At 36.3% G+C, this 60,948-nt stretch overlaps 1 protein-coding gene across 1 annotated transcript; it reads right to left on the bottom strand.

The window, feature by feature from the left end:
• Positions 1-891: 891 nt before the first annotated feature.
• On the bottom strand, positions 892-32,323 carry LOC120340106 (NACHT, LRR and PYD domains-containing protein 1 homolog). The gene is made up of 7 exons (XM_078115813.1): positions 32,191-32,323; positions 31,743-31,892; positions 28,664-28,753; positions 27,092-27,193; positions 21,548-23,023; positions 20,940-21,250; positions 892-4,438 (listed from the first exon to the last, which is right to left on the bottom strand). Exons 1-7 carry the CDS (start codon positions 32,240-32,242, stop codon positions 4,247-4,249), a joined length of 2,373 nt encoding a protein of 790 aa, XP_077971939.1. The 5' UTR covers positions 32,243-32,323; the 3' UTR covers positions 892-4,246.
• Positions 32,324-60,948: the final 28,625 nt, after the last annotated feature.

The following is a 60,948-nucleotide window of genomic DNA, read 5'->3' as shown; positions in this document are numbered from 1 at the left end:
GTGTGGTAGCTGACCTCAAGTAGTATCAATTTTTTTGCTGAAATAAAACTTATGGTCCTCATTCTATATAACAGTGGTTTATTTGATGTTATAAAGCCCGTGAAGAGGTTGTAAGAAAGGTTCGAAGACTCGTATTTCTGTATTATAAGGAATCAAACTTCAGCGATTTGTCCACTTTGCCAACGAACTTTTCCAGTTCTGTGGCAATACGACATAAAGCGCCATTATGAGTCAAAGAAACATGTTTCTTCCGGCCCGCGAACATCCTTCCGATTCCGGTTTCTTTCTTACAGTGCCCCACAAATTTGACACTTGACAAACATATTAATAAAGTAGTGTCAAAATGTGGAAACAAGACAGTAATTAAAACATTGCAATCTATTGGCACTTATAAAATGATGTTATATTTGAATTCTTGTTATCATTGTCAAAATTTATTGATGCCGTTATTGTTTATCCAGTGTTGAGAAGATTAGAGTCATTGCCTTGACCAGAACTCTTATGTGAGTGACTTGATCCATTCAAAATTAAATGAGTCGAACTTGCACTCAAGAAACCATCGGTGTTACCCAGTTCAGTAATTGACCTCTGGATAAGGGAAGGGGTTGGTTCTAAAATTCTCAAAGGGGGGGTTAAAATTCCTTGTTTTAAATTTCTACGTATGTTACACACAAAAAAATACACTTTTTATTACATTTCAAATCGGGGTTCCGACCCTTTTACATAGAAAAAAACTTCATTAGACGAATTGGACTTTTCAAAAACTCTTCAAGGGTAAGGGTACCACTACCACCTCTGCACTGTCTAATAGCAATTATTTCAAGTGATTGAGCAAATTTAAGACTTATAGGTTGCAGAGTTTATTACTTTCCAAGCAATAAAATTGAAAAAAATATAAAATCGTGAAAAGCGAAAAAAATTCAAAATCAGATAAATGGTAATTCATTGACTTTAGTAAAATATGTGAGCTTGTTATTATCTCTTTAGATTCAGATATTTTCATAATGTGAGAATCGATGCACGAAAAGACTTAAAAAAAGGTATAAATGTATGAGAATAATAATGAAATCGCACATAATGTAAAATTTAAATATTCTTCACATACAAGAAAAAATTAATCACAAAAATATAAAACACATGAGAAATCTTAAGAGGAATCTTAAAAGGAAATAATATACATATGGCAACAAGAAGGACGAAGATTTGTCGACGCTCCTGTAGTATGTGAGCCAAGATGGCCGGTACCGAAACGTAGTATGTGTAACAGGTTAGGTTGGGACATAATTTTATTCCAATTTTTTCTTATTTTAGTTCTATTACTAGTTCGGGGACTAGCCAAGTGACGACTCCCGTAGTATTTGTACCTGAAATTATAGCCTAACCCTAACCTGGTACATATACTACGTTCCGGTGTCCGCCATTTTGGTTCACATACTACAGGAGTACCGATTTGTCTAACAAATTGTGAAAGCATTAGGAATTATAGTGGTGTATAAGGGGTTACTAAAATCGAAAATACACAAAAGTAGAAAAAAACATGGGATACAACATATTTAGATGACAATTTCTGACAATGTTAGGAAAGGCTTGATTGACTCGACTATAGTTTGTCGCAACCTAAGTCTACAAACAAATACTTAATTCACCTTAAAGCAGTACACAATGAGATGATAAAGCACCAACAAAATATGACTCAGATTAAAAGCATGACTCAGCAGATGAAATACAAATTATGGCGCTCCTGTAGTATGTGCACCAAGATGGCGGACACCGGAACGTAGTATGTGTACCAGGTTAGGGTTAAGCCATAGCTTCATACCAATTTTCCTTTATTTTAGTTCTATTGCGAGTTCTGGGTATAACCGAATGACTCTAATAGTATACTTCTGGTGTACCCAAATTATATAAATTGCCACATAGTTCGACTCAGGTCACTTTACATCAAAGACTCACAATGACGAGAGTCATCTAAATCAGGGTTTCCCAAACTTTTCGGGCCACGGACCCCTATTTGTGAATCTTACTTTTGATGGACCCCCATCCTATGACATATCAATTTAAAAGCCTAACCAACAAGATGTATATTTTTTCATTTACAACACAAAAGACATTATTATGATGGATGAGGTCGCTTTTCACTGCACAAATGGCAAGGGCAGAAAATGCTGCCTCACATATGTAGGTTGTTACAAAAGACAATAAAATGTTAATTGACTTTTCTTATATCAATTGATATTCGTTCGCAGCGCTTAACCAAAAAGATGCAATGGCTTTTTGATTGAAATCAATCATTGAAGATCGATCAGGCTCATTTTGTATTTCTGCTGGCCCCCTGTGCACCCATCATGGACCCTCATGGGTCAGCGGACCCCAGTTTGGGAAACCCTGATACGAATCGGACTCAACTAGCCAGCAGCATGTCTTAACTCAGTGATTGGCTCGAAACTGATGACCTGTGACCTGACCCGTCAACACTAGTTAGCGATAATCAGAGAAAGCTCCACTAATAAAGCAATATTTTAATTTAACAGAAACAAACTTATTACTGGTCAATTATTTTTCATAATGATTATTTCATGAAAATTACGAAAGGGAATATTTTTACATGATATTCCCATTATTCCAGCAAAAAATAAAAGGGAACACCGCACAGCAGTTATATCGGGGGAGGGATTGAATGACGATCTTTCCAACTGATATTAGTGCGAATAAATTGCAAAATTTGACATATTTGATAATAATGAAATTGAATAAAGTTCATTTTATTATTCAGGCTGTGGAGTTGAGTTCAGTTTACTTATTCTCCCTCATCAAGATTTTCCGCTAAAATTTAGGAGTGCAATTTGAAGGTTGCGAAATATTGACATAGGAGTCAAATTTTTCCACTAAATAAACAAATAGAAATAGAAAACTTTTATAGTCAAATTACTTTTGCGCTCTTGTTCTCTTTCCAACTCCAAAGTCGACAATCTGAACTAAATCTGTTGGGGGTAAATTTTACTCAGATACACTGTACAAATGGATAACGCATTTACGGTAAGTCCTGGGCAATCAGGGTCATATGATCTAAAGAAGTGTTTCCCAACCTATAGGTCGCGACCCAAAGTTGGTTCGCTTCGAAATTTTCTTGGTTCACTTACTTATTCAACATAAAACAGGAAGATACGTTTTAATTTTTTAGTTAGTTGATATTCATATTGAAGTGTTGCTCAATAGTAATTGTATACCTGTGAAGAATGACAGCTTTTTAAACTTGGAATCTGCTGTTTTGCTTTGGTAAAGCTACGTCATGAATTTAAAATCTCGATTATGGCAAATAAGCGCAGCTGTCTCACTTTGAGTTCATTTTTGAGAAAATAAATTTAAAGTAAAAATGGTTGTTTCATATAAGACTATATAGAGCATAATCATTACATACTGCCCAGTATGAGCGCATCCTTGGGTCCCCAGATTCTACAAAATTTATTTTTTAAAAAATTTGGGTTACTTGAAAAAAAAGGTTGGGGTCCACTGATATATGGCATTGCAGTTGATAAATATGTCGGGATCACAACTTGCTCATGCTCTGTTCAGAGTCGACAAGAGGTTAAAACATTTACTTGGGTACTTTGTATGAATTGATCACATATTTGAGGTCTGATTAGAACAGGTAATATGATGGATATAATATTGCAATTCGTATCTATAATTGGCTAATTGCTTGGAGTGGAAACAAAGAGTGAAAATATATTTCTTCTAATGTTTACAAATGTTAATGTACTAGGAATCAGTATGTTCCCCAGCTTTTTATATTAAGGGGGGGGGGGGGGGGGAGTGTTTTAAAATTTAGAGGGTTGTAGATATTTTGGTATTAGTGCTAAAACTATTTATGATTTATAAAATGTGTTATGCATTTAACTGATCGTTTTCACCGGCATATGACCCACTTTCTGAAAATTCAAATACATTTTTATTTACGTTAAAAATTAAAGTATGGTGCCAAACCTGAAAATTAGGGAGGGTGTAGGGGAATCACTGCTGGTAATGGATATTCTGCGACTAAAGAAAAATGACCAGTTTGAACAGAATGTACGTACTTGCTCGAGCCTTGTTCGGAGTGGAAACAAAGAGTCAAATATATTTCTTCTAATGTTAATCTGTTGGCAAAGGATACGATGAGACCAACAAATTAACCAGTTGAAGCAGAATGAGATTTAGGCTTGAATGACCCAGCATTAAAATTTATTCGATACATTGTTTGTGGATTCTAGTTGCCAGTGAACTTGACTCTTGTATCAGCGATCGATTCTTTGAATCTTTCCAACTGATCAGGGTTGAAGTTGCATTCCCACATCCACAATATTTCAACCTGACATTGATGAACAATTTCCTTGATTGTAGATAATCCTTCATCTCCGAGTGTGCTGACTTTGTTCCCACTCAGATCCAGGCTCTTTATCTGAAAATATTAAATTTAAAATTTTTAAATTATTAAGAACACCGCAAAGTTGATAAAATTTTCCTCAATGATACAAAAATTTTTGAGTACTGAGTATTTGTACCAGTAGCAAACTGTCCAAATGCTAATATTTCATTCGACAAGAAATATTATTATCAATACTAATCCAGGTTCAATTTATTTTTAATTTCTACCGCCTTTTATTTATGCACATAGAACTAAAGGAAAGTTTTAAATTCAAGTCACCAATCTCCCCTTCAAGCATCATTTTGAAGAACTGAGACCAAATAATTTTGATTTCCTGTGAAATTGAATTTTATTCGTGAATCATAGTTTGGTGTATTAGATATTAGATACCTGTTACTATTAATATGAAATGTCTTGATCTTTATCAGTCCAACTGAATTTGATTTTATCTTCCATTCGCTAACCAACCAGTACTTATGAATGTGGCACACCAGACCAGGTCATATTTGAATTTATAGGCCGTTTGTTTTGCAATTTCCCACAAAGACCCGATTTTCGTGAAATCACCCCATTTTCATAAAACCAATATTTAAAAAGGAATAACATGAATTTATCAAAGTACAGCTAATAGGAAATCTAGGTAAAATGCTGTAAACAGAAAAAAAATTTGTTGCACAGTGTTGTTATCCGTCCAAGTAGACTTTAAATTTTTTATCCACTGACCACCAATACTTATGGACATGGGACATTGTTGAAACCAAGTCTTAATTCCTGAGACCTGGTAATACCGAATATATTATGTTTTTATCATTATCAGACTAAGCATATCTTAGTTTTTGAGGAAATGCCCACATAGTGTTGGGACCAAGTCACAAATCTGAATTCAAGTCTCAAATTACATATACTCAGTACAGTTCTAGCTTTGTAAAGTAAGCTCCCAGACATAAACACAGTATATCTTGAGTTATTGCTGCAACAAGCAGGTGAATTTATGATTTTTTCAAAACAACATGGTAAATCATATTAGATCATTTTTTTATATTTCAAAGACTTGCACAACAATCTCTTCAAAGTCTCGAGTCAAATTTCCCAGGTGGTAACATGAAATTTATCATTTTGATTGGTCGCGTCACTTCAAGTCTTTGTAAGATTGTGACTTGAATACATAACTAGAATCTATCAAATACTTATTTTGACTCCTACAATAATAGGTATATAAATATTGCATATTTATGTCCTATATATATATATATATATATATATATATATATATATATATATATATATATATATATATATATATTATTCACTGACTGTGCAAAGCCTTGTCTCGAGAAAAGAGTAAACATTTCTTTCCTTCAAAAAGCAGAACTTGGGAATAGTGATAGATAATGATCTCTATACATACATAAACATTCAAGCCTTTAAACCAGGGGTTCCCAAGCTTTTTTCAGTCGATATATATATTTTGGACCTGTTTTACAGTAAGCCATGGTACAAACTGCTAAATTTAACATGGTTTGTCAAATCTTAGATGCTTTGTACACCCATCCTCTACTATGCCCAGCGACCCCACCGACCCCTATGACCTGTTTGCGACCCTACCTACTTATCCCTCTGACCCAATTTGGGGTCGCGACCCCTGATGGGGAACCCCTGCTTTAAACCAAGCTATTGCTGCAGCAAGTTAGATAACTTATGTTTTTCCAATACTACATCAATCAATATGGTACATTAGATCAGGGGTTCCCAAACTTTTTCAGCTTGTGGCACACTAACAACAAAATTAAAAAGGGCGGCACACTTATGATAAAGCAGGTTTTTTTAAATCCCATATCCAAAAAGATAATGCGTTTCGGCAGTGAATAAGATTAAAACAACTATGCATTCAGAGGTTGCCGACCCCTGGATATATGTCAGTATCCCACGAAATTGTATCATGACGAAAATTTTTTTTTTTTTTAATTTTGGTGAAATTCAATATTTTAGTTTAATGCAAGATTTTTTTGAGTCTGTAATAATATTGTATATCGTGCGCACACTCTTTCATCTTCGTCCATGTTTCAATTGACAATATATTTTATAATCATGTTATATTTTATTGCAATTGAAGATAGTTGTGTGCGCCATGTTATAAATTACAGCTGACATGAACGGATTTAATCAGCACCGACTTTTATTTATATCTGCTTTATTATGATAATATTATTAAAGCTTAATTACTATGTCCTTGGATTTTAGAAAACTTGATAAATTTCATGCTTTGTGTAACATTAAAATGTATTCGGAACTCAAGATTCGAAAATATTTTTCCAGAATGTATTTTGAGTAGTCCAGTATTCGGTTATGGCCATCCCTATTAATAACCCAAATATTTTCAACAATGAGTTGTATTTGAAAAAAATTCAAAAACATGGAGGCTGTAAAAAAACACTATAGCATGACAAAACGAGACATCATAGTACTCGTTTCTAGTATGAAAAGGGACCAATATCTCCTCCCTCTCACTTGGTAGGCTAGTGCATCCCTATTCCCGAAGAATTATTCTCTGAGAAAGATAACATGCCAATGAGCATCGCATTGCCTTTATACAACTCATTACCGTTGAGCTGTACTGTTGCCATAAGAGACTGTGTATTCGAATATTCTGTATATTGTAATAACCGGTCTATAGTTGGCCGACTTGAGTCAAGTTGGAAAACCTTTGTACACCAAAGTGTGTGTGATACAACCTCGATAAACCAAAATTGTACTTCCTGAGCCAAGATTTCTCATCTCTTACATAGTAAACCAATAATGACCCAGAAGGATGAACAATTAAAACAACAACATTAGTAGTCAAATACACTAAACATATTGTAGGTCAGCAAATGTACTAATGAATAAATGCAGATATTTGAAAATATCGTCTGAAATCGGAAAGTGAAAACCAACAAAAATATATTGTTATTCTGTATCAAGTTATTCTTACTAGGTCCAAATAAGCAAATGCCTTATCTAATAATAAAATAATAAAAACGAAAATTAAAACTATGATATATTCATTCTTTTAATAATTATGGTTTGGGCATAAATTCAAGTGGAATCTAATAACGCTTTCCAAAAAAACCAATGGCTCCTACACTATTTGACCAAATCCTGACAATTTTTGCATGTGGCTTCCCCGACCTCCATTTTCTACCAGAGTATGCACATATATATCTATCCGAACACAACGACATATACAAATTCATTCTCCCTCTCCCTTTAAGCCTGAATCAAAAAATACTAATTTCCTCACCAAGCCTTAGCTGGAGTGAAATCGAGCCTGAACTTGTATTTCATGGGAACTGTGAAATTTTTCATTTGTTATCATAGTAGTAACAGCATATAAAATCAAATTTACTACACTAATGGCCACCCACATTCTCTTACTCTCTTCATTATAGAGTATTTATATTTTTGCTCTGAACAAGACTCTAGGTACTGTATTTTTAATTTAAATAGAGTGATAGCTGTGGTGTAATATCTCACATGTAAAGACTGTCTAAAATAAAATAATACTGAGTATCTATTTATATGATGCTTTGGTCAGAGCCAAAATAGTAAAAGTGCCTGATAACTAAATATGGTACTCCTGAAGTATGCGCACCAAGATGTCGCATAACCTGAAACCTAATCTGGTACACTACCAGAGTTCAGGTTGTGCGCCATTTTGGTGCGCATACTTTAGGAGGTCTCTAAATATTAATGTAATGGCCGAACAATGAAATTCGGTAATTAATTAATCTCAGTCATTTATAATTTAATTTTTAAACATGAGTTTAAAAAGAAAGTTGAATAACAGATTTTTAAATGAATAGGGGAGGGAAAATATCACAATAATTGCTTAATATGTCTGCAAGTTGTGTCGGTGACAATCTAAAACGGTATTTTTCCCTATATCACTTTTTCCGAGATGAGGAGTTTGAAATCTTACACTAAATGTATATACAGTAAGATCTTTGCACGTTATACTTTATTTGGTGGTTTGGCTTTATTTGGTGTTTGGACAATAAAGTGTTTGTTTTGTATTGCACTAATTACCTATTCTTGGCACTATTGTGGCCCGCGAACGATACGAAAATGATAATGTGGCCCGCGAGGCCGACAACCTTGGACCACCCTGTGGTAGGCCATTGAACCACCTAATCAAGGTTGCTGTAAAACAAGGGTGTGCAACATTTTTTGTCGGTGGGCCATATAACAAACTTCAGACATCTTGCTGGGCCACCTTGAAGGATTATTACATCACAATATGTTGTTAACAAGCCTGCAGCAACAAAATACATTAGTGACTACCAGAGGGCCATGCGGAGGGCAATAGAAGAGAATGAAGCTATCGCTTAGCCTTACAGTAATGAATGCACGGGGCAAAGGATTTACAAAAAAGAAAGAGCAAGATTTAAGAAAGATTTAATGCAGAGACAAGGCCAAAAAGCATTACCTATGTATTCTTACTGATGTGAGAGCCCTTTTAAATATAAACTGTCGGATTAGAATTTTATGCTTGATGGGGAAAATCTGACCACACTAAATCACACTAAATGTCTTGGAGGGTTGGATTGTTGCCCGCGGGTTGCTTGTTGCACATCCCTGCTGTAGAATGTATTTCTGCCGCTAGTGGGCGCCATTAGTGATCCATTGAAAGGGAAATAGATTATGTCATCTTTCAATATTAAGTTTTGCTTCAGATTATCAAAGACCTGTCCATTAAAAGTAGCTAATTACCTACAGATAAAAAGTTAATATTCACTATACAATCAAAAGTTCTAAATCAAGGATGGCGAACCCGACATACCTATTGGAGAACATACATTTTTTTGGCAATTGAATAATTTAATGGCATTGCAGCTAATGCTAGATGCTAAATTGACATATTACACATGAAACAGATATGACATAACAATATAGGGAGTCACTCTCTCTCACTGAATAGTATGGTAAGCCTGCTCATAAAGCATAATATACACTATGTGACCCACAAGTCAGTGGCGGTTCACCTTCCTTGTTCTAAATCAACATGTTGCAAGCACAATCAATCTTTAGTAAGGGCAATCAATAAACTTGTGACTGTGTGTTGCTAGAGTATATGTCACTAAAATTGAAGCAAATACGATGGATTTCAATTTCCAATTTCAAAGATAGTGGTATCCAAATATTTCCTATAGATTTAAAATAAAAATGCACTTATTTGCCAACCTTTGAAAGTTATTGGGTCCATTGTACTGCCATAATACTACATTTGAGCTGATGGCCTTAGCACAAATAAGTCCTTTTAATCTGACCTTACCTATAAATACCTCACCATCACGTCATTGAACCTTTCCTCTCCCACACTTTTTAAATTTATTTTACGGGTAGGGTTTAATTAAAATCATTTTTAAAATTCAAATTAGGTCTTATTTTCAGGCCAGGTCTTATTTTGGAAAAAACACCACTACCATTTTCACAAAATTTCAAGAAAAAAATGTGATTTTTTCCAACGAACATGTTAAAAGCTAATAGGAAATCCAGGTAGATCTAGCTGGGAGCGAAAATATTTTTTTGCCAACCTGCATGGGGAAAAATGTGTCTTGACTCTCTAAAATTTTAATTGTCACACATCTCTGTCCCTGAAAATTCAGTATCTCCATAATAAATTACACTTTGGTGTAGTCATTAGACCATTCTGACCCTATTTTTAAAGCATTGGATTTATGATTTTTATTCAGATTCACTGACCAATACTCATTGAATATAATATTATCAAATAAATATTAGCAATAATTTTATATTAAATTATTTTATGGTATGGCGGGTGGTGCATCGAGCTAAGCATCAGAAATACACTTGCACCGCACCTCTGATTACTCTGCATGTGTTCACGGGTTCGATTTCTGTGAAGATAATTAAATGCTAGAGGATTGCTGGACTCCTCAACAATGTAGGGGTGGTTGAGGTAACCACTGGTTGGTTACAGCTCCCTCCACCATCAAGCGACAGCGGCAAGACCAAAAGCATTTTGTATTTTATCCATGTGAGCGTCTTTTTCAATACAAACTGTCGAATTAGAATTTTATGCTTGATGGGGGAAATCTGAGTGTTGACTAAATGGCTTGGTGGGTTGGATTGTGGCCTGGGGGTTGCCTGTTCCATCCCCCCGCTATAGAATGTATTTTCTGCCACTAGTTGGCATCACTAGTAATTTATTGAAAAGGAAATACATTCTATAAATTTTAATACAAACTTTTTCCTCAGATTATCAAAGACTTGTCATTAGTGGTAGCTATTATTTATAGTAAAAAGTTAATTTTCACCACACAATAGGAGGTTCTAAATCAGGGATGGGGGAACCTTTTTACTTAACAGGTGTATAACAACATCTATCTTGTTAGATATCTTGTTTGTGCAAGTCGAATTCCTTTGAGTTTTTTAAAAGATGACTCGAGTAAATAAATGACTAAATTTTTTCAAATGCTTTTCTTGACTCCTAAATAATACAGGGTGTTACAAAAGTAAGTATACACTTCTAAGTTTGATTTGCTTTTCAGGTACTCACTCATAGAGCATTCATATCCTTAGCAAATATAGGATGGATAAGTAGTAAAATTTAGGTATTGTTCGCATTTTTAGACAACCCACAGAATGATAAGGAGATTAACCTTAGAAATGAGGTGCAAAATTGCGGTTTGGCAAGAAGCATATAAACCAGTAGAACAAACTCAGCGCCTCTTTGACAAAGAATTTAGAATTAATTTGGCTCCTACACCAGACGAACAATTTATGCAATTCATCGTAAATTTATGAAAACTTTATGATTTTTTCCCCTAAAAGGCCCTTGAGTTAGAGATAGGGATTGATATTGATATATTGTTTCATATTCCCTTTAAACATGCATCAAACACCAATTCTCTAATAAACTAATTATCAGTTCAAATTTATGTAGTTTAGTCATTCATGCTCATCACATGAAGTCTCCTCATCATCACATTGTTAAAATAAAATTCTGTTTTAGTTTCAATTTTCTTCCCATATAATTTTATTATGAGATAAAGCAATCTTTGACTTTAGTACAGAATAACTAGCAATGAGAAAGCAATGAAAACAACAACAAACTAGCAACGAAAACAACATTAGTAATGAAATTTTTGATTTTTTTTAAATACAACTCATTAATGAATTTATTTGAGTTATTAGTAGGGATGGCCATAACCGAATACTGGACTACTCTGAATACATTCTAAAAACTATTTTCAAATCTGAAATTTCGAATACATTCTAAAATCCCACAAAGAATAAAATTTATTAATTTCTTTAAAATTCAAGAACATAGCAATTAGGTAAGCTTCAATAATATTAACATAATAAAGAGACTTGTTTAGTTGAAATGCACGTATATGTAAGTTATGTATAATCGTTTGATATATGAACAAAAATCATTTGGCAAAATATTTATAGGTAATGTCGGATTGAAAGGACTTTTTTGTGTATCACTGTCATAATTGAGATTTATTGGAGGCCCACTATTGGCTCGGCAGTGTGGCACATCCTGATAACTGTTAAGAATATGCCTGCATCTCTGATTATCTTGTGTGGGTTCGCATGCTTGAATCCCATGCGAGGTTGATTATATGCGAAGAGATTGCCACTGGTCAGTTACGGGTTCCTACACCGCCAAGTCTATGCATCTGAAAACTGGCTAACTAGTTAATCCCATACCCGACATGGAATTGTTAATCGGGCGAGAGGCCTTGGTTCGCCATATGATCAGGCCATTTTATCACCTTTCGTCTCCCCCGGGATTAATATGTAAAACCTATCCACTAGAAAATGCCCAGCAGCCCACGATTGGACTGTGACCCACAGTTTGCCGAGCACAGGCTTAGAATACAAAATCTGTACAGAAATTAGAATGTATGGCGGAAAGGGTCCTAAGGCCATCAGCCCAAATGTAGTATCATTGCAGTGCAATCGACCCAATCCCTTTCAATGGTTGGCATATTAGTGCATTTTCAACTTAAATCTATAGAAAATATTTGGATACCACTACCTTTGAAGTTGGAAATTGAAATCCATGGTATTTGCTTCAATTTCAGTGACATATACTCTAGCAACACACAGTCACAAGTTTATTGATTGCCCTTACTAAAGATTGACATTGGATTATGCATACCGTATTTGCTTGTTTTGTAGCCCGGGCCCATATTTTTTTTTCCAAACTCACTAAACGGGCCCTGATTCAAACCCGCCCTTATTTTCAAGCACGGGCGCTTGTTATTTTTAAAGTAAAATTATACACAAAAATATATAAAAAAACATATATATAGATAAGATCGATCGTTACAATAAATAATATATTGTCATTTCCAGTTCTCAAGTAGGATTTGAACGAGAAAAACGAAAATTTTGACTTTTTCTACGCACCGCAGGTACAAATCTGCAAGAGATGAAAAGTTTTGGGACGCCCTATCAATATTGAAACGACGCACTTGGGCGTTGCGACGCCCAGTTTGAAAACCACGGTGTTACGTAATCAATGCTATCTGTTATGTAATTGGATGCCTAAGGCGTGAGTGTTGTTATCTACCAGCGTTGTGACAAACCGCTTCTTATTTGCCATTGTTCTCTACCACTGAAAAATCAGCTTTTACATTGCGCCGGTATATAAGCATCGGGCCTTATTTATTTTTATGTTCTGTTCACACGGGCGGCTATTTAAACGGGCCCTTAATCAAGATCGGGCGGTGAAACGAGCATATACGGTACCTTACATATACGTGCTTTTCAACTAAACAAATTGCTTTATTATGATAATATTATTGAAGCTTACCAAATTGCTATGTCCTTGAATTTTAAAGAAGTTATTAATATCTTTTATGCTTTGTGAGATTTTAGAATGTATTCGAAATTCCAGATTTAAAAATATTTTTTAAAATGTATTCAGAGTAGTCCAGTATTCAGTTATAGCCATCCCTACTAATAACCCAAATAAATTCAATAATGAGTTGTATTTGAAAATAATTCAAAAATCTTGAGGCTGTAATAAAACATTACAGCGTGACGAGACCCAACATCATAGTACTCGTTCGTAGTAATGAAAACGGACCAATGCCTCCTCCCTCTCTCATAGTAGACTAATGTCTCCCTATTCCTGAACTGAGAATTCTTCTCCAAGAAACTTAATATGTCACAGCATTGCAGTGAGAACTTACAAAAAGGAACCGCTTTGTGATGTAAAATTATTCTTACTAGGATCAACGAAAATGCCTCATCTAATAATAAAGTAATATAAAAAAAAATTAAAACTATGACATAAGCATTCCTCTAAAAATTATGGTTTGGGCATAAATTCAAGTGGAGTCTGATATCGCATCACAAAAAAAAACAATGGCTTCTGCACTATTCGGCCAAATTCTGACCAAATTCAGGGATGGCATCCCTGACCTACATGTTTCTACCAGTGTATGCATATATATATCTATCCGAACACAACGACATATACAAATTCATTCTCCCTCTCCTTTTAAGCATGAATCAAGAAATACTAGTTTCCTCACCAAGCCTGAAAGTGAAATCGAGCCTGAACTTGTATTTCATGGGAACTGTGAAATTTTTCTTTTGTTATCATAGTAGTAACAGCATTTAAAATCAAATTTACTACATACACTAATGGCCACCCACATTCTCTTACTCTCTTCATTATAGAGTCTTTATATTTTTGCTCTGAACAAGACCTTAGGTACTGTATTTTTAATTTAAATAGAGCGATAGCTGTGGTGTAATATCTCACATCTAAAGACTGTCTAAAATAAAATAATACTGCAGTATCTATTTATATGATGCTTTGGTCAGAGCCAAAATAGTAAAAGTGCCTGATAACTAAATATGGTACTCCTGAAGTATGCGCACCAAGATGTCGCATAACCTGAACCCTAATTTGGTACACTACCTGAGTTCAGGTTGTGCGACATCTTGGTGCGCATACTTTAGGAGGTCTCTAAATATTGATGTAATGGCCGAACAATGTAATTCACGCCGGGTGTTTCTTTTTGCAACCAGCTTAAACAGTGTTACAAAAAAATGCTGCCAATATGTTGGAAAATTTAGTAATTATCCTTCTGTATCTCAAATTTGGTGAAATTCGGTAATCAATTAATCTCAGTCATTTATAAGTTAATTTTTAAACATGAGTATGAAAAGGAAGTTGAATAACAGATTTTTAACTGAATATGGGAGGGAAAATATCACAATACATGCTTAATAGGTCTGCAAGTTGTGTCGGTGACAATCTAAAACGGTATTTTTTCCCTATATCACGTTTTCCGAGATGAGGAGTTTGAAATCTTACACTAAATGTATATACAGTAAGATTTTTGCACGTTATACTTTATTTGGTGGTTTGGCTTCATTTGGTGTTTGGACAATAAAGTGTTTGTTTTGTATTGCACTAATTACCTATTCTTGGCACTATTGTGGCCCGCGAGGCCGACAACCTTGGACCACCCTGTGGTAGGCCATTGAACCACCTAATCAAGGTTGCTGTAAAGCAAGGGTGTGCAACATTTTTTGTCGGTGGGCCATATAACAAACTTCAGACATCTAGCTGGGCCACCTTGAAGGATTATTACATCCCAATATGTTGTTAACAAGCCTGCAGCAACAAAATACATTAGTGACTACCAGAGGGCCATGCGGAGGGCAATAGAAGAGAATGAAGCTATCGCTTAGCCTTACAGTAATGAATGTACGAGGCAAAAGATTTACTAAAAAGAAAGAGCAAGCATTTAAATAATTTAATGGCATTGCAGCTAATGTTAGATGCTAAATTGACATATTACACATGAAACAGATATGACATAACAATATAGGGAGTCACTCTCTCTCACTGAACTAGTATGGTAAGCCTACTCATAAAGCATAATATACACTTTGTGACAGTCAGTGTCGGTTCACCACCCCTGTTCTAAATCAACATGTTGCAAGCACAATCAATTTTTAGTAAGGACAATCAATAAACTTGTGACTGTGTGTTGCTAGAGTATATGTCATTAGAATTGAAGCAAATACGATGGATTTCAATTTCCAACTTCAAAGGTAGTGGTATCCAAATATTTCCTATAGATTTAAAATAAAATGCACTAATATGCCAACCTTTGAAAGTTATTGGGTCCATTGCACTGCTAAGATACTACATTTGGGCTGATGGCCTTAGGGCCCTTTCCGCCATACATTCTAATTTCTGTACAGATTTTGCTTTCTAAGCCTGTGCTCGGCAAACTGTGGGCCGCGGTCCAATCGTGGGTTGCTGGGCATTTTCTAGCAGATAGGATAGGTTTTACATATTAATCCCGGGGGAGACGAAAGCAGATAATATGGCCTAATCATATGGCGGACCAAGGCCTCTCGCTCGATTAACAATTCCATGTTGGGTATGGGATTAACTAATTAGCCAGTTTCCAAATGCATAGACTTGGCAGTGTAGGAACCCGTAACTGACCAGTGGCAATCTTCTCGCATATAATCAACCTCGCATGGGATTCAAGCATGCGAACACACACAGGATAATCAGAGATGCAGGCGTATCCCTAATACTTATCAGGATGTGCCACACTGCCGAGCCAATAGTGGGCCTCCAATAAATCTCAATTATGACAGTGATACACAAAAAAGTCCTTTTAATCCGACATTACCTATAAATATATTGCCAAATGATTTTTGTTCATATATCAAACGATTATACATACCTTACATATACATGCATTTCAACTAAACAAATTGCTTTATTATGATAATATTATTGAAGCTTACCTAATTGCTATGTCCTTGAATTTTAAAGAAGTTAATAACTTATGCTTTGTGGGATTTTAGAATGTATTCGAAATTCCAGATTCGAAAATATTTTTTAGAATGTATTCAGAGTAGTCCAGTATTCGGTTATGGCCATTTTTAGTCTGTATAAATAATGTGGTTCATCATCCACCCGTTCAGTTTTTAACTTTTTCAAAAAAATATGTGCGGCCCGCCAAGATTTGTAACACTTGATTTTGGCCCCCGAGCGACAAAAAGTTGCCCCTGCTTTAGAGATTGCGTGTCGCAGTGACTCCATAGCTTTTTGCGATTTCGGAGCTGCGTACAGCCGTGTTCGAAGCGACTTCTAATGATCAAAATTGGAAGGCTGGTGTATGATCTCCTTTTTGACGCCCGTGCTTATTTTTTACTCTGGGTAGATGGCAACCCTGGGTATGACCCTTCGGTTTTGCCAATTCGGGGAACAAAAAAAACGACACCAGACTGGAAACACACCTGTTAACCAACCCTTGGATGAGCAGTGTAGTACTTATCACACTGTTCAAGCTTCATAACATTTAAATGTTATTTCATCGTTCCAGTTAATAGGTTGTTTAAAAAGATTGGTACTATCTCTCTATGACTCTCTTTACACACAAAAAAAGTTTCAAACAGTTCTTCAATCCTCCCTCTCAAGATTCGAAACTGACTTGCAATTGTTACCAATGAATTAGGAAAAAAATTTTGGTTGAAATATTCTACACAGAAAAAAATTATAATTCTTGAAAAAATTGTGCCGGTAAGTAGAAGCCTTATAGCAGACAACAGCTTCAACTATTTATTCAAAATTTGAAACTGGAAAAATACCACTCCGGAAGTATTCGTACCAATGTGGGAACTAAGAAAGGTAAAGTATCCTAAGGAATAATGCCCTGTTACGAATACTATGAGAGCACCAAAACAACAAAAAGAAAAAATTTCCAAAAATTATTCAACATTTGATTGTAAAGACTCTTTACATGGAATACAAGGAAAACATTTCTGTAATAGCACCAGCACTATAAGATAGCGCCAGATTGTGTTATAATAAAAGTTTTATGTTGCAATGCCCAAAAAAGGGGCAAAATTTCAAAAAAAAATATGATTATTTTCAATGTGCATGTTAAAAGCTAATAGGGAATCTAGATAAATCTAGCTGGAAGCGAAAATATTTTTTTGCCAACCTGCATGGGGAAAAATGTGTCTTGAGTCTCTAAAATTTTAATTGTCACACATCCCTGTCAAAATCTTGCTGATTAACCAATGTTAAGAAATTATTGTAGAAAATTCAGTATCTCCATAATAAATTAAAATTTGGTGTAGTCATTAGACCATTCTGTCCCTATTTTTAAAGCATTGGACTTATGATTTTTATTCAGATTCACGGACCAATACTCGTTGAATATGATATTATCCAATAGATATTAGCAATAATTTTATATTAAATTATTTTATGGTATGGCGGGTGGTGCATCGAGCTAAGCATCAGAAATGCAGTTGCCACCGCCCCTCTGATTACTCTGCATGTGTTCACAGGTTCGATTTCTGTGAAGATAATTAAGTGCTAGAGGATTGCAAAACCCCTCAACACCGTAGGGGTGGATGAGGTAACCGCTGGTTGGTTACGGCTTCCTCCACCATCAAGTCCATGCATCTGGATATAAATAAATGGCTAACTAATCTTATACCCAACATTGAGTGGTAATCTAACAAGAGGCGGTGGTATAACATATCATCTAGACATACTAAACTAAACTCCTAAACTGTTCTGGGTAGCTTTTGTTGAACTCCAACATTTTAAACAATTAAAACCAGAGTCCTGATCTGGATTATCTGATTTTGTGCAAGTTTATAGAAAATCTAACAGTCTTCAATTGACAGAGTATGAAGTTTTGTTTTTATTTATATATAACGACATACAATATTAAAGTGGTATCAAGTTATCAACCAGCAACTCTCTGGGTGCGCCATTCGATAGTTATAGAAACATAAGGATAAGATTATGATGGACAATAGAGTATGAATATCAACATTGGCATAAATATACAGCTTAGAATTTTGAGGTTTGTCACAACAACATTTTCACAAGCGGAAAACATCTTGAACGCTATCACACAGAAGTACATACAATGCAAAGCAAGCAATGCTTTCAGGTAAACATTAAGTTTTCTATTAAATGGGATATAAGGTATAACCATCATTGACTATACATAGTTACTACACATAGCTTAACTTGGAATTTTAATACCTGAGTGAACTATAATAATTTGTACATGTGAAGGAAAGACTTCATGACATACGAATGGTTCAAGGACTTTCAAACCCCTGTAACTGCTCCTATGCCTATGACTTATCTTTGAGAGGACTCACTTTTATCACTTAAGTATGATCAATTCTTAGGCATAGCCCAGGGTGGTCCCAGGTTGTCAGCTTCGGAGGCCAAAAAATTATTTTTGCATTTGTTCACAGGCCACAATAATGCAAAGAATGAGTACGGTAAGCAGCGCAATATGAAACATATACTTTTTTCGCGTAAACACATTGACCATTATTTGTGATTTATCAAGCTAAAACATGGGAAAATCACCATAAAACTTCATTAAACATGCAAAACACTTCCTAAATCAACATTTAGTATAAGATTCCAGGTTCTTTAATAATAAAAGTGCTTTTGCTAATGTAACATTGATAAGATTCCCAAGACAAATTCTCGTCGAAAAATGCTCATTGCTCGCAAGATTCCGAAATAGATTGTAGATTGTATTTTTTGGCACAACTGGCGGACATATCAAGCATTGTGGTATTTTTCTTCTCATATACAGTTGAAAATCTGTCTGAACTTTCTTTTCAAACTCACAATTATAAAATAACTTACAAATAACTACAGTTTGATTGATTACCAACTTTTGCCAAATGTGAGTGTACAGGAGGGTAATTACTAAATTTTTCAATACAGAGGTGGCAGTTTTTGTAACACTTTTTAGGCTGGACTATGTTGTTAGGTTCGGCCATAACAATAATATTTAGCTTTCAGTAAGAATACCCAACCTAGCCTAATAGATTCGCCATTCGATTTCTAGTCTTCTATGTTGCCTATATTGTTAGCATACATTCCCGTTTGAAAAGATATAAAGCTATACAACAATTTAGACTAGCTGACCACATTATTCAACTTTGCTGGCTATTGTACCAGTCAATTTAATGACATTAGTGATGTGACAATATGTTAAACGATTATTCTGGTTATTTTTTTGACTAAAAAACATCAAATGATTTTTAATTACATTCCAGCCAATGCTGCAGGCATGATAATCATGCTGCAGGCCGTGGTTTGGACCCCCATGGCATAGCAAGTCCCTCCATCACTTCCCCTTCCCAAACTTTCTCAAGAAGATTTTGCGGCATTTGCAGTGAAACACAAACTCGCGAGTTTTTTCAACACTATTCCGACTATACGGAAAATCTCATCTTGTATTTTGTCATCATATTGGTGAGAGCTGAAAATACCGCCTCACACATGTAGGCCAATGCATAAGACAATAAAATTTTAATTCTGCATGAAACTGGTTCAAGGCAATTTTGGGGGATATGATAATAAATTCATTCAACATCAGACGCGATTGACCACTTAAAACATGTCGGCCACCCATGGCTCAGTCCAATGGTTTTTTGCTTTTTTCAATTTCCCCAAAGTGTCTGAAACAGAAAAAAATTTCTCCTGCTTTCCCAAATTAATTTTTGTTATATGCTGAGAAAGTCTGGACGGTTTTATTGCTACATAAAGTTTTATGATACAACAAACGCATCGTTGCAAACCAGAATAAGCCATATTGGAGGTAAAGCTTACTACATTGCCTACATTTTCGCTTTGCAAACTCATTTTGGAGCTTTGAAACTAAGGCTATTATAATGTTTCAATCTAAATCCATTAAATAAGCTGCATTGATCACTGTCTTCGATATTATCAACTTACACAACACAATGTCAGACACTTCATGCATCGCATCAGGCTAGATTTTAGCAATTCGAGAATTTAGGTATTAGATATGTAAACTAGTTATTCAATGACTCAAGTAAGAAAATGAGCCAATTTTGTCGCAACGTGGAGATGGTACCAATTTGATATCAGTGCTCCCAATCGCCCAGATACACAATCAGGGGTCTCCAATTGGCTAATTTGCAGTCAGACCCCCCAGTTGTCGCAAACAACAACCGCCCTTATGAGGGCAATTTTGCCCTCTCTGCTTCAAACGAACCAATCAAGATAGATTGAATAACTTCGACAGCGAAGTAAGTTTGTGGAGACCTTCTTTAAATTATCAGTGGCAGCTTGTACCTGGTCTTGTTTGGAGTGAAAAGCACGAATGAGTCAGTGAGTGTGAAAAAAAATTAACCATTCCAATATTATGGGCGAGCTACGTCCTTGGACTCATCGCATATTGCAACCAAAGTGATTTCCCTGATACTATAGCGAAGGGAAAGTTAGTCTGAGCCAGTAAACTTTGATTTTAAATCAGACCATTCATCTTTGCGTAGAATAATAATTTATAAAAAATTATTTTTATTGTTATGGGGATGAGTACAAAATAAGAATTGATTTTTTCATTAAAAAAATTTATTTTGAAAATCATGCACATCACAACCAATGCTTGAAATTATGATAAAATATTCCAATCACAATCCACTAAGTTTAGAACTATATGTTTACCTTTAAAGAAGAACCATTTAGATTGTACTTCAGGATATGAACCAACTCGGCATTGAGACCACAATTGACGAGGCGAACCTGATCTAGTTGGCTGCAACGTCGCATAACCGATGACATTGCATGCATTCCGACTGTAGTGAAGGATGTGTTAGAAAAATTGATGTCCTTGATGCAGGAACGAATAAGATCGGTGTCATTAGCTTCGTATAATGTCGCAAACAGCTCCAACTTTTCATACAATTTCATTTTTTGACTTGATTGAGATTTGAGAAATTTTCTTAGAACCTCTCTTTTATCATCTTGTCTGGCACCTGGTAATTATAAAAGTATTATGATTACCATATATGGTAGACGCAGGTTTGAGTTGTGTGGGGATAATTTTGGACATAAGGCATAATTGGACTTCGCAGAGTTATAGAGTGAAATAAAAAGTATCTGCTGATTGGTCATGGTTTGGTCATTCACTAGACTAGAAGGCCACAATTCAGTACATGATAAATCCTCCTTGTTGACTTTTCCTTCAAGTAGTTAAATCCTAGTTGTCAAACTAATTCAAAATTGGTGTAAAAGACATGATCACATGAAATATTACTTATAAGAAATATTACCAGAAGAAAGATTTGTTATGAGACTGCTTTCAATATCAGGATTCAGAATGATTCCACTTAGAAAACGACGAACAACTGCCCAATGATCGTCTCGAATCTCAGTTTCGATAAAGGTGCGAAACGTAGTAGAATCCATGCTTGAAATATAGAGAGCGGATAATACTTCTTGAAAGATTTGATGGCTGAAGAACATTAGATGGTCTCCTTCCATGAGATGCTGGTTGAACATATTTTTCCCAGGTACCTTGATGACAAAGTCCTGAACCTCAAGAGGACTAAGCTTTACTTTTTCGAGATCCTTGATTGTGAAAATGACTCGATTTTCTTTTGTGCCTTCGAATGACATTTGCATTAGTTTCTGGAGTGTTTCTTCAATTTTTTCCTTTTTACGGGCATGAGCGGATCGTATGAAGATGTGGAGGATTTGCAGCATTACCTCAGTCATAGTATCTGGTGGATTATCTGGGTTGTCCTTGCAAACGATTGCATTGAATATTAGAAAAAGAGGAACAGATGATAACGGGATAAGTGCGGGCGACTGCATTGTTAATTTCTCCCAAGCTTTTTCACCGCTGTCTCCTATAATTGCAATGAACAAACGCTTGATATCATTTTGAGCCAGACCAGCAAGGGCAGTTATGAATTGCGGCCTCAATTCTGATGGGAGTGATGCCACTCTGAACTCGCGCGAAGAAATCACGATCGTCATGTCAGGAAAGAGATTGCCTGTTATGATATTGTACATGACAGTTGCTGTGCTAGATTTATCAGTATATTTCATCTTGTTGTGTTTTCCCAGAAGACTCCAAGTTGCTTGATCAAGTCCGTCAAGGAAAAGAATTGACTTTGATTGATTTTGTTGCAGCCGTTCATAGCCGTCTTTCAATTCTTGTGGTGAGAGTCCTGAAGCTTCTTTCCCAAAAAGAAGTTCACATGGACTGATGGCTTCATCTCGTGTAGTTCCTTTCAAAACGGGGATATCTTTGATGTTCAAGTGATGAATAAATTCAAAGCGATGTTCCAGCTGCAATGCTTCATCGGCTTGGGCTTCTTCTCCTAATTTGTTTATGATATGAAGTGTTCGTGCGAGGCGTTTCATACTTGTTGATTTCCCGCCCCCTGCCTGTCCCAATATGGCAATATACCTGTATTTTTTGTTGCCTAATTGTTCTATGAGTTCATTCTGAGAAATAGGTTTTCCAACTTTTTCTTCATTTGCTTTAACAGTGAATCCAGTCTCGATATTATATTGCCTAGTCTTGGGGGCCATTTCTCCTCTGTAGAAAAGTGGCACTTCTCTTAGTTGGGGATTTACTTCAAAGTCCGGTTCGTTTAAGTTTAGCTGTTTGTAATCTTCTGTGATGTTCACCTTTGTTTGCGCAAAGGTTCTCTTGTTGAAATAATTGATGAATTTTTTCCATTGCTTTCTTTTTTCCTTTTTCGCCTTTTTCCCATTTCCTTTTCTTTTACGCTTTCCTGAATAAGGTTTGAATGCATTTAATAATCAAGTGAAATGATGTTGTTGGTAATAAATTTTTATTATACACAGGTCTATACAAATATGTGCCTCGAAAAAGTCAATAAAATCAGGTATTTTGTGAATGTTCTGAATCTGTACTTTGCGAATTTGAACGGGTCCGGAGAAATAAACTTATTTTCTGGTTGTTTATGATGATGCAAATGGGCAGCCTTCACCCAGCATTTAATTAATTATATAAGAAATTGTTTGTTCCATCATCTATCAAATCCAATATTGGAAACTAATTATATTTATATAGCAAGTTTATGACTTGCCCCGAGATTGATAGATAAAAAATTGCTCGCCGTAATAATAGCAAACAAATTTTTGGGTCACGTGTCGCTCGCTACCTCTTACCAGACCTAATTTGGATTCTATTTTGCATGCTTTATTGCAAAAACCATGACTACTACTGCATAGTAGGCTGGAGCAATAGTTCCCAACAGTGTTCACTATTAGCGCACTTTTTTGCACTTTTGCAACTTTTCTTAGGGACTGCGAAATAGCACTTTTTTCCGATTTTGAATGGCAAAAATTCAAAGTTGACAATTATTTTCGTGCGAGTATGAAGTTGACAAATAAGTTGCCTACTAGTACTTTTGTAACCCAATTTTGAATTACATAATAATATTTGCTGGAATTCTAACCTATGTGGTGCATACATATGAGATAAAGCTTTCCCATTAACGGCGAAATTCTTGTTTATAATATGATTATTATACAAGCCCACCATTGCGCTTCTCCCGCAAAAACAGTTGGCGGCCTCTATGAAACCAGACGTCCAATACAACGCAGTGCGTTTCTTCAAACGAGAGTGGTCATGTGACTGTCAATGATATCGATGAATTGTGACCAAAGTACACGATTTTCAAGTGCAAGTTTGACAGGATTTGTTTTTTCCTCAGTGCAGTGAATTTATTGGAGCCATTCAAAAAGTTCTGATACCCGATACATTCTTTGTAACGAATGTAAACCTAGGCCATTCTTTTTTGAATTAGAAGAAACTTTTAGCAGCCTCTCACAGATTTGCGAAATCACCAAATACATAGGTCGTATTAACAGCCATTTTATTGTAACCACGAATGTCAAAAGCACGTGCCATTTTGCGATATTTAATATTATCTATTCATTCTCTATAAATCGTACTTTTGACTAGAGTCAAAAATTAAATGCAACTATTTCTCACTGATATGCGAGGTTATGATTTTATTGCGGAGAATATTTGTGAGTACGGTATATCACTGGACGGAAATATTTTGCACCCCTGCTATTTGCAAAACAACGATTCGCTAAAGTTGATTGATCGAATACACAGGAAGCATTTATTTATCATCTCACTGGCCAACATCGGGCGGAATTGTACGATCATGTTGTCTTCCTTGAATAATAACTTTTTTAATTAATGTTTATATTTTACATCTGTGTATTAGTTAGGATATGTTCTTGTTGGGTTTTCATTTATTTCAAATTAGAAATTGTCCCGGATGCTCAAATAGGTGTATAATAATAATATTATAGTAAAATTAAATACCGGTAAGTGCTTTAATCGTACAATATACAACTCCGTGAGACGTCTGTTAAATACATTCCAGAGCTTCGTGTAGCTCGCCTCCCTCTGTAGTCGTTTGGTGAATATTTGATATGCCTATTTCAAGAATATACTTGCTAATCTTCGACCACTATTTAATTCGCAATCAGTTGTAACCACGTAACGTATTTTTTTCATAAATGAGGTATTTCCGGAGAGAAACAAATGTGAGAAATAAAAATTGTGAAAATTAATTTCAAGAGAAAAGAAAAACTCGTGAGTATCAATGGTGTTACAATCGTTTATATGCACAAAAACATCGATTAAATGTCCATGAAATGTGTGAAACTATCACTCCTGTAGTTCAATGTAAATCTTTTTATTGTCATCCTATGAGTCCTACCTACACGTGATTAGAGACGGGCAAAATCGGATTTTTTCTAATGGAATAATTTGAATATTTATTTTTATTTAATAGAAACTCGCTAACGACTGAAAACTCGGTAACAATGCGGAGTTTTCACATCCTAATTATTGTTGCAGTATATTTTAAAGCACTTTTTCACAAGTAATAATTCTCACGCAGCGGCGGACATTGAAGTTATTTTCATATTTCAAGCCGAACTATGAGTTCATATGAGCGAAAATGTTGAAGACACTTAAGTAGTGAATTCATGAACCTTTTACTTTTATTTTGACCTCATCGTCTGGTTCGATAACAGTTTGTGAATTACGGTCCGAGTTTTTAGCGAACAATATTATCATTACTGACCCCGTGATGAAAATATTTATAAAGCTAACAGTAGCTGACTTTTTATGATTGCAGTTTCTATCGTTTCTGTGTTATTTTCGTATTAAATGATAAATAAAACACTTTGCAAAATCGTCATTGCGTGAACACTCAGTGTTGCTTCGAATTAAATATACTGATTAAATAAATCGGCAATGATAGCAATTCTACGTGGTCAAAATAATATTCCCGCCAAAATCTCTGGAAATTTCCATAGAATACATTATTTACCTGTCTTACTTTATCTGGATTGACGTTTCTAAACGTAAAAACGTCTTTGAAGCGCTTGAATTGAACAGATATGATAGGCGCAGAAAGAAAAAACACCACAACTGAAAAATTTCTCATTTTTATCGTTTCCGTCTGTTAGCGACAGTCGTAGCACTCGTAGGTGAATTCTTTCTCGTCACTCTTACTTCGAAATTAATGTTAATAAATTTGATCTTGCTTTTTAATGGCGTGATTTGAATTAATGAAAATGATAGGAAGTTTGAAGAGAAGGTCTTAAATTAGGTATAACAGTCCTTTTATGACTATTATTTTATTGTCAAGTAGGTCAACCTATCGCTCAAAATAGCGGGATGCCGACTTTCATAGTGAATTTGTGTAATCTGTCAAAGAAAAAATAGGATGAAGAAACATGACGTCAATCCATATCGGTGACCGGGGATGTTATTTAGCACATACTTTGTACAAATGACCACCTCTCTGGCTATGGACAGTAGTAACTAATATCGATTGCTGTGTGTATTAATCGCTGTCTGTTGGAGGAAGGAGTAACAAAAATGTGCGAGGCATTGCTGTACACGGAAAGGAGTACCGTTCGCAACTGACATGGTTGGTTTGATTTCACAAAGTTTTGTTCGCGACAGGTGTCCTTTGTTACCGATGAATTCGCTTGTTTTAAACAAGGGTTTAAACAAACTCGGTTAACAGAGCGGCACCTCTTTAATTCGCAATATTAACCGAAGAAGCGCTTTTTCGAGTATCTATGCTGTTTGAAAAGAATTTAAGCAGAAACTAGGGCACCTAACTTGCTAAAATCGGCAAAAGCACTTTCGCACTTTTTTTTTCAACTGCGAAGCACTTTCGCACTCATAATTTCCTTAGAGTTAACACTGGTTCCCAACCTTTTTACCTTAGCGGACCAGTGACTTCAAATAAAATTACCTCGCGGACCGGAAACAAAATATTGAACTGACACAAATCATGAAAATAAAAAAAAATGGATGTGAACGGGTCTTATTTATACCGTAATATATTTTGCTTGTGTTTTTGACTGCACAAAACATTTTGATATTATAAAATAGGAAGAGCGAATTATTATATACAGTTTTTGGCACACATGGGAAAATGTGCAACTGAATATTTTCTTTGTGAATAAAAAACATCCTCAATATGTACTTGGTGATAAGTCCATTTCTGAAAGTAATTTAATATGAAATCGCATCGCAAAGCTATGCAGATCCGGTTCGGTGGAGTGGACTCGCTGACAACGAAGCAAATTTTTTCGCGGACCGGCAAGAAAAACCGCGGTTGGGATACACTGAGCTAGTGCAGTATTGCATTGATAGCTTTTCAGCGTTCTCAAAATTCAATTTTTGAAATAGTTAACCTGAAAACGGTAATAAAATGTGAGAAAATTGGAAATTACAAGTGTGTCAATCTGCATAAACGAAGCACTAATAGATATGATTATACACTTACTTGATGGTATAGGCGCCACTTCATAGACCGGACAAGGAAAATCATCTGAGGCAAGTTTGGTATCAGTGGATCCCTTCATTCTTTGAACTCTTGTAGTTTCATCTGAAGTAAATTATAAATATAAACTCAAATAGTTTTTTGAATTACTGAAAATATTATAAACTCATTCTGATCAAATGGAGGCAAATTTAAACAAAACATTTCTAAGATAGAGTTAAGACATAGAATGTTCAGAAAAATGACCAAACTCTGGCCTGTTTTTATTTGGAAATGTTTGAACCGGTGTAAACAAATTTAAATCTAGATAATTGGGAAAGTGTCAGACGCTATGTACGTGAAACTGTCAAAAAAGTTGGGGGCTTTGAAACTTGTTAGGAGGTCCAAAGCATGAATTTTGCTGAGCGTTGAAAATGCAGTCGCCACTTCACCTCTGATTACCCTGTGTGGGTTCAAATACAGCGGTGGACAATTATATGCAAGAGTATGGCTGGACTTCGCACAGGCTTCGTAGGGTGGTTCATGTAACCGGTGGTCGGTTACGATTTCTTCCATTTTCAAGTCCATGTATGCAGGCCAGGATAAGATTTACATATTCATCCAGAGGAAGAGGAAAGCCGATAAGACGGCTTAGTCATATGGCAAATCACTTCCTCTCGTCCGATTACCAGTCCAGGTCGGGTATGGGTAGGCTTACCATACGCCCCGCTTTAGGCGGGACAGTCCCGCTTTTTAACGTTTTGTCCCGCCGTCCCGATAAGTCAGCCAAAAGTCCCGCTTTTCCAGCATAATACACAAACATGTTCTCGTTACTGTTGTTTCTGTGTAGCGCAGCGCTAGCCTCCTAACTGAATGTGAATGCGTTCGTTTCCCGCTGATTCCCATTGATGGCAGACGTATCGCATGTAAAACCAATACTAATTACTCTAAATTCGAATTATTTGTACCAGTATCGTTAACGTCAATTCCTTCCTATTTTTCGAACTGAACCCGATATTTGGACAGAGAATATGCGTGTGAAATTTCGATAACAATATGGTCAATAAAGACAGCCGAGACAGCTTTAAATGTAGGAATGTAGGCCTATGTAGTAAAATCGGAAAATGTGAAGCTATAAAATCACAGCTAAGGGGTCGTTGTCTTTCGTGGCGTCCCGATTTGAAGTCACAAAAATATCGTAACCCTAGGTATGGGATTAGTTAGCCAGTTGTTTGTTTTGGGAAGCATGGACTTGATGAAACAAATAACTGGCTAACTAACCCCATAACCGGCATGGACTGGTAACCAGACGAGAGACCATGGTTGTCATATGATCGAGTTGTTTTATTGACTTTCCTCTACCCCTGTCCTGTCATTTACATAATAGTCATAGTGGGCGTATACAGGATAAAGAAATATTAGTCTTTTCAAAAAGTTCATAAGAACATCCATGACTGATTAAACTGAGTTTCAAAAGCAGTCTCCTACACAACAAAAGTTCAAATCATTTATATTCATGACTTCTGAATGAATGCCTGTAATTTGGCTTTATATTTATTCATAATAAAAATACTTGACATGATTCGTGATTCATACCTGAAGTCGATGGCATTTCTTCTTGCATAGTTCTGGGAGAAGCTTCATCAGCTTGTACTTGAAGTTGTGGTGCAGCTTGAGGGTGCAGAGCTAAAAATGATTAGGGTAAGTTTTGTAAGCTTATATTGAAACTAAAGTTGAAAATATTCTGCTTCTGGTCCAGAGTCGAAGTCGAATGCTTAATTTGAATAGTAGATCAGTTTTCATGGCCATAGTTTTTGTCTAAACGGCTAAAACAAAAAATAAATGTGGTTTACCAGTGAGGGGCATGAGATTGGTCCAATTTAAAGGTTTTTTATCAATTTTGTGAAGTTGGTAAAATTTGGTGGTTGATAAGTGTACGTACACAATTTCGATTTTGTATTTTAAATAATAATTCAAGAATACAAGACTGTATAATTATCACCACAGATGGGTGTTTGGTGTCAAATAAAATGGAACTGAACTTTAAACAAACAAACGCTCATAGTACGACTGTAAATTCAAAATTGTTAACTGTTTGTCATGTGTAACCACATGGTGTCAGATTACTGGGACTTTTTTATGACTTGACTTGGGGGGACCCAACGATGAAAAGTAAATGCTAATGATCAGGCGCGCAGCCAGGATTTTCAAAAAGGGGGGGGGGGGTTCAAAATCGGTAATTTCCAGTGCCGTCTGTAACAATCACCACGATCACGCGCTCGTTACTAAAGCCGCCTTTTCAACTTCTGTCGCGTAAAATATTCAATTCATGACAACTATGAGATTCTAAAACGTCCTTATATTTTGATTTAATTGTGTCCAACGTAAGTCGCGGTTGCGACTTCTTACGTCAAAATAGAAACTTACTGCAGTAAAATATCACAGCGATCTGTGGACATAAAAATATGAGAGAAGCTGCCTGATGTATTTAATTTTGATACGTACTTTTGAATCTTGCGACCTCGTTATCGCCGTTAGTAAAATCTTGATATCTGGTATAAAATCACGTTTAGTACAATTTTACTTCATACAATGAAAATAGATATAAAATATACCAGTAAATCAAAAATACAAATACCGCATCGAAATCCATGCCGAACAGTCGCCACGATTACGCCACTTAAAAAAGCCGACTTTTTCAACGAAAAATGATTTTTCTCTTGTGCAAAGTAATCAATCCATGACCGATAAGGGCATATTCAAAAGGTCCTGCTTTATTAATTTAATTGTGTTCAATTTAACCTGCGGTTGCGTCGACGAAACAAAAGCCTCTTCAAAACACCACGGAATTCCGCGGACAAAAAAATGTGTGGTACTGCTCGATTATATATTGTTTTGATCCTTTTTTTTTTTCTATTTTGCGAATTCCACAAATTTGAGATGTACTTGTAACACTGACTTCGTTTAAATTGCAATGCTGTCACTCCAATTATTTTTAAAGATAAAACCTTTCGGAAAATCTGCTGTAAATTCTCATGGAGTAAAATTTATTTCAGTACAATAAACAATGATCGATATTTTTCTGATTAATTTCTTATATATCATCACAAACCGGGAAAAAAAATCACGTTTTGTTTAATGATAATACGAAAATTCTAGAAAACAATATAAAAGTAATGAACAAAAAGGCAAACCCCGCCCACAATTAACGGTGTTTCGATTTTAGTGACGGTATGTTCCTAAACGGCGAGCAAACATAATGTGTGCAATAGGCACACAAAATTTTGCGATTTTCTATGCCTAGAAAAGCGTTTTTAGACTGTCATGGGACTCAACAAAACTTATATTGTTTGCGGTTTTATTTTCAGTATTTTATATTGCCGATTTTCAATCAAAAAATTTAGATGGCGGATTTACTCCTTCTTTTTTCTTTAGAACCTCGCCGCCGATGAACCTATAATAACTCTCACCGAATTCACAAATCCGTGCAAGTACAAATTTAAAATAATTATCATCTTTATCGTGGCACAAATTTGTGATTTAGACTTAGAGAGAATAAACACCAACGTATAGGCGTTTTTGGCCCTGATGAAAACAATCGGCGATTTTAGCAGAAGGCAATTGCACGCTTTTTCAGTTTTCACAATTCCGTGCGAGTACAAAAATTAATTAACTATCATTGTTACAGTGGCACAAATTTGTGATTTAGAGAGAATAAACACCAACGTAAAGCCGTTTACGGCCTAAATAACAGGCTGATGAAAACGATGGGCGATTTTAGCAGAAGGCAATTGCACGTCTATCAGTTGACACAATTCCGTGCAAGTACAAAATTAAAATAATTATCATGTTTATCGTGGCACAAATTTGTGATTTAGAAAGAATAAACACCAACGTAAAGCCGTTTACGGCCTAAATAACACGCTGATGAAAACGATCGACGATTTTAGCAGAAGGCAATTGCACGCTTATCAGTTTCCACAATTCCGTGCAAGTACAAAATTAAAATAATTATCATGTTTATCGTGTCACAAATTTGTGATTTAGAAAGAATAAACACCATAAACACCAATTTAAGGGCATTTATGGCCTAAATAATACGAGACGTTGATGAAAACTATCAGCGATTTTAGCAGAAGGCAATTGCACGCGTTAATGGCGACTTTTTTAGTTTTCAAGTAATCAGCCATAAGACTTGACAATTGGAAAGTTGTTGGGATTTCCTATAATGCTAATTGGCATAATTACCGTAATGATTATCATATGTTTCATCCATTTCAATATTTTTTGCAGGTACAAGAGAATATTTTTCCAAATGTTACCAGTTTATGATGTAATAAAGTTGGAAATACTACACTAAAATATAGATTACCACATAAAAGCCGACCTGAACATGTTCCTATTGAGGCATCCAAATACCTCAGTCAAGCTTCATGCACAAGCACAACTAAGGTGTCATTTCTTTGAACCCGAGGTTTTGTCAGGTAACTATGTGAAAACCTCACATGTTTCCAAAACAAGGGGTGTTTTGAAAGTTTACATTCAAATTTTACTCTAAACTTTGAGAAAAAAATACTTTCAGGATAAATAATTTATTCAAAATAAAACAGTTATTTATGGATTAAAAAGAAAAACATTGCTTGTTAGAAAATAACAACAGTTTTAAAAAACATACCATTATTGTCATAGTGCACATGGAGGTTCTGAACATTGTCTGCATGAATGAACTCTGCATGAGCTTGCTGAATGTCACCCACTTGAACTATGTCTGCCTGAGCATGAAGCCGATTCACATTGGCTGCATGCAGTTCATTGATTTGTGCATCTGAAAAAAAGGTTCAACATCGTTCATGAATGAACTACATATGATAGATTGCATTCAATAAAACAAGGGTTTTCAATTTCGTTCAAAAATGAAAACAAAAGATTTATGATTCAAACAAAAATTGGCAAACTAATATTCGGAAAGGTTCAGACATAGACATTGAGAAATACTGACACTAGTCAACTAGTAATTTATTAAACACCTGACTTGATATGAAATGTAAACATCACTTCAGGTTTTCAATTACAATCTTGTTCTAAAAATGCAAAATTATCTAATAAATTCTACTGAGCCTCACCTTGAATGTTCACAACGTTAGCTCCCTCTTGTGGTTGGTCTTGATCAGCCATTTTTCAAGAAAATCATTTAAAATGTAATCATAACATGGAGAATATGCCACTGAAAACTATTCAAAGTATGTTAACGATATAATATCTGTTGAACAAAGAAGCACAATTTTTAATAATTTGAGATAAATAAATTTACAAAAACAAAAAAGGTTGAGGTATGTCTAAGTCAAAAATTAAAATGTCATATTCAACCATAACACGCCTTACACTCCCACCATCACAAGGTCTTTCATGTAATCAATTTACAATTTGAGACTTCTTCCACAAACCACAAATGGGCAATGTAGAATAATTTACTATTCAAGAATACTTGAATGAATCTAGAATACCGAATCCTATACTATGTGTTACCAACAAACACAAACAGGCATTATTTTTCAAGACAATAAAATATGAGAATTTTACCGATATTTTTTTTGCCTTGAATATTTCAAAATTTATGTGATCTCTTTTGATTTGTATTTTCGTACCCACAGAAAAATAATTTATTCTACTTCCCGCTTTTTGGCAAACAATTTTGCTATGATGATTTTTTGTTGCGACATAATATTCAAATCCATGAAGGATACCAGCATTCAAAATGCCTTACCGTATTTTGATTTAATTCTGTTCAGTGTAACTCATGGTTGCGTCATCTTACGAAAAAATAAAAGCATTCACAAGAATCACAACTCTAAAATATCGCGGCAATCTGCGGACATAAAATGTGTGGTAAACTGCCCGAGTATAATTAATTTTCGATTAGTATTTTTGTACGAACGAAAATAAGAAAGGCATACTACTATAAAATATCACGGCAATCTGCGGACATAAAATGTATGGTAAACCGATTTTGATTAATTTTGATTCGTATTTTCGTACTAATGTAAATAAAAAAGGCAAAGTACTATAAAATATCACGGCGATCGGCGGATATAAATTTTCTGGTAGCCAGCTTGTAAATAACAGTTATTCCATTGTTTATTGTATGCAAATCCCTTCATACACTTAGATAAGCTTTTTTTATTTGGTTTTACTTTCGAATGTATTCGAAATTTCATATTCGAAAATATTAATTTCGAATGTATTCGAAATAGTGAATTATTCGGTATTCGCCATCTCTGCGATTTACATCAAAGATGGTTAATAAGCAAATAATATATGTCTATGACGATTTGCTGAAAAGCAGAGGAATTTGGTCATTTTTGACGTCGAGATTATAATTAGCACATCGGCCGAAATTAATGACCGATTGACACGATTCCACTCTGTACATCGCCAACCGCGTTTTGTGCTTGAGCTAAATTATTCATTTTATTTGAAAACCATGGCTTACTTAAAACTGATATTAGGCAATCCGTAGTACAACCTATGTTTATCCAAGCGTAGAAACAACACTCCCTTTTTTCGTAAAATAATATTCGTTATACAAAGGTATGTGGCCATGCACTCCCTCTGGAATGTAGTTGTATAAACAAAAACAGCTCTAGGAGCGGAAATACGTTGAACTATATCATACTACGTGTGTGTGTATGTATGCCTGAACGCATTGGCACACACACCGAAAGCGATGATCCCCAAAATCACTTTATCTCTATCGACCCGTCGACGTTTGAGCGTCTCTCACAAGTCACAACACGGGCGTTTCTTAAAACGTGTATTTTGTATTTCAATAGTAAACTGGCAAGATACAAAAACTAAATGTGAAGCATCTTTAAATAATTGTTACAATACTATTTGTTAAATAATTACTGCACTTCGTAGGTAACACGTTAATTATTGTGTAAATTATTAAATTTACCCAGTATCAAATATTATCAATTATGGGCCGACGTTTTATTCTGTGCGAGCAAGACTCGTAAAAAAATGTTGCCGTAATCGTGATTTTGTATTCAATAACATCGAAAGATTAATTTTCCATAGCAAAATCTTGATTTTCTGTTCCTAACTTCTTATCGGAATATGCAGTGTTTTCCTGAAAATAAGCCTGAGTATCAGCCTGAATGTTAAGAATGATTTTTAATAAAAGCCCTCCCTTCAAAATAAGACCTAGTCGATAAAGCGAATTAATTTTTTTGACCGAACCGATAGCAAGAAATCTTTCTTACACGTTTCGAATTATTAATCTAAAACGTGTGAGAGAGGAAAATGTTCAACGACCTGAGGAAGTTTTTTTTAAATAAAAATGTGTTATTTATAAGTAAGTGGATATCGATTTTCATATTTTGTATATTTGTAAATCTCGTAATTCTCTACTTTGCGATTTTGTTTTTGATAAATGATATTGAAATATATCCCGCAAGAATAACCCCTCGTGTTATTTTTCGAAATAAAATTAAAATAATACCCTGTCTTATTTTCGGAGAAATACGGTATCTACCCAGACTGGCGCTACTCACTACGTGTTCGCGTAATACCTCGCAATAGTTAGGCCTGGTCTGTCTTTCCCTAATACGGTAATCTTCTGATTTATCATCGACTAAATACCACAGATGCCCGACCAAACGTGTCTCAATCTTGGACGATAGGATCGCCGACTTGGTTTTGAAAAATATGCAATCTTCTGGGAATGCAAAATAATTGTGCCTTGTTTCGCGACTAACTTTTGTTTTGTATAACTTTTGTTTTCTCGAAGACTTTGTACTTTCGGAGAAAGATGTCATATAAGTATTCAAGTTATGCACAAATAATATTTGATCGAAATTTATCGCAAACAAATTATAACATTTAACGCCTGGCTTCCGGTTTACATCATTTTTTGCAAAATAAATCATAGGCCGTGAAAAATCTTTCAATTAATGTAAAATAAAACATGGTAATCGGGCATATCGCCAGTAAGTCGACACCAATAACTATTATATGTTAACTAGATTGTAAAGGTGGAAAACATAAAAATTGTGCAATAACAAGTCTTCGCCGTGTGTTGTTTATCGCCGTCTTCCTATAATTCTGAATATGTCGAGTGATATTACCTTGTCTAATGTATGTCGCTTTAACGGGTTCTTTGAGAGAAAACACAAGTCACGCGTAGCATTTCAAATAGCATTTCAGCGCGAGAAAGAATGCCCGTCTTTGGATAATAATAAATTTGAAAAACGAAATCCAAAAATTAATGCTCGGCGCCAAACATGCGAAAACCGAAACCTGTTATCGGGTGCTTTTGGATTTGAATACTCTATATTTCGAATCATTCGGATTCGGTATTTTGAATTGCCAATTCCTTGCTATGACAAGCCCATAAAACAAATACTTTACTCTATATTACGCGAAACTGTTGCCTGGATGATGGTAAAAACATTTTTCGTTTATGTAAGAATGTTGACGCTGGCTTAAACTCGTTTTGAGTTCTATTCATGTGATATTTCTTAAATAAACCGAAAATGTGAAATTCTCATTGCATGCCATGTTCAGATTAAATTGAAATGCGCTATATATCAACACATTCGGTATAGTTGCGTTGAGTATTTCATTTATCAAATTTCGCCCATCTATGATTTACAGCTATTATAACACTGTCCATGCCAGATTTATGAAATTCAATTGAATTCTAAAAGATTTGAACACCAACACAATTACTATGTTTGGATATTGTTCAAGTATGGCTGGTTATATCTGGTGTAGATGATCACAAAAGTTGGACGAAAATCAAAAATTTTATTTTCAATATTTCTGGAGTTGAAGGTTGAATATGCGAACCAAATACTTTTATTTTAAAACATCAGTGACCGATAAGGCCATATACAGTAACATTGGCCCTAACTATAGGAGATTATTAAAAATAAAATTAGCCCTACATATTCAAATAAAACAAAGCGTAATACAAATATTATTTTCAATGTGATTTCAATTAGATGAGTGAATTCTTTTTAATGCGCTTTAACAAAGCCTTAAATGTCAGGTTCAATGCCAGACATATTTGCAATATTTGAAATATTGGTTAGCACTGAGCTGACTAGCTTTATGATATCACGTTGTGTTAACACATGACTTAAGGAGCAACTTATCAAAATTATACATCAAAATTCTCGCTTCGATTACTGTAGTCAGTCAGCCAGTAGTTTAAGAGCAAAACGTTCAAACCGCATTAGCACAAGCAAGAGAAAGGCAAACTCTTTTGAGATTGTAGTTGGCATATACCAAGTATGAGACATTGATGTTAATCCATGTTTTAGTGTTTTTCCTGTCTGGCCAAAGAAAATTAAATCTGCCATCTATGCCTGTATAAAACTAGAGTAGACTAACGTTTATTATTACACAATTTATGATAAGACACTAACATTTGTACGCAATGCATTTAAAGTGCTCATATTGACTGGTACGTCTTGCTATAAAAAGCTAGTGAAAAAAACTACTTTGCTCTATATTACACAACACTATCTAATATGTTGCCTGGATGACGGTAAAAACATTTTTCGTTCATGTAAGAATGCTGACGCTGGCTTAAAATTTGGTTTGAGTTTCATTTACATGACATTTTGTAATGAGACTGAAAATGTGAAATTTTCATTTCATGTCATGTTCGGAATAAATTGAAAAAGGTCAACATATCAACACATTCGGTTTGTTGAGTTGAGTATTTAATTTATCAAGAGTGGCCTATCTATGATTTACTTCTATTATAACGGCGCAGCGGTGTGGCTCGCCCTGCTAAACGTTAGGAATATGCTCGCCACCGCACCTCTGATTACTCTGCGTTGGTTCGCAGATTCGAATCCCATGTGGGGATGGTTATGTGCGAGAGGATTGTTGGACTCGTCGCTGTAGGGTGGTTCACGATACGGCTGGTCAGTTACGGCTTCGAAAACAAATTACTAACTGATCCCATACCCGACATGGAATGGTAATTGGACTAGAGGCCGTGGTTTGTCATATGGTCAAGCCGTCTTATTGACTTTCCTCTCCCCCTGGATAAATATGTAAATCCTATCCTAACACTGTTCATTCCAGATTCATGTATTTCAGACAATTCAATTGAATCCCAGAAGATTTGAACACTAACAGGATTAGTATGTTTGAGTATGGTTCAAGTATGGCTGGTAATATAGATGTTCACAAAAATTGGATAAAAATCAAAAATTTCATTCTTAATATTTCTGGAGTTGAAGGTTGAATATGTGAACCAAATACTTTTATTTCAAGACATTAGTGACCTATAAGGAACATGTACAGTAACGTTGGCCTTAACTATGGTAGATTATTAAAAAAAATTTCACACATTCAAATAAAACAAATCCTTATACAAATATTATTTTTAATGTGATGACTGAGATGAGTGTATTCTTTTTAATGCACTTTAACAAGGCTTTGAATGTCAGGTTCAATGCCAGACGTATTTGCAATATTTAAAATATTGGTTAGCACTGAGCTGACTAGCTTTATGATATCGCCTGTGTTTACACATGACTCAAATAGCGACTCAACAACATTCTACAGCAACATTCACGCTTCGATTAATGTAGTCAGTCAGCCAGTAGTTTAGGGCAAAACGTTCAAACGTGAGCACAAGCAAGAAAAAGGCAAACTCTTTTGAGACTCTAAAGGGTGAAGACATTCCATAATGGATACAGTAGTTGGCATATACCAAGTATGAGATATTGATGTCAATCCATGTTTTAGTGTTGTTCATGTCTGGCCAAATAATATTAAATCTGCCTATGCAGGTATAGAACTAGAGTAGACTAACGTTTATTATTACACAATTTATGATAAAACACTAACATTTGTTGCAATGCATTTGAAGTGCTCATATTGACTGGTACGTCTTGGAATAACAAGCTAGTGAAAACCACTCTTTCGCTATATATTACACAATACTATCTAATATGTTGCTTGATGGTAAAAAAATTTTGTTGATGTAAAATGGTTGACGCTGACTTCAAACTTGCTTTGAGTTTCTTTTATTTGACATTTTGTGAATGAACTGAAATTGTGAAATTCTCATTCCATGTGTTGTTCAGATTAAATTGAAATGGGCTACATACCAACACATTTTGTATAGTTGAATTTAGTATTTTATTTATCAAATTTGGCCCATCTATGATAACACTGTCCATGCCAGATATAGTTATTTCAGAAAATTCAATTAAATCCTAGAAGATTTGAACACTAACAGGATTGGTACGTTTGAATCCTGATCAAGTATTTTGGACAATTTTTGGACAAAATTTGGACAAAAATCAAAAATTTTATTATATTTACAGGAGTTGAAGGTTGAATATGCGAACCAAATACTTTTATTTCAAGACATCAGTGATCTATAGGGACATATACAGTAACATTGGCCTTTACTATAGTGGATTATTAAAAAAAAATTAGGCCTACATATTTAAATAAAACAAAGCATAAGACAAATATTATTATCAATGTGATGATTGAGATGAGTGTATTTTTTTCTGCGCTTCAATTAACAAGTCCTTGAATGTTAGGTTCAATGCCAAACGTATTCGCAGTATTTAAAATATTGGGTAGCACAAAGCTGATTAGCCTAACGGTATCACGCTGTGTTAACATATGACTCAAAGAGTGATTCATCATACATTATACAGCAAAATTCATGCTTCGATTACTGTTGTCATTTTTGTAGTCAGTCAGCCAGTAGTTTATTTTTACACATACCGCGACTATGAGTGTGACCGGGTATGTACATGAATATTGGTGAACAATAAATTTACTCCTTAAAAATGAATTTAGTTGTTACCACCAGTTTGAGAACCACAATCTAATGGATTATAGGATGAACTTCCCTTTTCTCACAATTTTCGACTTGAAATTTATATTTGAGAGTGGGTTGTTGTAGCAAAAAATAAGGTATTCAAACATAAATTTTATCATAATATGATGAGCATATTATGCTACTGTATCAGAGGTTGGGTTATGTTTGGACATTATGCCCTACTGTGAAGCTTCCCAACCTTTTTTCGCTTGGTACACCTAAATATTCAGATTCAGATATTTATTTTTCGTCGTGCAAAAACATTGTACATTTAAACAAATGGTAGAAATTAAATAAATTCATTGAAAGAAAAAAGTACAATATTTGAACTGCAATGGACGAGGGGTCGCGAGGGGTCACCATTATAGAAGCAGATTAAGCCAAACAATACAGAAGTAAATCAGCATAAATAATTAAAAACAATTTGGGAACTAAAAAGTACGTGAGAACAGAAGATTCAGTAAATAAAGTATTGACTTACTAGATCAACTCAACGTCATGCTCCAACGAGCACGCCCACAACAAGGAAATTGCAGACGTACGTGTGACATAGCATAACGATGTTGACTACTAGGGGAATTTCCTGCAGCAGCAGTGGAACTACTAATATAACAAATCAATTGTGTGTAAAAAAAGACATATTAAATTTATTTTGAGATGCAAAGAGAACATAATATTGGCAAGTAATAAACCACAAATGTGAACTACAAAGGTGGAAAGCATGTTGAGGAAACAATGACTATTCATAATATACAGGCCATAATATTATTTCAATTTTCCTAATTTTAGTTCCATTACGAGTTCAGGTACTAGCCTGTAGTATTTGTACCTAAAATTATGGCCTAACATCTTAGACTTGCAGACATTGTTTCTGACTTTGACAACATTGTTGACTAATGCAATTAACAGCTGTCAACCCTAAATACTCAGATCTAACTCAAGACTGGGACCTGAAACTCAAGGAAGTTACCAGTCTCATCTGAGTATTTTGATTATCACTGCTTTGTATTATTAAGTTTGGCCCATCTATGATTTACTTCTATTAGAATACTACGTCTACACATAGTACATAAAATCATTAGAATGGATTAGTATTTCTAAATAGTGGTAAATTTAAATATGACTGGTTATTTCTAGTGATGATCATGAATGTTGGACAAAAATCAAAATATTATTCGTTTATTCTGGCATCGAAGAGTTTGATGAGCAACCAGATAATTTGTTTAAAGACTTTCCTTGACAATCTAGACCAGTGGTTCTTAAGCATTTTAAGCCAAGCCCCCTTTTTAGAATTTGTCTAGTCTCGCGCCCCACCTCAAAAATAACTAGCTAACAATAAGCTATAAATAACAGATAGTGAGGCGAAAGTATGTTTTTTTCAAAAAACATGTTGCGAATATTTGAATGGGACGTAAATGGAAGAAATAAATGAAAAGTTTTGAAACAAATAAGGCGAACAAGATCAAATTTAACAAATATTTTAATTCTAAATTAGCTTCCCGCCCCCTCAAAAATTTGTCTATGCCCCCTCATTTGAGTCTTGCCCCACCGTTTGATAACCATTGATCTAGACCCGAATAATTTTTTATGCTCAAATCAATTGCTATCTACCAGGTTGGTCCAACGTGATCGGCTTCGGGGGCCGCAAAATTATTTTTGCATTGTTCATGGGCCACAATAGTGCAAAGAATATGTAAACAATGCAATACATAACAAATACTTTTATTATGCAAACACATTGATCAGTATTCGTCATATATCAAGCTAAAACATGAAAATCACAAAAACCCACTAAATCAAGCAAAGTCTTTCTATATCTACATTTGGTGTAAGATTTTAAACTATTCCTAGCGGAGAAAATGCTTTCGCAAATGTGAATGCTTTCGAACAGTAGAGGCTCTCAAAGCAAAATCTCTTAACTTTGGATAATCTGCATTGCTCACAAGATTCTAAAAACGATTAAGTTGTCATCGACAAAACTTGCTGACATATCAAACAAGCATTGTGGTAATATCCCTCTCACATCCAGTTGAAAATCTGAATAAATTCGTCAACTTTCTTTTCAAACTCATGTTTACAATATACCTTACAAATAACTGCAGATTGATTGATTACCAAACTTGAGGCATTGGAGGGTAATTTTTATTAAACTTTCTGACATATAGGCAGGCGGCACGGCAGCATTTCATTTAATGCTGTTTAAGCTGGTGGCAAAAATCATATTGTTCGTTCATAACATTAATATTTAGATATCAAGCATAGCCACCTAGGCTTTTAGCTTCCCTATCTGATTTTTTATAGTTTGCTATGATAACTTCATTGTTAGCATATATTTCTGATCGAAAAGATAGAAAGCCAGTTGACAATTTAGCTAAGCATACTATTCACATATGGTGGTTGCCTCAGTTAGCTATAACACTAGTAAATTCAGTAGATTAACATTAGTGATGTAACAATATGCCAAAAGATTTTTCTGGTTACTTTATGATGAAACAACACCAAATGCGATTTTTTGATTACCCTCTGGCAAATGCGACATGGGCCACAGATAATGAAGCTGCCAGCCACATGCGGGCCTGGGTTCGGACCACCATAACATAGACAGTAATATTGGGCCTGAATAAATCAGCATTAGACGTTAACAGATGTAAGTTACACACGACTTGTCTACTAACAAACTAGTGAAAAAGACAGATATGTTATGCTAAAACAATAAATTATCAGTCAAGATTTTTCAAGGCCTAAGCCCTATTTAAAAGCGATATTTGATATATTAAAAATCTTTATTTTTACAAAATTGTGGTTATTCTATACTGTATCATACCTAATTAAAAACAGATATTTCAAAGTAAAACTGCCTGCAAAATCTTGAATCAAAAATGCATTGTCTAGCTATAGGTAGTACACAAAAAAAAAAAAACATAACCATGGCAATTAAATGCAATTCAAGAAACGAAATGTGATGACAAGCTTAATGTAGAACAGCAGTATGCAACCTTTAATACAGGAGGGCCAGATACAAATAACTGGGTGAAACCGCGGGCCGCACCTTTATTCATCATAGACTTTCTAGCAGTTGCAGGCACAAAAATTTTAGTTATTAGCTGTTACTGTGTTAGGGCATTGTAATGTCATAGGCATAGATAATAAATTTGACTCAGATATAGGCTTTGCACGTATCAGATTAAACTAAATTAAAAACCGGTTTCACAGTCCGCAGACCATGCAAAGTTGACACTCATCCGCGGGTCGCAAAATTTTTTCTTGTGGGCTGCATTTGGCCTGCGCACCGCAGGTTGCACATCCCTGAAGATTAGCAGTCACAACATAAATTTTAAGAATTTTTTCAGTTTAAGTAAAAGATATCGTTAAGATGATATATTTTTATGTAATCACAGAGGTACATAACATCCCTGTTTGGATGAATTTAATACTCTTTATTTACGTGCAAAAATAATTGTACCTTCAAATAATTTGCTTTTTGTCAAAATCATCTATGTATATATTTATATTAAAAATTTATTTAAAAACTTATCAAATATTATACTCGTATCTAACCACAGGGGTGCATACAACAAGCTCAACATAAAATGTTTCTTGGTTTACTCTCTTTTCACATCACAGTTAAAGCCTTTCTAATTGCATGGACTAAATACTTATCATGACATATTCAGATATACACAGGATAAAATAATTCTGTATAAATACATACCTAGATATGATTAAAATTTAATTCATTTTGGTTGCATGTCATGAATTGAAAATACTACTTTTGCACAAAGTCACCATTCCTACTGACCTTGATTCTGCATCGCCAATACTAATGGAAAATTGAAAGAGAGGAACGAGTTACGATTTATAATTACAGAAAAGATAGAAGAAAATAAGAAATATGAAACAACAAACACAGTAAATTCCATTTGTCCATTTTAAAACTTAAGCCTAAATCAATTCATAAATCTCGAGCTGAGGCCCTAATAGCGAGTATCATCATCTTGTTTTTCCTATCTCAGTATCCCATGTCAGAAGGCGAACTTGAGAACCAATGTAGTACTTTTATGTGACATGTATAAACCTCATTCGATGTTTTGATAACTAACCTGATTTTTTTCGCACTGTGTGTTCGTCTTCTGTGTTGTTCTCTTTATTGTATCCGCCTATCTATTTCATCTTTAAAACTAACTGAACATGATTCAATTCAATGCTCTTTACTCTTAGTTTTCTTGGACACCCCTCCCTGCGATAATTGTTAAACGCAGTTAATAACCACGAACAAAACCCTTAACAGCATCCTAGTGTTGTCTGTGGCAACTTTCCGATTTTTTGACTCGTTAGCGACATCTAGAGGAACTAGCTCAAAGCAAGGCACTAGAACAATTCAAGTTACTCCTGTCAGGGAAAAATTGGAGAAAATGTGAATTCCACTTAATGGCAGGTCTTGTAATATGCCGATTCAAAGATAGCGCAAATTGGGCAAATTTTCCGAGGGTAAGGTCACGCGCACGTAATCGGAAATAAAGGAGAATCATCTCTGTACAACGTTAGGGGCGACCACTGATTTGCCCAAAGCTACCGAGACGATAACAAATTAGAACGTAGAAGTACGCATTGGAAATACAGACTGTCGCAATTCAGTTCAATATCAGAAAAATACAATGAAGTTGTGAATTTGTCAAAAAAGAGGTTTTTGGACTGGAGTGTTTGGTTGTATTGAAGCAATCACAAAACGTTTAAACTTTCCTGATTTTCCTTACATTTGTTTCTTTCGTCATGTATTGTTTTGTTGTATTGGAAAATCGAAATGAACACTTAAGTTAACTTCCAATGAAAACGTCTATGCAAATTTTCAAACCACCATGGCATAGACAGTAATATTGTACCTGAATAAATCAGCATCAGGCGTTAACAGATGTAAGTTACACACGACTTGTCTACTAACAAACTAGTGATAAAGACAGATATGTTATGCTAAAACAATAAATTATCAGTCAAGAGGCCTAAGCCCTATTTAAAAGCGATATTTGATATGTTAAAAATCTATATTTTTAAAAAATTGTGGTTATTCTATACTGTATCATACCTAATTAAAAACAGATATTTCAAAGTAAAACTGCCTGCAAAATCTTGAATCAAAAATGCATTGTCTAGCTATAGGTAGTACACAAAAAAAAAAACATAACCATGACAATTTATTGCAATTCAAGAAACGAAATGTGATGACAAGCTTAATGTAGAACAGCAGTATGCAACCTTTAATACAGAAGGACAGATACAAATACCTTGGTGTAACTGCGGGCCGCACCTTTATTCATCATAGACTTTCTAGCAGTTGCAGGCACAAAAATTTTAGTTATTAGCTGTTACTGTCTTAGGGCATTGTAATGTCATAGGCATAGATAATAAATTTGACTCAGATATAGGCTTTGCACGTATCAGATTAAACTAAATTAAAAACCGGTTTCACGGCTGGCACACCATGCGAAGTTGACACTCATCCGCGGGTCGCAAAATTTTTTCTTGTGGGCTGCATTTGGCCTGCGCACCGCAGGTTGCACATCCCTGAAGATTAGCAGTCACAACATAAATTTTAAGAATTTTTTCAGTTTAAGTAAAAGATATCGTTAAGATCAGTGGTCGGCAACCACCGGGCCGCGGCCCATCGCCGGTCCGCGGAAAGGTTACTGCCGGTCCGCAGAGAGGTGACACAAAAACGGACAAGGCCGTAATAAAACCTCAGCAATCTAACCACAAACCATACGACTAAAAAACAGCACCCAACAGTAAACCAGACAAAGACAACACCAGGGGTCGGAAAAAATGCGGCTTGCGAGCTAATTTGTTGCGGCCCTTGAACGACCCGACATTTAATAAATAAAACAAAAATTAATCCCAAATTTATCATTGTCTCTACACGGATTTATGTGGTGACAAGTGCTGCTGTACGGCGCTTCTTATGTAACAAGTAGCGTCAGTTGTATGTCGTTCGCGGAGCGACGCGGGTCGAGCATTCCAAAGTGCTTGAACGAAAAAAAATTTTTTTTTCTTGTGCATTCCAAAACCGGTTTGCTCGATATGCCCAGTCAGCATCACAGTTGTTAAGGGTTTCAATGTCAAACTCGTTACGAAACGAGTCGTCGAAAATTCGACCCCGAGACCCAGGACTGCGCCACAGCTCATCTGTGCGACAGTGCCAAATGTGTAATGTGCACGTTCGGAAGAAAAATGGCCTTGAGCAGCTTTATCTAAAATGCATTACACTTACATAAGTTTCGTACTCGCTTGTCAGATCATCATTTGGACGACGAGTTGCCATAAAAACATCTTTCTCATTGATTATAAGTACATAAAAACAATGTATTGCTGGAGAATAAAAAAACGCCACATATACATCTCATTGGGACAGGCTTCCAACACAGCAATAAAAGGGTAGCAATGCGAATGCGCCATAATTTGAAGTTTAATTATGGTAGCGATTGTTCGAAGGCGGAAATATTGCGACCGCGCGCTACCAGAAATGTTTATATTTGGCCCGCAAGTCCATGAAGTTTGCCGACCACTGCATAACCTTATTGAGCAACATGTCTGATTTCATAAACAATTGCCATGTCAGTATGTCGCAATAATGCTGGGTCATTTGTTTTCTCTACGCCCGTATAAGAATGTCTCTCATCAGTCCGACTAAGATCTGTTAACTTTCCCGAAATCTTGATGTGAGGCCTGGTTTTCAATATTGATAACTACAAAAACGAAATAGGCTGGAAGTAAGAAACACGGTACGTGTGTCAATGTCGACCATATCTCGAATATGGGGACAGTTAATGGCCATCAAACAAATACAGACATCACATTAAATAGCATCACCGTCGTTTTTAGTATATTGTCAACATAAATTTCCTAATGCGTATAATTTATTGCATAGGCTTAGTTCGTTTGTATAAAGCTGGTCCGCCAAAAGTTTGGTCAAGCTTTACCGGTCCGTCACTTGAAAAAGGTTGCCGACCACTGGTTAAGATGATATATTTTTATGTAATCACAGAGGTACATAACATCCCTGTTTGGATGAATTTAATACTCTTTATTTACGTGCAAAGATAATTGTACCTTAAAATAATTTGCTTTGTCAAAATCATCTATGTATATATTTATATTAAAAATTTATTTAAAAACTTATCAAATATTATACTCGTATCTAACCACAGGGGTGCATACAACATGCTCAACATAAAATGTTTCTTGATTTACTCTTATTTCACATCACAGTTATATTAGGCCTTAGTAAAAATTTATTGCATGACCTTAGTAAAAATTAGGCCTTAGTAAAAATTTATTGCATGACTGTTCATGTTGGTTGAATAATTCTGTATACATACAGACATAGATACGAGTGAAAATGAATTCATTTTGGTTGCATGTCATGAATTGAAATTTCTACTTTTGCACGAAATCACCATTCCTACTGGTCTTGCTTATGCCTTGACAATACTATTAATAATTCCAAAGAGAGAAGCGAGTTATGTAAATTTATATTTACAGGGAAGATAAAAGTAAGTAAATAATATAAAACAACAAACACAGTAAATTACATTTGTCCATTTTAAAACTGAAGCCTAAATCAATTCATAAATCACGAGCTAAGGGCCTAATAGATCTCATCTTGTTTTCACTTCATATCCTCTGTCAGAAAGTGAACTTGAGAACCAATGTAGTATTTTTATGTGGCATGCCTAACCACATATGATAGTATGATGTTTTGGTAATTTACCTGAATCGTTTCGCCATGTGCGTTCGTCTTTTGTGTAGTTCTCTCTTCGCACCCGCCCATCTATTTCATATTTCAGGAACCGAACAAAATTCAATTCAATGCTCTTTACTCTTAGTTTTCTTCGACACCCTTCACCTGGGATAATTGCTATTGCAGTAACGACAGGCTCCTTTTAACAACAGAGTTGTCTGTGGCAACTTTATGAATATATTTGACTCGTTAGCGACATCTAGGGTGACCAGCTCAGAGCAAGACCCTGGAACAATTCAAGCCAATCCTGTCAGGGAAATGTTCAAGAAAATGTGAATTCCATAAAGCGGAAGGTCTTGTACTATGTCGATTCAAAGACAGCGTAATCAGACGAATTTTTCAAGGTCAAGGTCACCTAATCGGAAAAAAAGTAGATTCATCTCTGAGCAAAGTTACGGTCGACCACTGATGTGGCAAAAACTACTGGGGCAATAAGGGAGTGCAGAATTATGCGTTGGCGGATACCGACTCAGTTCAATATTATCAAAAAAACTACCACGAAGTTGTGAATACGTCATAAATGAAGTTTCTGTACTGGAGTTTTTGGTTGTATTAATTACGCAATCACAAAACGGTGAGCTGCAATGAAAACGTCTCTCTTGGCGAATTTTGCGTCGCAATAACCAAATCAACGTCAAAGGGTAAAATTAATATCTCACGACTAATAAATCAAAACATGAATTCAAATGTAAACAACAACGAATCACAGAAGATAGGTTTAAACGAGGTTATTTGAGTTTGGACAAGTCTTCTCCTTACGAATCGGGAGGTAAAAAAAATTCAAATGCCTCAACGTAATATCTGAGGGCTCAAGTCGATATTATTATGAGAACTCAATATAATGCTTGCAAATTTAATTTAAAAATACTTCTATCGATTGTTTGTATACATTCCTTCTCACATGTTCAACGGCTAATCGGTTTTGGTTGTTAGTAAATTGCTCCCGTAGCATACGAACCAAGATGGCGCACAACCTGAACATAGTATGTGTACCAGGTTCGGGTTATCAGGTTGTGCTCTATCTTGGTACGTATACTACGGGAGCGCCGTAAATTGCATGCAATCAGATTACAAAGTGAGACGCAGAAATATTGATCATTCTTCGGTATTTATGGTTGTTTGCTAAGATGTGTTTTGGACTTATATTTAGGTTTGTGTCACTTTATACAGATTCTAGTTATCTTTGCATTGTTTAATTTTTGTGAAGGCATCGATATAAAATCCATCTATCTTTCGGCATACGATTTTAGTTATATGGTGGGTACACGGACAGTAAAATAGTAACAACAAAATAAAGGACTGAAAACTATTTTGGAGGGATAAGATTATAAATAAGGGGAGAACATGGTCCATTACAATAACTGTAAAATAAGCACAATGGCGCATATTCTGTCGATAGGAAAGAATTCGCAGTTAAGACATAATTTGGAGCCAATCATATTCAATTTTTATTTTCTTCCCTGAACTCGACTTAAGAGATTGAGTACGGTCATGCAAGTTCAAATATGACATCAATGCCTTATGTATGGTCGTATCAGGGATTTGTACGAGTGAATCATGCACCCCCGGATCAAATATCGTTGAGCACGGTAAAGAGATCCAACTTTCATTTGTATATTTGGCATTCCAACACAAATTAATGGAAATGGCGAACACAGCGATGTATAATCTGGTTGGTTCGTATAGGATTCCCTCAATCAAAAACCCGAAACAAGCACGTTCCCAAAGATTTAGCAAGCCCAAGCGGCATTGTTTAAAGAACTTCACAACAATACTGGAATAGAATGTTGTGCCGTATCATGAGTGAATTGCAAATGAGATTATTTGGGAGATCAAGCTGAATAGGTGGAACAATGTAAGTCCGAGAATTGAATGGCGATAAAGTTGATTTGGCAATCAGAGATAAATGACTCAATGTTTACCAGAACTTGTTTAGACACACCGTGGGACTTGTGTAGGAATCCGTCGTGCCGAACTCCATAACTTCTTTGATGCCGTCCTCTACATTTCACAGTGTTATTTGCCCGTTGTGTAAAAATCAGTTGCGGAAAATATTAGAACTCCAACGTATATTTAGCCATAGAACCCATGCTTTTTATATTTCGGGAGCGGCAGGAATATTCAAGAATATCATAAGTCGCAATATATTTCGAGCCGGGAGCCAATATTATCCTATCGGTGTACCGCGCATAATTATGCCTTACAATTATATAGGAAGGATGAAAGATGTTCGGTATACTGTTATATAGATAGCTTTAACGTTTATTATGGTATAACGCAGTGTTTTCCAACTCATGGTACGCGTGTGGTAGACGATAATTATCCGGTTTTAAGCTTTGCCGGAATAACGCACCATCGAAAACTTTGTAGCATCGTTTAACTTGTTTTTATACGTAACAACTACAAATCAGCAATAAGTTAGCAATGACGTAATAGTTAAAATTTATGCGACCGCCCAGACAGATATTCAAGCATGATTGTAAACAATCCCTCGTTTTTGTGGTTTTGCGTGTTATTTGTCAGGTTTTAGTTGTGAATCAATTAACTTGATAAGCATCATGTCTTCCGAAGATTTTTAGTTTAGTTACAATACTCAAAATTGATGAGTGCTTAAAGTCATCGGAAGGAGAGTGGCCACGAGCCATTAAGGTTTGGGAACCACTGTTTTGTAGTATGACGTCATATTAGATGTGATTACGGTGGCATCAAAGGATAAGATAAAAGGCAAATATTACCGCTAAGCAGTGTAGCAACTTTATAGTTACAACTTCAAAAGATGCGTTGGTTGCCTGCTCCTGCCTTACATATTCAAATGGCAGTGGCGGCGCGTGGTCATTTTGACAACCGGGGCAAGCTACTGCGGGACCAAGTCACCCCCATCTACGGGGACAGGATGAGCGCTGTAAGTTCTCCCATCATTTTATGAGTATAAAAACCATTCCATCGGTAACAACCAATCGGCAAAAGCGACAATTTTTAACGATAAGAAAGTGTCTTTAAAACCGGTCCAAGTCAAGGGATTAATAAATATAGACATAGTTTATTTTGAAACCTCTTTCAAAAGGAAAGGCAATATTTACCCAGATAAATACAATGACATACTAACAGAAACTTCGGGAAAGCAGACAAAACCTAAAATAAGTTTTAAAACGTTACTATGAAGAAAGGAAAGGTAATGCAAAGATAAGGACATGCGTCGCTCACTCATAGATATATATGCTGCTAGACTTCTACTGCTTGAACATATATGCAACACGCCGCGGTTTCTTGGAAGCAAAATGCTCAATAACGCGCTGATTAAAGTCATGCATCCCAGAAATAACGTCTCTGTGAATGGATAAAACAGCAAAGGAATTTAATCTATCTTGCTTCATTGTGTTTCTGAGATACGTTTTAATACGCTTCAGCGTGCTGAATGTTCGCTCTGCGTCGGCGGAAGAAATAGGCGTCGTCAAAATGATGTCCAGAAATTTTGCAGACGCCGCAAAGGTAGTTACTAGAGTGTTATCTATGAGGAACCCATAGAGCGCGCAAGTTGATGTGATGTTGAAAAAAGTTTGATTGGTGTATATACATCGCAATTCATTTTCCAATTTACCCACGTTTATCATGGGGTAAAATTTGGAGACAGTAGCCAACAAATGGATGGGAAATTGACGTGCAAATTTTGAAAAATTTTTGGGGTTCATCAAAGAGAACGCAGCAAGGTGTTCAGTGCGCAGACGATCGCCTATTTGATTCACCAGAATGTCACAGCATTCCTTTGCAGACAAAATCAAACGCTGCGTTGTTTGCCCGCGGCGTGAAGAAGAACTCCATGTGTCGTCGTATTTTATTGTTTCCCGGATACGAGATACAGCATCGCAGAAGTCTGAAATACACGACTGCACAGATGCTCCATCCATTAGCCTTGACTGCAATGCGCCGTATAATACATCCACGTGATAGAATATTGTGGAGAAAAAAGCGAGAAAAAATGAAAACTCACCATCTTCTAGCAGACGCTTTAGACCTGCCGCCTCCCTCACAGAGTGTTCGTCCCAAACCGGAGAGCTCTGAATGCCATTGAAACACTCAATGAGCTCAGACCTAATTTCGGACACGCCCTGCACCACGCGTGATTGGAAGTTCCAACTTGTTGGTGCACAAGCTGGGAGAAAGAGGCTACATATCTGGCGAAAGAGGTCAGAGCGCTTCGGCGAAACGGAAAAAAATGAAGAAAACCCCGAAACATTTGCAAAAAATATACGGACGAGAGGGGTATCAAGACACATATTTTTAATAATGAGGTTAAATCGGTGTGCATAACAATGTAAAAAATGCGCATGAGGAAAATCTTCTTTTATATAAACTTGAACACCATGTTTCGACCCACTCATGACTGCCGCGCCGTTATAAGTTTGAGCTATCAATTTTGACTTCGCGTTGTTAGGCTGTAACACTTCTTTCAGTACAGCCGATATCCCGCAAGCCGTGCGATCAACGATTGGTACAAAGCTGTGAAATCTCTCGGTAGGTTTACCATCTTTCACAAACCGAAAAATCACAGCCAGTTGGGAAACGCACGTGATGTCAGTTGTCTCGTCAGACTGAATCGAAAGGAACTGGAAATTCTCAATTTCCAGAGCCAAATGTTGTAAATAAATTTTATACATGGAGTCGAGCAAATCATTTTGGATATCCTTAGATGTCCCTTTCGAAACAGTTGCGGCATCAAGATGATCTCTCAATACTGTATCTAGGGATGCGGTGTATTCCACCATATCTAAAAATACCCCTCTATTAGAAGAGCCAGCCCGTTCATCGTGCCCACGGAGGGACAGCTCGTGACAACCAATGAACTTCAAAACATCTATCAATCGACCGAGAACATGGCGGTTTTTCTCGACGTTTTGGTTGTGCCGACGAATAAAAACCGCGCGTCCTTCATCCAACTGTGCTGCAATATTAACATTTCCGAATGTTCGGTATTTTACTGCATTGTCCAGATGCTCCATAGAAGATTGATGATCCCTGGCACGCTCGGAAAGATGTTTAAGATCTCTAAAACCAAATTTACACCAACGTGAGTCACGGGCGGTAGCAAAAAGTAGGCAATAAAAACAAAAAAGTGCATTTTTGTCCTCGCTGTAACACAACCATTCGTGTTTTTTATACCAAGTTTCTGCGCAAAATGTACGCCGACGCTTTCCTCCGTCATGGGATTGTTCCAGTGAACAATATTTTGGTTGATAAGGCCCAAGACGTTGTACCTCTAATTTTTGTTCCAGCGGCAGGCAGCTGCGAAAACGGAGTGCGAAGTAGTGCATCAACCTTATTTATTATGAGGTCTAAGGCTAAGAAATGCGAAGCCGGAAAGAAGTGAGGAGCTCAATCGAAAGCAAATAGACTAAAGGTCTCTAACTGATTCAAATAGCGAAACAAGCGACAAAAACGAAGGCGAGGAAACTATCAACTCTTCAAGCAACCAACGAACGAGAAGGAATGCGTGAATATGTAAACACGTTGTTGTAAGAAACGTCGGCATTGTGTCGTCATAATTTCAGGGCTAACCCCGATGATTTAGTAAAAGAAACAGAAAACAAACGCGGCGAGTGGAAGATAAAAGAGAGAATACGATATACAATGAGCAACCGGGGCAAAATCGGCGTCGCCCCGTCGACGTTCGGCGAAGGCTTTGCGAGCAAAAATGAACCATGTCGGGGGAATATGGCTAGTGTAGACAGTCTGTGCAACCGATATTAAGGTATTTTTCGAATATTTTTTATTATACCGAAAAAACAACCGGGGCATTGCCCCGGTTGGCTCTATTGACGCGCCGCCACTGTCAAATGGTACTTTCCGAGGAAAACACACATAGATATTTTTTGATCGTAATCTAAAATCTGCCCATTCGATCGGGTTTGTTTTATCGGGTCAAAATCTGATATTCGTTAGAAGTATCTCATCCAAACTGATAAAAAAATTCTCGTGATAGGTCACAAAATATATCCCTGCCAACGCCGTAGCAGGAAAAAAAATTGAGGGACCCCAGGTTAAGAACGCAGATTGTGCTTGAAATTTAAATCATCTCTAACCCGAACTGAATACCTATTTTGGTACTTTAAACGTGACAGGGATGTTTTTCTCAATTGTCACATTTTCTCTTAATTGCGGGGGCTCCGTACAAAGATACCAAATCGACGGGAGAGGCTGACTTTACTTATTTGAATTTTTTGCGTAATTTAAAGTTATGCCCGAATTCTTGAATTCAGTATATTACTGAACTACAATCAATATTATCAAGCCACGCATGGGCTAGTAAATTGAAGTCGCGACCTTGGTGCCGAAATACAAGCTCAACTTTCGACAAACCAGGATTCCGAACCACAGTTTGAATTACAAGCCCAGTCTTCGTTTGTTCCTTCATGGTAGTTTCGTTACCTTCTCACAAAACTTTTATAGATAGAAATCATGTTCTATGAATGGGAAGAATGCGGCATTCGCTGGAAATTGAAAGTCTCTTCTTAGTAAAGAATGATCGTTAAATAATTGAATATAAGTTTTCGGTGGCATTATATGTGTTATATCAGTACAATAGGTACATATACAATACTAAATGTTAAAGCTAAAAGGTCCTGTGAAATTGTTGTGTATTACGAAGTATTTCTATTTCCGAGCCAATTAAATATGTAAAAACAACTATAATTTAAAGCAGATATCCAAGTTTCAACATTCAGACCATTCATAGAATAGCTTATTTATGTGTGGTATTGCGCAGATTAATGTTTTATAATACCCGTCAATGAGAGACGTCACGCACTTGGATGTACCCCCGTATGACCTAATTTTTAGATGCCTTCTAACTCCTAAGAAATAGTTAAGGCTGCTATTACAAACCTTGGGGCTTCGAACTTGAATATTTGCTAAAACGTCATGTTATTTAAATCCTACTACTAAAACGTAGTTCAATTTTAAGAACAAGTTGAATATAATAGGTGCACATAAATGAATCAGAAACCGGGGCACGTTTGAATTTCACTTCTAGATAGACTTTCCAGAACAGAATATTTCATGGCGGAGCTTTGCGTAAAAATATCAACACCTGTCGACGACCTTAATATAGCGCTTGTACATATCGTATCTCTGTTTCGGAAGCAATGGGCAAATGCTTTTATAACCATCTGACGGCAGGTTGAAATCTGTAATGTGTATGACTTGAGAAGCTGAGTATCTCAGCTTCTGAATCACCAATGTTGCAATTTCGCTTTCGCCGTTTTGTGCTTTTCCATCGGCACAAGCAAAAGTGTCCAACATCGCAACAAAATCTGGAATTAAATGGAATAAATATAGAAAGGGTTAACCAGACACGATTTTTGGGCGTAATAATTGATGATAAATTGTGTTGGAAACAGCACACAAACCCTGGTTCTATCGAAAACAAGGTCGTCTCTTGGTGCTATTACGAAAATAGCCAACAATTTGAATACATCTTGTTTAATATCTCTATACCACTCTCTGATAGAAAGCCATATTCGATATTGTGCCTCAACCTATGTTCATCGCCAAACGTCCATTATGAAAAAAATTCAAAGTGTATGCAAACGTTTTATTAGAAGAGTTTTCCATAGGGGAAATCCAGAAAAAGTTGATGACTTATTCAAAGAATATAAGCTACTACGAGTTGAGGATTTAGCCAAATTTGAACTATGCAGCATAATGTTCTCTTGCTACAATGGGCAACTTCCATCCAGCCTGAACCGATTGTTCAGAGCGAACCCAAATTCAAACAGCAGGAATAAAGAAAAACTTTTTATTCCATATGTTGCTAAAAGTATCTCACAAGAATCCATTGCAGTATGTGGACCAAAAGCTTGGAATTCCTTACCTAATAGCAGCAAAAAATCCAAATCAAGCTCAGAATTTCGTTCCAAACTTATGCAACATTTGTTATCGTCATATTAGCCAAACTTTCTGTTTTGAACATATAACAGTTTCGGAGCCTATTTTTTTTAAGGTGAATTGAAAATGAAGGGACCATTATAGACCATTTGGATTGAAACCAGTGCCAGTGGTGGCGCGTCAATAGGGCCAACCGGGGCAATGCCCCGGTTGTTCTTCCGGTATAATAAAAAATATTCGAAAAATACCTCAATATCGGTTGCACAGACTGTCTACACTAGCCATATTCTCCCGACATGGTTCATTTTTCGCTCGCAAAGCCTTCGCCGAACGTCGACGGGGCGACGCCGATTTTGCCCCGGTTGCTCATTGTATATCGTATTCTCTCTTTTATCTTCCACTCGCCGCGTTTGTCTCGTTTGTTTTCTGTTTCTTTTACTATATCATCGGGGCCGATCGGGGCGAGCCCCGAAATTATGACGACACAATGCCGACGTTTCTTACAACAACGTGTTGACATATTCATGCATTCCTTCTCGTTCGTTGGTTGCTTGAAGAGTTGATAGTTTCCTCGCCTTCGTTTTTGTCGCTTGTTTCGCTATTTGAATCAGTTAGAGACCTTTAGTCAATTTGCTTTCGATTTTCCACATTCCTTTTGAGCTCCTCACTTCTTTCCGGCTTCGCATTTCTTAGCCTTAGACCTCATAATGAATAAGGTTGATGCACTACTTCGCACTCCGTTTTCGCAGCTGCCGCTGGAACAAAAATTAGAGGTACAACGTCTTGGGCCTTATCAACCAAAAAATTGTTCACTGGAACAATCCCATGACCGAGGAAAGCGTCGGCGTACATTCTGCGCAGAAACTTGGTATAAAAAACACGAATGGTTGTGTTACAGCGAGGACAAATATGCACTTTTTTGTTTTTATTGCCTACTTTTTGCTACCGCCCGTGACTCACGTTGGTGTAAATTTGGTTCTAGAGATCTTAAACATCTTTCCGAGCGTGCCAGGGATCATCAATCTTCTATGGAGCATCTGAACAATGCAGTAAAATACCGAACATTCGGAAATGTTAATATTGCAGCACAGTTGGATGAAGGACGCGCGGTTTCTATTCGTCGGCACAACCAAAACGTCGAGAAAAACCGCCATGTTCTCGGTCGATTGATAGATGTTTTGAAGTTCATTGGTTGTCACGAGCTGTCCCTCCGTGGGCACGATGAACGGGCTGGCTCTTCTAATAGAGGGGTATTTTTGGATATGGTGGAATACACCGCATCCCTAGATACAGTATTGAGAGATCATCTTGATGCCGCAACTGTTTCGAAAGGGACATCTAAGGATATCCAAAATGATTTGCTCGACTCAATGTATAAAATTTATTTACAACATTTGGCTCTGGAAATTGAGAAATGCCAGTTCCTTTCGATTCAGTCTAACGAGACAACTGACATCACGTGCGTTTCCCAACTGGCTGTGATTTTTCAGTTTGTGGAAGATGGTAAACCTACCGAGAGATTTCACAGCTTTGTACCAATCGTTGATCGCACGGCTTGCGGGATATCGGCTGTACTGAAAGAAGTGTTACAGCCTAACAACGCGAAGTCAAAATTGATAGCTCAAACTTATGACGGCGCGGCAGTCATGAGTGGGTCAAAACATGGTGTTCTAGTTTATCTAAAAGAAGATTTTCCTCATGCGCATTTTTTACATTGTTATGCACACCAATTTAACCTCGTTATTAAAAATACGTGTCTTGATACCCCTCTCGTCCGTATATTTTTTGCAAATGTTTCGGGGTTTTCTTCATTTTTTTCCGTTTCGCCGAAGCGCTCTGACCTCCTTCGCCAGATATGTAGCCGCCGTCTCCCAGCTTGTGCACCAACACGTTGGAACTTCCAATCACGCGTGGTGCAGGGCGTGTCCGAAATTAGGTCTGAGCTCATTGAGTGTTTCAATGGCATTCAGAGCTCTCCGGTTTGGGACGAACGCTCTGTAAGGGAGGCGGCAGGTCTAAAGCGTCTGCTAGAAGATAGTGAGTTTTCATTTTTTCTCCACAATATTCTATCACGTGGATGTATTATACGGCGCATTGCAGTCAAGGCTAATGGATGGAGCGTCTGTGCAGTCGTGTATTTCAGACTTCTGCGATGCTGTATCTCGTATCCGGGAAACAATAAAATATGACGACACAAGGAGTGCTTCTTTACGCCGCGGGCAAACAACGCAGCGTTTGATTTTGTCTGCAAAGGAATGCTGTGACATTCTGGTGAATCAAATAGGCGATCGTCTGCGCACTGAACACCTTGCCGCGTTCTCTTTGATGAACCCCAAAAAATTTTCAAAATTTGCACGTCAATTTCCCATCCATTTGTTGGCTACTGTCTCCAAATTTTACCCCATGATAAACGTGGGTAAATTGGAAAATGAATTGCGATGTATATACACCAATCAAACTTTTTTGAACATCACATCAACTTGCGCGCTCTATGGGTTCCTCATAAATAACACATTAGTAACTACCTTTGCGGCGTCTGCAAAATTTCTGGACATCATTTTGACGACGCCTATTTCTTCCGCCGACGCAGAGCGAACATTCAGCACGCTGAAGCGTATTAAAACGTATCTCAGAAACACAATGAAGCAGGATAGATTAAATTCCTTGGCTGTTTTATCCATTCACAGAGACGTTATTTCTGGGATGCATGACTTTAATCAGCGCGTTATTGAGCATTTTGCTTCCAAGAAACCGCGGCGTGTTGCATATATGTTCAAGCAGTAGAAGTCTAGCAGCATATATATCTATGAGTGAGGGACGCATGTCCTTATCTTTGCATTATATTTCCTTTCTTCATAGTAACGTTTTAAACCTTATTTTAGGTTTTGTCTGCTTTCCCGAAGTTTCTGTTAATATGTCATTGTATTTATCTGGGTAAATATTGCCTTTCCTTTTGAAAGAGGTTTCAAAATAAACTATGTCTATATTTTTTAATCCCTTGACTTGGACCGGTTTTAAAGACACTTTCTTATCGTTAAAAATTGTCGCTTTTGCCGATTGGTTGTTACCGATGGAATGATTTTTATACTCATAAAATGATGGAAGAACTTACAGCGCTCATTCTGTCCCCGTAGATGGGGGTGACTTGGTCCCGCAGTAGCTTGCCCCGGTTGTCAAAACTCAAAATGACCACGCGCCGCCACTGGAAACCACCATCGTGGAACTTCGAAGGCTACCAAACCACAACCCATCACAGTGCGATTTCAACTTCACAGGCCACCTCAGCAGGATACAATATGAAACAATGGACTGGATTAATATTTAGATCACCGTTCTAATTCTATTGTCATGCGGAATTAGACAAAGACAAAAGAACAGCAAATTAAGTCTAGGATAGCATATTACATTACATTTACATCAAATTTAAATACAGCCATCAATAGAGTGAATGCTTTTTGTTGAAGTACCATGCTGGGACTTCTCTTCCTCTTATAGATCATCGCACAAAATCAAATGTGTTTCCCCCTTTCCTCACCCCAGGAAACTATACATTCTATTGTGATTTTAATTCAACTTGGGCACTCCATGGCAGAGAAATAATGATTCTTTTTTTAAAGCACCAGCATTAATTAAATTGTACTTTTATACATTGCTCTTCTTCTGGAAAAAGTGCAATCATGTTGGGTTTTGTTGAAATGCTTTTCATCAAGTTTATTTTTTTTCTGTAATTCTCACCACGTTCGGCTTTAACCTTTAAATAGAACAATAATACCTAGGAATTTGATAGCAACACTAGAGCATTTCACCAAATCTGCATGGCTCGCATTTTTTTCGAAATATCTATATTCTATCAAAGACTATATTTATCACCCTTGAGTGGCGCGACCGTATAGGCACTGCACATGTACCTCCTATATTTCGCCCATTCATATTACCGGTATATGGTCCCACAACTCAAGGGTGCTGTATCTACGCCTAAATTGTGTTGTCCCTCTTTATATATATTGCCTTGTCTTATAAACTCCCTTGTATAAACAGTTCTGTGTACTCCTCCCTTACCACTTTCGCCACACCAACCCATTGCCCCACCTTACACAATTGGACAAGGTATAAGGGACAATATCATATGCATTTAATCTAACATTTTTTGGTCTGTACTTGTCAAAAGGGGTGCGTGTCGCACATTTGTGTTTTAGGCCAGTACGGTCTTGTGCATGCGTCCCGTCTCCAATATTAATATTGTCAAGTTTTTATACTGCTTACTATTACGAGACTAATAAACATACATACATACATACAAAAACTTTTATAATAAAAAAAATATCTCCTTGGCAACGAGACCTGGCCGACCGACGACATTCTGACATGACAATGATACACGGCGATTTGGTATCTAAATCACCGAAAAACAGCAGCAAAAGTGTCACTAATAAATCTAATGAATGAATAAAAGATACTGTTTGTTGCAATCTATTCTGCAACAAACAATGGCACAACTAGACGTTCTTTCGGTGGTTGATACTCTCTTGAGAAAGCATGCCCAACAGTAAGGTAACGAATTCATATTTTATCAACTGAAGGCGGTTGAATTTTCTATAAATTTATACAAAATAGGCTTACCCTTGATAATTTCAGGTTGCGATCTTAGTTCAAAAGTTCGGGGTTCGACACAAGCTTGCGGAATAGCGTAGGGGTTCGGCAGGCTCACAAAGGTTAAGAACCACTGCCGTAGAATAATACGCCTAATTCTCCGTATTAATCATTTTCTGAGGTTATTTTCAAGTGATATACCACGTGTAATATGCGTCCCAAATCTGCGCACGCCGTTACCTTGATTGACGATTTTGATGACGGTTCGGGCTGCTGTTCATTCGTCTCGGTGATACTCGAAAGTAGCTCTGTAATATTGAAAACATGTTCGATGAAGTATTTGTATTTTATAAAAGACTTGCTGACGAATGTAACTGCTCACAGTGTAGTCGCATTTGCTTTATTTTGCCCTCCGTTAGTACGCAAACTTTACACAGAGGACCGCTATCCTAGTTTCGGGACTCGGGTATAGACGAACCATCGGTTGTACTTTTCATCGAGCAACCAATTTGGTAAAAATATTTGTCCTTGTCCAGTAGCTGGGACAAATGGAATCCGCCTCGTGTCCTCAGAAATCAAAAGTCTATGTCGCTCACAGACGAGTTTCGGGGCGTAGCCTAGGTCTTTGGTCACATCCTGAATATACACCGTATAACAATTCTATGGCCTAACTTGGAAATATCTTGTAGAAAACCAGGCAACTCTACAATAGATAGCCTTCTTTTAAATCATATACTGACCTGATCTTACATAGATAGTTGAAATAGTGAATATGGGGGGAGCTGACTCTGATGACTGTATGGTTCTCATCAGTCTATACCGAAAAAATTTGGGTATGTTGTTGTATATCTTTTTATTGTTACAATGCTCACATTATATGGTTGACGAAAAATAAGTCTCTCTCTCACTCGTCGCGTGTGCTGGAAGATTCGTTTATGGCCTCATGCAAGTACATATCTTTGATTCAAATCCCACTCCCTCTGCATTTGGCTAGAGTCCCAGGGGTGTGCAAACTGCGGCCCGCAAGAAGAAGTTGTGCGGCCCGCGTAGAAATAACAATTTCGAATGGTGAACCCGCAAAACAAGTATTTATTCTTTTTCGTCGCAAAGCCCATCAGTCATATTAGTAAAACAAGCTAGCAAAATTCTGTTGCAAAATACACGACTTATATTACAAAAACGTGTTTCTCACTGCATTCGTTTGAAGTCGGTGTGACAAAAAATTTAAATAGCAGTTTCTTCAGAAGTTTATGCGTTTTAAATCTACTATTTCTGCAAGAACCCCTAATAATGCCGTAAGATCAATAGCAAATATAGGCAATTTTTTTGCTTGCAACTACCAGAAAGCCTAAATTGAATAAAGGTGCGGCCCGCGGCTTCACCCAGTTACTTGTATTTGGCCCGCCAATAAAAAAGGTTGCACACCCCTGGGCTAGACGGTTCAGGAAATGCCGTGTGTTCATATATTATTGTGCGATTTTCATCGTTGCCATTCTTCTTTACGTTTACTTGACCGCAGAAGTCGTCTAACTGGTGCTGTTCAGGCGTAGTCGACATGAGCGCGCAGTCAAACGACAAGCCTTCGTGCAGGGACACCAGAGCACACGTTACTCCAAATTATCAGTCCGCACCGTGACGCAACGATCAGCGACTTTCAAAGTCTCAGCTGAACATGAGTGGAAGCCATCAGTAGTCAGTCAGTAGTTTTTTCCACCAACTTGAAATATACTTGTTACGAACATTAAAAAGTGA

The sequence above is a fragment of the Styela clava genome, chromosome 9, assembly GCF_964204865.1.
Source record: "Styela clava chromosome 9, kaStyClav1.hap1.2, whole genome shotgun sequence".
NCBI lineage: Eukaryota > Metazoa > Chordata > Ascidiacea > Stolidobranchia > Styelidae > Styela > Styela clava.
Note: the sequence above shows the minus strand (reverse complement) of the source record. Positions and strands in the feature narration are given on the sequence as shown.

What these genes read in the sequence shown, in the direction of transcription:
- LOC120340106 (XM_078115813.1), bottom strand. Translation starts at nt 32,242, where the DNA reads ATGGCTGATCAAGACCAACCACAAGAGGGAGCTAACGTTGTGAACATT. An exon ending in TGTGCACTATGACAATAATG is followed by an intron (nt 28,754 to 31,742) that starts GTATGTTTTTTA and finishes AATCATTTTTAG; the next exon opens with CTCTGCACCCTCAAGCTGCA. An exon ending in AGTGGCGCCTATACCATCAA is followed by an intron (nt 23,024 to 27,091) that starts GTAAGTGTATAA and finishes AACCTTATTCAG; the next exon opens with GAAAGCGTAAAAGAAAAGGA.